The 72,089-nt window shown below is 41.3% G+C and overlaps 2 protein-coding genes across 3 annotated transcripts in view; both read left to right on the plus strand.

The window, feature by feature from the left end:
• The first annotated feature begins 15,323 nt into the window (after positions 1 to 15,323).
• Positions 15,324 to 56,515, plus strand: zswim8 (zinc finger, SWIM-type containing 8). Of its 2 annotated transcripts, none has more exons than XM_087837439.1 (27): positions 15,324 to 15,386; positions 16,671 to 16,914; positions 24,331 to 24,484; positions 25,273 to 25,367; positions 26,258 to 26,430; positions 27,975 to 28,082; positions 28,163 to 28,244; positions 29,209 to 29,329; positions 29,487 to 29,688; positions 30,423 to 30,598; positions 30,802 to 32,110; positions 33,711 to 33,842; positions 33,987 to 34,166; positions 36,167 to 36,350; positions 36,882 to 36,980; positions 37,130 to 37,254; positions 39,979 to 40,300; positions 41,279 to 41,425; positions 42,750 to 42,972; positions 44,219 to 44,508; positions 44,608 to 44,831; positions 48,374 to 48,874; positions 49,669 to 49,846; positions 50,457 to 50,630; positions 50,715 to 50,834; positions 52,181 to 52,359; positions 54,151 to 56,515. In XM_087837439.1, exons 2-27 carry the CDS (start codon positions 16,737 to 16,739, stop codon positions 54,352 to 54,354), a joined length of 5,880 nt encoding a protein of 1,959 aa, XP_087693565.1. In that variant the 5' UTR covers positions 15,324 to 15,386; positions 16,671 to 16,736; the 3' UTR covers positions 54,355 to 56,515. The 2 variants fall into 2 exon arrangements, with proteins under 2 accessions (XP_087693565.1, XP_087693566.1); XM_087837440.1 differs by having other exon boundaries at positions 15,344 to 15,360.
• A 10,033-nt stretch (positions 56,516 to 66,548) lies between these two features.
• Positions 66,549 to 72,089, plus strand: part of ndst2a (N-deacetylase/N-sulfotransferase (heparan glucosaminyl) 2a) — a 31,775-nt gene continuing 26,234 nt past the window's right edge. The window contains exon 1 of the mRNA XM_006808302.3: positions 66,549 to 66,681. The gene's annotated coding sequence lies outside the window, so the exon portion shown is untranslated. The remainder of the gene's footprint in view (positions 66,682 to 72,089) is intronic.

Below are 72,089 nucleotides of genomic sequence, written 5' to 3' on the forward strand. Positions count from 1 at the left end.
TTAGCACGTAATGTACTCAGAATCCAAGTAAGTGCTTAAGTCTCTGTAATGTTCATGACCAATCTTATGCTTATTGAATACATATATAACAAGGGTATCAGTGAAAAAGCTGATGTCTTGAATGTAATACTTTGTTGCTGAGATCAGGAGTATAATTGCTAACACTTACAGAACCTAAAATTCCAGTTGGTAATAGTCTCTTTTGTTATGACGGTGAATAATTCCTTAAATTATGTCATTGTTTCATCCTGATGTGAACCCAATCCAAGATCATCTCAAAGGAAGCACTTGGGGAAAAAAAGAATCATTCCATTTTCATTCCATGAAATCTTGACAACTCAGTTGAATTCAACTGTATTTATACACCACCAAAGCACAACAACAGACGTCTCAAGGCGCTTTAATTAAGTTGTGTACAGCGCTTTGAGTGCTCAGAAAGAGTAGAAAAGCGCTATATAAGAACCAGTCCATTTATATTGTATGTAGACCTTACAATAAAAAATTCAGAGAAAAACCCAACAATCATATGACCCCCTATGAGAAAGAACTTTGGTGATAGTGGGAAGGAAAAACTCCCTGCTGTGGAAGAGAGCCAGAGATTAATAACGAGTGTGATTAAATGCAGAGAGATCTATTAACACATGTTGAGTGAGATAGGTGACTAGAAGGAAATAGTGCATCATGGGAATCCCCCAACAGTCTACACCTATTGCAGCATAACTACGGGAGGACTCAGGGTCACCTGATCCAGCCCTAACTATATGCTTTAGCAAAAAGGAAAGTTTTACGCTTAAGTTGTAATAAGGAATTTTATTTTAACAGGACATAAAGATTTCGGAATGTCAAAATACAATATGAATCAAAATCCAAGAGTCCAATTCAAAACTTGCACTTACTGTAGTTTGAATTCCAGTTTGTGACAGTTGTTTTTAATGATGGTGAACAAGTCCTGAAATAACCTGGCTGTGTGATCCTGATGTAATACAATCAAGATTACTTTGAAAGGAAGCACTTAGGAAAACATGAACCATCAGTGTCTCCGTTCGAGGTGATCTTTGTGTGTTATGTCCTGAAAATCTAAAGTCAGCTTAAGTTAACCTGCATCTTTATATCAAGTTCTGCAACCTTGGCAAAGAGGAAAGATTTGCAACAAAGATTTCTGTTGGACAAAGTCAGCTACAATTCATAATGCAAAGGTAATTTTACAGTGATTGTTGGCTGTAGAAGACATCAACAACACAACAACAATGAGCACTTACTGTATTCAGAATTCAAATAAGTGCTTATGTTGTTGTGATGTTGGTGACTTAATTTACCAAAGCACTTTAATTAAAGAAGTGTGATCTGTGATTTTTTTGTGGAAAACAAATTCAACCTTTTCTTTAAAATAAATAAATAAATAAATAAAGCTTAATTGTATCTCGAGTCACAATTAAACATTATCGGCTAGGGCACAGCAGAGAAGCGAGTTTGGCATTGATATTTGACATCACAACAGAGAGACTGGATGTGATGTCAGAACCCTCTAAATCGTGTAATTTACAGATATTTAATTCCAATGATTTGACTGCATCATTGTGTCTTTGAGTTATGACCCAAACTCTCTTTCAACTTTGTGAATAAATTCACGTCCCCCTGTGACCTCATAATTACACCACAGTTCAGATGGGATGAATGAGTCATGAGGTCACACCAACAGTGACAACATCAGTAGTGACATCACTAAAGTTGCCAGGTGAGTCCATAAATAGAACCCGTGACGTGGAGCAGGTACCGCCGTTTTTGGACAATGCCACGACACAGGTATAGACGCAAACGTGCTTCTCGCCCCATTCGCAGACGCAGGAGAGCCCACAAGGCCTCGGGTGTCCGCAGACGTGGGAGAAGATACCGTCGCAGACATTAGACAATCTCAATAAACATGTAGGATGAACATCAAAACTGTGGTCCAATCAAGTTTTTTTTAGATAATATATGTTGCTGTTGTTTTGTGTGTGTTTGTTATCAATGTTGTGAAAAACGTTAAGCTTAGTAAGCCATCAAGCACTGATTACTCGTAGAAGAGCACCAATAGGAGACAGAACTAATTAGAAGGTGTTATTATTCAGTCTGTACATCGAATAGAAGGCACTAACCACAAGGTGATCTTCAATGCATCTCTGTGTGAATGTGAACGGGGCGAGAAGACCCCCACTGACTGCATGTCTTTAGACTGTCGGAGGAAGCTGGAGAGAACATGCAGACTCCACACAAAGACCCCGGCCTGATGGGGTTAGGGTCCTGAGTTTGATACCCCAAACTGAGGACAGAGGAAGGGATGGGTGATGTTCATGTGTGCCCAGGTGCATGATGTGGCTCTTTGCGGGGACACAGTAAAAAATGTGGCTGTTTGTCTGTGACTGGTTGGCTGCCCCAGCCCTGGCCCTTCATGTATTTCAGTAATGTTTTTTTCTCCCGTCTCCTCCTCTCGTTTACATGTTTTGCCCTTGTGACCCATTCCTTCTGTCACGTGTGTTTTCCCCTCCAGCCATCATGTTCTGTTTGTGCTTAGTTATGTCCATGTCTCATCTCTAGTCCTCTTTTCCCTCTGTATGTATTCACAGTGTACGTGTTCCTCGTCGGTTCGTCATGCTAAGTCTGCGTGTCTTATTCCGTCATGTGTCATGTATGACTCCAAATCTCACTGACTTTAACTAATAATAACTGTTTGCTGAGTGTTATGTCTAAAAGGTATTACACAATCGCCTCTAGTAGAGGATCAGGTTTGTTTTCCACTGATAATGGATTTTAACATGACTGACCAATGATTGTGGAGCACGTCCATGTAGGATCTTATAAATACAACGAGCAAACTTAAATGTTTTAAAATGTTCAAAACTTAATATATTATATTTCTGAAGTATGACGGAAGGAAAAAGTTTCATATTTTTAAAATATCCAATTTCATATGATCAAATTTATGTCAAAAAGTTCATATTTATTCCTCCTATGTCATGTGTGAGTACTGTACTGTAAATGTCATATATATCAGATGATACTGATAACCTAATGCTAATAACTATGCAGAGGTCTCTAGGCCTCGACTTTTATGGAGCATGTGAAGTTTGGGGCAGAGTGGACAAAGAAAAGTTTCTCAGCAGGTTCAACAGGTTGCTACAACACAGGCCGATGAAGTATTGCACTCACTCATCCAAACTGGCAAACATGTAACATACACCCTAAGACTGATCCTGCTTTTTACTCCTTTGCTATGATTTAATTTGATATTATGTAGCCTTGGAGACAGTTTGCATAGATTAGAATGTTAGATTCCTGTGATGTCATCAATGCCCGATGTTTTGTATTAATGTCTTGTGATAGTTCTAAGTGCAGACAAAGTCAGAGTTCAAGTGAGTTTAGTCCAATTTTGATCCAGTTTCTGACATGTGGTCAAAATCTTGGCCGACCTTTACCACACCACGTGCTGTGGGTGTGGGTAAATATCTAGGTGAGTAAAGTCTCCTTTACCTGTTAAATTCCATTTTGTTTTGTCTCTCTGTAGAGGACTTTGAAGAAAAATTCGAGTAGCAGGATAAGCTGGGTGAAGGAGGCTTTGGGACTATCTTCTTTGGAAAAAGCAGAGAAGACAATTTCCCAGTATGGCTTCTTATGTATGCACTTTACAATTCTTCTAACCCACTACAATGGGTGGCTGTAGGTCAGGTGGCAGAGCAGGACAAAGAAAAGTTTCTGAAAAAGTTTGAATCACAGCAGAAAAGCGAGTCTGGCATTGATATTTGACATCACAGCAGAGAAGCGAGTTTGGCATTGAAATTTGACATCACAACAGAGAAGCGAGTCTGGCATTGACATTTGAAATCACAACAGAGAAGCGAGTCTGGCATTGATATTTGACATCACAGCAGAGAAGCGAGTCTGGCATTGATATTTGACATCACAACAGAGAAGCGAGTCTGGCATTGATATTTGACATCACAACAGAGAAGCGAGTCTGGCATTGATATTTGACATCACAGCAGAGAAGCAAGTTTCGCATTGATATTTGACATCACAACAGAGAAGCGAGTCTGGCATTGACATTTGACATCACAGCAGAGAAGCGAGTCTGGCATTGACATTTGACATCACAGCAGAGAGGCGAATCTGGCATTGATATTTGACATCACAGCAGAGAAGCGAGTGTGGCATTGATATTTGACATCACAACAGAGAGAAGCGAGTTTGGCATTGAAATTTCACATCACAACAGAGAAGCGAGTCTGGCATTGACATTTGACATCACAGCCGAGAAGCGACTCTGGCAATGATATTTGACATCACAACAGAGAAGCGAGTCTGGCATTGACATTTGACATCACAACAGAGAAGCGACTCTGGCATTGATATTTGACATCACAAAGGAGAAGCGAGTCTGGCATTGACATTTGACATCACAACAGAGAAGCGACTCTGGCATTGATATTTGACATCACAAAGGAGAAGTGAGTCTGGCATTGATAATTGACATCACAACAGAGAGAAGTGAGTCTGGCATTGATATTTGACATCACAACAGAGAAGCGAGTCTGGCATTGATATTTGACATCACAAAAGAGAGACGAATCTGGCATTGACATTTGACATCACAACAGAGAAGCGAGTTTGGCATTGATATTTGAAAGCACAACAGAGAAGCGAGTCTGGCATTGATATTTGACATCACAGCAGAGAGGCGAGTTTGGCATTGATATTTGACATCACAGCAAAGAGATGAATCTGGCATTGATATTTGACATCACAACAAAGAGAAGCAAGTCTGGCATTGATATTTGACATCACAACAGATAAGCAAGTCTGGCATTGACATTTGACATCACAACAGATAAGCAAGTCTGGCATTGATATTTGACATCACAACAGAGAGATGGATCTGGCATTGACATTTGACATCACAACAGAGAAGCGAGTCTGGCATTGACATTTGACATCACAAGAAAGAGAAGCGAGTCTGGCATTGATATTTGACATCACAACAGATAAGCATGTCTGGCATTGACATTTGACATCACAACAGAGAAGCGAGTCTGGAATTGATATTTGACATCACAACAGAGAAGCGAATTTGGCATTGATATTTGACATCACAACAAAGAGAGCGAGTCTGGCATTGATATTTGACATCACAACAGAAAGACGGATCTGGCATTGACATTTGACATCACAACAGAGAAGCGAGTTTGTTATTGACATTTGACATCACAACAGAGAAGCGAATCTGGCATTGATATTTGACAACACAACAGAGAAGCGAGTTTGGCATTGAAATTTGAAATCACAACAGAGAAGCGACTCTGGCATTGATATTTGACATCACAACAGAGAAGCGAGTCTGGCATTGATATTTGACATCACAACAGAGAGAAGCGAGTTTGGCATTGACATTTGACATCACAACAGAGAAGCGAGTCTGGCATTGACATTTGACATCACAACAGAGAGATGGATCTGGCATTGACATTTGACATCACAACAGAGAAGCGAGTCTGGCATTGATATTTGACATCACAACAGAGAAGCGAGTCTGGCATTGATATTTGACATTACAAAGAAGAAGCGAGTCTGGCATTGATATTTGACATCACAACAGAGAGAAGTGAGTCTGGCATTGACATTTGACATCACAACAGAGAAGCGAGTCTGGCATTGATATTTGACATCACAACAGAGAGACGAATCTGGCATTGACATTTGACATCACAACAGAGAAGCGAATTTGGCATTGATATTTGACATCACAACAGAGAGACGAATCTGGCATTGACATTTGACATCACAATAGAGAAGCAAATTTGACATTGATATTTGACATCACAACAGAGAAGCGAGTTTGGCATTGATATTTGACATCACAACAGAGAAGCAAATTTATCATTGATATTTGACATCAAAACAGAGAAGCGAGTCTGGCATTGACTTTTTACATCACAACAGACAGAAGTGAGTCTGGCATTGATATTTGACATCACAGCAGAGAAGCGAGTCTGGCATTGATATTTGACATCACAACAGAGAGATAGATCTGGCATTGACATTTGACATCACAACAGAGAAGCGAGTCTGGCATTGACATTTGACATCACAACAAAGAGAAGCGAGTCTGGCATTGATATTTGACATCACAACAGATAAGCAAATCTGGCATTGACATTTGACATCACAACAGAGAAGCGAGTCTGGAATTGATATTTGACATCACAACAGAGAAGCGAGTCTGGCATTGACATTTGACATCACAACAGAGAAGCGAGTCTGACATTGATATTTGACATCACAACAGAGAGACGAATCTAGCATTGACATTTGACATCACAACAGAGAGAAGTGAGTCTGGCATTGATATTTGACATCACAAGAGAGAGACGAATCTAGCATTGACATTTGACATCACAACAGAGAAGCGAATTTGGCATTGATATTTGACATGACAACAGAGAAGCAAATTTATCATTGATTATTGACATCAAAACAGAGAAGCGAGTCTGGCATTGACATTTGACATCACAACAGAGAAGCGAGTGTGGAATTGATATTTGACATCACAATAGAGAGAAGCGAGTCTGGCATTGATATTTGACATCACAAAAGAGAGACGAATCTGGCATTCACATTTGAAATCACAACAGAGAAGCAAATTTGGCATTGATATTTGACATCACAAAAGAGAAGCAAATTTATCATTGATTATTGACATCAAAACAGAGAAGCGAGTCTGGCATTGACATTTGACATCACAACAGAGAAGCGAGTCTGGTATTGATATTTGACATCACAACAGAGAAGCGAGTCTGGCATTGACATTTGACATCACAACAGAGAAGCGAATCTGGAATTGATATTTGACATCACAAAAGAGAAGCGAGTCTGGCATTGACATTTGATATCACAACAGAGAAGCGAGTCTGGCATTGATATTTGACATCACAACAGAGAGATGGATCTGGCATTGACATTTGACATCACAACAGAGAAGCGAGTCTGGCATTGACATTTGACATCACAAAAGAGAAGCGAGTTTGGCATTGATATTTGACATCACAACAGAGAAGCGAGTTTGGCATTGACATTTGAAATCACAACGGAGAAGCGAGTCTGGCATTGATATTTGACATCACAACAGAGAAGCGAGTTTGGCATTGATATTTGACATCAAAACAGAGAAGCGAGTTTGGCATTGATTTTGACTTCACAGCAGAGAAGCGAGTCTGGCATTGATAATTGAAATCACAAAAGAGAGATGTGAGTCTGGCATTGACATTTGACATCACAACAGAGAAGCGAGTCTGGCATTGATATTTGACATCACAACAGAGAGACGAATTTGGCATTGACATTTGACATCACAACAGAGAACCGAATTTGGCATTGATATTTGACATCACAACAGAAAGACGAAATTGACATTGACATTTGACATCACAACAGAGAAGCGAGTCTGGCATTGATATTTGACATCACAAAAGAGAGACGAATCTGGCATTGACATTTGACATCACAACAGAGAAGCGAGTCTGGAATTTATATTTGACATCACAACAGAGAAGCGAGTCTGGCATTGACATTTGACATCAAACAGAGAAGCGAGTCTGGCATTGACATTTGACATCACAACAGAGAAGCGAGTTTGGCATTGATATTTGAAAGCACAACAGAGAAGCGAGTCTGGCATTGATATTTGACATCACAGCAGAGAGGCGAGTTTGGCATTGATATTTGACATCACAGCAAAGAGATGAATCTGGCACTGATATTTGACATCACAACAAAGAGAAGCAAGTCTGGCATTGATATTTGACATCACAACAGATAAGCAAGTCTGGCATTGACATTTGACATCACAACAGATAAGCAAGTCTGGCATTGATATTTGACATCACAACAGAGAGATGGATCTGGCATTGACATTTGACATCACAACAGAGAAGCGAGTCTGGCATTGACATTTGACATCACAAGAAAGAGAAGCGAGTCTGGCATTGATATTTGACATCACAACAGATAAGCATGTCTGGCATTGACATTTGACATCACAACAGAGAAGCGAGTCTGGAATTGATATTTGACATCACAACAGAGAAGCGAATTTGGCATTGATATTTGACATCACAACAAAGAGAGCGAGTCTGGCATTGATATTTGACATCACAACAGAAAGACGGATCTGGCATTGACATTTGACATCACAACAGAGAAGCGAGTTTGTTATTGACATTTGACATCACAACAGAGAAGCGAATCTGGCATTGATATTTGACAACACAACAGAGAAGCGAGTCTGGCATTGATATTTGACATCACAACAGAGAGAAGCGAGTTTGGCATTGACATTTGACATCACAACAGAGAAGCGAGTCTGGCATTGACATTTGACATCACAACAGAGAGATGGATCTGGCATTGACATTTGACATCACAACAGAGAAGCGAGTCTGGCATTGATATTTGACATCACAACAGAGAAGCGAGTCTGGCATTGATATTTGACATTACAAAGAAGAAGCGAGTCTGGCATTGATATTTGACATCACAACAGAGAGAAGTGAGTCTGGCATTGACATTTGACATCACAACAGAGAAGCGAGTCTGGCATTGATATTTGACATCACAACAGAGAGACGAATCTGGCATTGACATTTGACATCACAACAGAGAAGCGAATTTGGCATTGATATTTGACATCACAACAGAGAGACGAATCTGGCATTGACATTTGACATCACAATAGAGAAGCAAATTTGACATTGATATTTGACATCACAACAGAGAAGCGAGTTTGGCATTGATATTTGACATCACAACAGAGAAGCAAATTTATCATTGATATTTGACATCAAAACAGAGAAGCGAGTCTGGCATTGACTTTTTACATCACAACAGACAGAAGTGAGTCTGGCATTGATATTTGACATCACAGCAGAGAAGCGAGTCTGGCATTGATATTTGACATCACAACAGAGAGATAGATCTGGCATTGACATTTGACATCACAACAGAGAAGCGAGTCTGGCATTGACATTTGACATCACAACAAAGAGAAGCGAGTCTGGCATTGATTATTGACATCACAACAGATAAGCAAATCTGGCATTGACATTTGACATCACAACAGAGAAGCGAGTCTGGAATTGATATTTGACATCACAACAGAGAAGCGAGTCTGGCATTGACATTTGACATCATAACAGAGAAGCGAGTCTGACATTGATATTTGACATCACAACAGAGAGACGAATCTAGCATTGACATTTGACATCACAACAGAGAAGCGAATTTGGCATTGATATTTGACATCACAACAGAGAGACGAATCTGGCATTGACATCTGACATCACAATAGAGAAGCAAATTTGGCATTGATATTTGACATCACAACAGAGAAGCGAGTTTGGCATTGATATTTGACAACACAACAGAGAAGCAAATGTATCGTTGATATTTGACATCAAAACAGAGAAGCGAGTCTGGCATTGACATTTGACATCACAATAGTGAGATGGATCTGGCATTGACATTTGACATCACAACAGAGAAGCGAGTTTGTTATTGACATTTGACATCACAACAGAGAAGCGAATCTGGCATTGATATTTGACAACACAACAGAGAAGCGAGTTTGGCATTGATATTTGACATCACAACAGAGATGCGAGTTTGGCATTGATATTTGACATCACAACAGAGAAGCAAATTTATCATTGATATTTGACATCAAAACAGAGAGACGAATCTGGCATTGACATTTGACATCACAACAGAGAAGCGAATTTGGCATTGATATTTGACATCACAACAGAGAGACGAATCTGGCATTGACATCTGACATCACAACAGACAGAAGTGAGTCTGGCATTGATATTTGACATCACAGAAGAGAAACGAGTCTGGCATTGACATTTGACATCACAGCAGAGAAGCGAGTCTGGCATTTACATTTGACATCACAGCAGAGAAGCGAGTCTGGCATTGATATTTGACATCACAACAAAGAGAAGCGAGTCTGGCATTGATATTTGACATCACAACAAAGAAGCGAGTCTGGAATTGATATTTGACATCACAACAGAGAAGCGAGTCTGGCATTGAGATTTGACATCACAACAGAGAAGCGAGTCTGGCATTGATATTTGACATCACAACAGAGAGACGAATCTGGCAGTGATATTTGACATCACAACAGCGAAGCGAATCTGGCATTGACATTTGACATCACAACAGAGAAGCGAGTTTGTTATTGACATTTGACATCACAACAGAGAAGCGAATCTGGCATTGATATTTGACAACACAACAGAGAAGCGAGTCTGGCATTGATATTTGACATCACAACAGAGAGAAGCGAGTTTGGCATTGACATTTGACATCACAACAGAGAAGCGAGTCTGGCATTGACATTTGACATCACAACAGAGAGATGGATCTGGCATTGACATTTGACATCACAACAGAGAAGCGAGTCTGGCATTGATATTTGACATCACAACAGAGAAGCGAGTCTGGCATTGATATTTGACATTACAAAGAAGAAGCGAGTCTGGCATTGATATTTGACATCACAACAGAGAGAAGTGAGTCTGGCATTGACATTTGACATCACAACAGAGAAGCGAGTCTGGCATTGATATTTGACATCACAACAGAGAGACGAATCTGGCATTGACATTTGACATCACAACAGAGAAGCGAATTTGGCATTGATATTTGACATCACAACAGAGAGACGAATCTGGCATTGACATTTGACATCACAATAGAGAAGCAAATTTGACATTGATATTTGACATCACAACAGAGAAGCGAGTTTGGCATTGATATTTGACATCACAACAGAGAAGCAAATTTATCATTGATATTTGACATCAAAACAGAGAAGCGAGTCTGGCATTGACTTTTTACATCACAACAGACAGAAGTGAGTCTGGCATTGATATTTGACATCACAGCAGAGAAGCGAGTCTGGCATTGATATTTGACATCACAACAGAGAGATAGATCTGGCATTGACATTTGACATCACAACAGAGAAGCGAGTCTGGCATTGACATTTGACATCACAACAAAGAGAAGCGAGTCTGGCATTGATTATTGACATCACAACAGATAAGCAAATCTGGCATTGACATTTGACATCACAACAGAGAAGCGAGTCTGGAATTGATATTTGACATCACAACAGAGAAGCGAGTCTGGCATTGACATTTGACATCACAACAGAGAAGCGAGTCTGACATTGATATTTGACATCACAACAGAGAGACGAATCTAGCATTGACATTTGACATCACAACAGAGAAGCGAATTTGGCATTGATATTTGACATCACAACAGAGAGACGAATCTGGCATTGACATCTGACATCACAATAGAGAAGCAAATTTGGCATTGATATTTGACATCACAACAGAGAAGCGAGTTTGGCATTGATATTTGACAACACAACAGAGAAGCAAATGTATCGTTGATATTTGACATCAAAACAGAGAAGCGAGTCTGGCATTGACATTTGACATCACAATAGTGAGATGGATCTGGCATTGACATTTGACATCACAACAAAGAGACGAATCTGGCAGTGATATTTGACATCACAACAGCGAAGCGAATCCGGCATTGATATTTGACATCACAACAGAGAGAAGCGAGTTTGGCATTGAAATTTCACATCACAACAGAGAAGCGAGTCTGGCATTGACATTTGACATCACAGCAGAGAAGCGAGTCTGGCATTGATATTTGACATCACAGCAGAGAAGCGAGTCTGGCATTGATATTTGACATCACAACAGAGAAGCAACTCTGGCATTGTTATTTGACATCACAACAGAGAAGCGAGTCTGGCATTGATATTTGACATCACAAAGGAGAAGTGAGTCTGGCATTGATATTTAACATCACAACAGAGAGAAGTGAGTCTGGCAGTGACATTTGACATCACAACAGAGAAGCGAGTCTGGCATTGATATTTGACATCACAACAGAGAGACGAATCTGGCATTGACATTTGACATCACAACAGAGAAGCGAATTTGGCATTGATATTTGACATCACAACAGAGACACGAATCTGGCATTGACATTTGACATCACAACAGAGAAGCAAATTTGGCATTGATATTTGACTTCACAACAGAGAAGCGAGTTTGGCATTAATATTTGACATCACAACAGAGAAGCGAGTCTGGCATTGACATTTGACATCACAACAGAGAGAAGCGAGTCTGGCATTGATATTTGACATCACAACAGAGAAGCGAGTCTGGCATTGATATTTGACATCACAACAGAGAGACGGATCTGGCATTGACATTTGACATCACAACAGAGAAGCGAGTCTGCCATTTACATTTGACATCACAACAGAGAAGCGAATCTGGCATTGATATTTGACATCACAACAGAGAAGCGAGTTTGGCATTGATATTTGACATCACAACAGAGAAGCGAGTCTGGCATTGACATTTAAATCACAACAGAGAAGCGAGTCTGGCAGTGATATTTGACATCACAACAGAGAGACGAATCTGGCATTGACATTTGACATCACAACAGAGAAGCGAATTTGGCATTGATATTTGACATCATAACAGAGAGACGAATCTGGCATTGACATCTGACATCACAATAGAGAAGAAAATTTGGCATTGATATTTGACATCACAACAGAGAAGCGAGTTTGGCATTGATATTTGACATCACAACAGAGAAGCAAATTTATCATTGATATTTGACATCAAAACAGAGAAGCGAGTCTGGCATTGACATTTGACATCACAACAGACAGAAGTGAGTCTGGCATTGATATTTGACATCACAGAAGAGAAGCGAGTCTGGCATTGACATTTGACATCACAGCAGAGAAGCGAGTCTGGCATTTACATTTGACATCACAGCAGAGAAGCGAGTCTGGCATTGATATTTGACATCACAACAAAGAGAAGCGAGTCTGGCATTGATATTTGACATCACAACAGAGAAGCGAGTCTGGAATTGATATTTGACATCACAACAGAGAAGCGAGTCGGGCATTGACATTTGACATCACAACAGAGAAGCGAGTCTGGCATTGATATTTGTCATCACAACAGAGAGATGGATCTGGCATTGACATTTGACATCACAAAGAAGAAGCGAGTCTGGCATTGATATTTGACATCACAACAGAGAGAAGTGAGTCTGGCATTGATATTTGACATCACAACAGAGAAGCGAGTCCGGCATTGATATTTGACATCACAACAGAGAAGCAAGTCTGGCATTGATATTTGACATCACAACAGAGAAGCGAGTCTGGCATTGATATTTGACATCACAACAGAGAGAAGCGAGTTTGGCATTGAAATTTCACATCACAACAGAGAAGCGAGTCTGGCATTGACATTTGACATCACAGCAGAGAAGCGAGTCTGGCATTGACATTTGACATCACAGCAGAGAGGAGAATCTGGCATTGATATTTGACATCACAGCAGAGAAGCGAGTCTGGCATTGATATTTGACATCACAGCAGAGAAGCGAGTCTGGCATTGATATTTGACATCACAACAGAGAAGCAACTCTGGCATTGATATTTGACATCACAACAGAGAAGCGAGTCTGGCATTGATATTTGACATCACAAAGGAGAAGTGAGTCTGGCATTGATATTTAACATCACAACAGAGAGAAGTGAGTCTGGCAGTGACATTTGACATCACAACAGAGAAGCGAGTCTGGCATTGATATTTGACATCACAACAGAGAGACGAATCTGGCATTGACATTTGACATCACAACAGAGAAGCGAATTTGGCATTGATATTTGACATCACAACAGAGACACGAATCTGGCATTGACATTTGACATCACAACAGAGAAGCAAATTTGGCATTGATATTTGACTTCACAACAGAGAAGCGAGTTTGGCATTGATATTTGACATCACAACAGAGAAGCGAGTCTGGCATTGACATTTGACATCACAACAGAGAGAAGCGAGTCTGGCATTGATATTTGACATCACAACAGAGAAGCGAGTTTGGCATTGATATTTGACATCACAACAGAGAAGCGAGTCTGGCATTGACATTTGACATCACAACAGAGAAGCGAGTCTGGCATTGACATTTGACATCACAACAGAGAAGCGAGTCTGGCATTGATATTTGACATCACAACAGAGAGATGGATCTGGCATTGATATTTGACATCACAACAGAGAGACGAATCTGGCATTGACAATTATTTTATTGCTGCTATTGTTCTCGTCTTATTGTAAGGTGACTCTGATAGACTATAAAAAATGTATTATTATTATTTTTATTATAATAATAATAGTAATTATTATTATTATTATTATTATTATTATTATTTTCATAAATGTCTGGTGAAGATGGATAAAGCACACTATTTTTCATTAGTTACACTACCAGTCAAATGTTTGGACACACCTTCTCATTTAAATATTTTTCTTCATTTTTGTGACTATTTAAATTTTAGATTCTCACTGAAGGCATCTAAACTGTGAATGAACACATATGGAATTATGTAGTAAACAAAAAAGTGTAACTGCTTTGTACACTCTTGGCGTTCTCTTGATGAGCTTCATGAGGTAGTTATCTTTTCCAACAGTCTTGAAGGAGTCCCCAGAGATGCTGAGTACTTGTTGGTCCTTTTGCCTTCACTCTGCAGTCCATCTCATCTCAAGCCATCTCAACTGGATTTAGGTCAGGTGACTGTGGAGGCCAGGCCATCTGGCGCAGGACTCCATCACTCTCTATCTTGGTCAAATAGCTCTTCCACAGCCTAGAGGTTTGTTTGGGGTCATTGTGCTGTTGAAAATTAAATGATGGTCAAACTAAACACAAACTGGATGTGATGATGATAATAATAATAATAATACATTTTATTTAAAAGCACCTTTCAAGACACCCAAGGACACTTAACAATAGAGTAAAACACAAAGCAGAATAAAGACAAAACCAAACATTTGACTGGTACCGGTACTGTAAAACAAGGATCTGGCTGTTTTTGAATGTTTCTGAAGTCATAGAGTACTATGCCGCTGGTAGCTTCGCTGTCAAATACAAAACGGGCTTTTGAAGTTTGGAGGCTGTGGTGGCATAATTAATTTGGAGGCAGTGGTTTAATTAGTGACAAAACTGATTACCCCAGATTAAGTATGACACGTGGATATACTCGATACAGTATGCTTAACTGTATCGAGTTGGTTAATGCCTCGTCTCACAGCACGCTTCTCCAGCCGAGCTACAGCAACGGGCTCAGCGGTTCGTTCTAGAGCTGGCAACCGGAAGCTGTGATCAGCTGATCGAGGAGGAGCTGTAGAAGAGGTGAGCCATCTTCCCCCGGCAGACAGGTTGATACACTTTGATAACGCTTTGACGAGTGGGATAAGGGAAAATCATCCGGATATCCCGGTGTCATTTGAAGGCATAGAGGATTTTAAGACGGACAACTGGTGACAGTTGCGAAGGGAGCTATGTAAAGGACTCGTTTGAATTTCTTCATCAGATCTGACTGAGGAATATGCCAGCTTTTACGTCAGACAGAGCCTCTAATATCAGCACAAAGAACGGGGAAAAAATGCTAAGAGCGTGGATTTAGATCATAATATGAAACAAGCGTAACCTAGATATATGCCTAAGTCCGGAAGATATGCGATGTAAGAAAGTATGTAGTCCTTAATGTGCGGAAGGTGTACAACATCAGCAGTAAATGTAAACAAACAGCTATTCAAGCTAGTTGAACTTAGCCGACTGGAGGTTAGCTTTCTAATGCTAGTACATATAGCTAACATAAGGTAGCACAGCGAAGGTAAATCGAGCAAAATAAGCCTGTAGTCGGAAATATAAACGATATTTAATCGTAGTTTAACTGTCTACAGCGCATGACATGTTTATAGTATCCAAGTAGGCATTTGTTAGCCTATTTGCTAACGTTAGCTAATTCTTATTTCCATTGCAGATGAAAATGACATTAAAACTAGCTCATTAAACGAGGAACAGAGAAGACACTTTGCAATATTAACACCACAGGTGTTTGACATCTTCTTTCTTGTGAGAAAGACTCTTTCGGGATCGTTATGATGCAGCAGTAGTTAATGTTGATACCCAGTGTGAGTTGAGCTAAATGCCTGAAAAGAGTAGGACGTCTGGATGAACGAAACCGCTTCGAGACTTCACGAGGCTTTACATGTACACCAACAAGCGTTTTTTTAACCTCTGTTTTCTATTCTTATTCGTGGCTCTATGATGAGAGAGTTTTTCATTTTCTACTTTTGACAGGAACGTTGCTTTGTGAGTTTGAGTCGTTGGGCACCTCAGAGGCAAAGTTGCCGTCAAAGACGTTTAACTATTCAGAGTTTTTGGCTTTGACTCCAAGTGTGGAAGGAAGCTTCACCTCTGCGCAGTGGCTTATGCCGACTTAAATCACAAATAGCTTCGTAGACAAATACTAATTGTAGTTGTGCTGTATATATTTTTTGCAGACTATTCAAAGCATTGTTTAAAAAAATTGTATGTGTTTGAGGCGATAAGCCTCGGCAGTGATTTGGTTGTTAGTGGTCTCCCCTCCCCCAGTGTTCAGACTGACTCTGTTGGAGCTGTGGGCACTGTTTGTCGGGCTTCCCCTTGTTTTTTAGACGGCAGAAAGGCCGTAGACTCAAATCGCTGTCCCGGGACTCCTAACCTCTTTAAGAGTGGATGTAATGGAACTGATGTTCGCCGAGTGGGAGGATGGGGAGAGGTTCTCCTTTGAAGACTCGGACCGATTCGAAGAAGACTCTCTCTGCTCCTTCATCTCGGAGGCCGAGAGCCTCTGTCAGAACTGGAGGGGATGGAGGAAGCAGTCTGCTGGACCCAACTCCCCCACTGTCAAGATTAAAGGTCGGAGAGGGACACACACACACACACACACAATGTGCTTCCATTCATTATACATACTTGAAAATGTACTATAGCAGTATTACCTGTTGCTGCTGGGAAACGCATTTGATGCTATGATATCTTATAATCTAAACTATACTGTTAATTAATCATGCGAATTAATTTTTGAAGCAGAAACGAAACTGTCGAGTAATTTTTAAAACCTGCTAATTCAGCTGATATTTTATGGTATAGAAGAAAAGCAGTCAGTCAGTTCCACTTTGCACTGTCAGATTAAAGTAAACTAACATTTTGATTAGACTTTTAAAATACAATTACAAGAAAAGGTTTGTTATCACTAAGCAACAAGATGTTACTGTTGATCGGTCATGAAATTTGAATCTGACAATCTGATATTAGAGTGTAATAATATAGTCTGATTAAACTAATAGCGCACGGAAAGTTCCAAATGTCTTTGAAAATGCTGAAAAAAAATTCTGTTAAATCAGTTCTGATTTTGCTAAATGCCCTGCTTTCAGGAAAGGATTCAATTACTTTTTTCTCGCATTACTATCTATATATTTACTATCTATATATTTTGTAATAAAATAGTCATACAGATGGCAGGGTTCTTCCTCCATTATTGACCTGCTTAGACTTTTTTAGTAAGCACCAAACAAATGCATGAGCACCAAAATACTAACACGTGAGAACAAATTCAAACACTCTGTCGTGTTTAATATCAAACAGCAGTTAACAAGCAGCATAGTAACTTAAATATGTCTTCAGCTTCCAGCTGTCAGCTCTCCTCTCACACCAACCCACATCAGGAGCGATGTTTTTGTTTTGACTGGTTCTGACGTCTATGCTGTTCATGGTCTGAATGTGGGATTGTTCTCAGTTGTAGTCTTAGCTCTCCTTGTTTTAGCTGTAGTTTTTTAAAGGGTTGCCAGCACTCACATATGACACCTTTGCATTGTGTGCTGCAGTTAAGCACCAAGTCTAAATTGTGCTTGTCTTGTATCTGAGGAAGTGATGACACCGTGGATAAACTTTTTTGTCCAAAAGTAATACTACACAAATGCTGGATATTAAGACAAATGAGGAAAAAAAGTCAAATTTATTTATATAGCACATTTAAAACAGCAGTTGACCAAGGTGCTGTACATTTAAGATAATCAAGAGATAAAAATAGCAAAACAAGATTTAAGAAAAAGAAGTATAAAATGAGAAGATCTGAGTAAAATATAAGACAAATAAAAGTAGTACAAACTTGAAAGTGTCCCTTCACAGCAGAGGTCTTGATGTGAAAGGGCAGTTTGTTCCACAATTTAGGAGCAGTTACAGCAAAGGCCCAGTCTGCTCTGTGCTTTAATCTGGACCTCGGGACAGCCAGGAGCATATGAACGGCAGACCTCAGTGAACTTGCAGGAGTGTACGATCAGATCAGAAAGGTATGAGGGGACTAACCCGTGCAGCGCCTTAAAAACGAATAATAAAATCTTAAAATCAATTTGAAAACTAACTGGCAGCTAGTGTAAGGATGCTAGTATGGTCTTGCTTGCGTGTGCCAGTTAGTAACCATGCTGCAGCTTTTTGGACCAACTGCAGTCGGCTACCTGATGACAGACCGACACCTGAGTCTGACACTATTACAAAAGTCAGGCGAAATGAAATGAAGGATGGATAGCTCTCTCAAAGTCTGTAAAACAGAGGAATGGCTTCATTCACAGAGATTAAAGAAACTGCATTAATCTGTGTAACAAACATACTGTACATCATACTGTCAAAAATCACTGCTAGGTTCTTCACAAAGGGTTTTTTAACATTTATAAAGGGTCAAAGTCTTAGTGGTCACAGGGACCAAACACAATGACCTCTGTTTTCTGTGCATTTAAGTTAAGGAAGTTGAAAGCCGTCCGTGCCTTGACATCCTCCAAACAATCTAGCAAACCCGTCAGAGGACTCACAGATTTACGTTTCAGTGGTAGGTAAATCTGTGGGTCGTCAACTATGGAATGAGATGCTAAATAAGATATTTGTGACAGTTATTAGACACGATCTTAGAGAAACACTTTAAGCCATTTTCTAACCCACTTCTCTTAAATGCTGAAGTCTTGATTGAGCGTTTGAAGTGTATTTTAGTGTAACCACATTTATATGGTGTTTATCAAATAAGCATTCATTTAGAGACCACTTTGTTTTATATATATATATATATATATATATATATACACACTTCAAGGACTTTAAATACCTCACCTCTACAGTCAATTTAGAATAGAATAGAATTCAACTTTATTGTCATTGCACATGCACAGGTACAAGGCAACGAAATGCAGTTTGCATCCATCCAGAAGTGCTTTAGCCATGATATAGATATATTACAATATATATTAGCAATAATATAGATATGTAAGTATATTACAGAAATGGGTCTATTATGGTATGTTATAATCTACACGGTATGAAGTACGTTATGAATATTCTATAACTATAAGTATGTACAGGCTGTAGTGAGTATAAACTATGTACAGGCTATGAACAGGATATAAATATGAAATAAAAAACTATACAGAAATCTGAGATATACAGTTATACAGAAATGTGAACTATGCAAGTTATAAACAGTTGTAGGATTAAAAATTATCGTATGTACAGAATGATTATTTACACAGAACTATACAGTAGTGCAGTTAAGATAAGTGAGATATGTGGATAATTTCTACAGAGGCTATAAAGTCCTGGTGGTTCAGTCCATGTTATTATTGTGTGTTTGAGGGTACGGTTGTCCATTGTGTGTGTGTGTAGGTGGTTGTGGGTGTGTGTATGTCCAGTCCATGTGTTAACGTGGGTCAGATGTCAGGAGGCAGAGTTCAGGAGTCTGACAGCTGTGGGGAAGAAGCTGTTCCGGTGCCTGGTGGTCTTAGTCCGGAGGCTCCTGTAGCGCCTCCCAGAGGGCAGGAGGGTGAAGAGTCCATGTGATGGGTGACTGGGGTCTTATTTAGATTCAATTTAGATCACCAGTTACACTAAAATAAATGTCTTTGGACTGTGAAAGGAAACCAGAGTACCAGGAAAAGCCCTGAACAGTAAGAATATGCAGTTCAGACATTAAGACCCTGGGCTTGGGTTCAAATCGGGACCCTTCTCGCTGTGAGGTGACAGTGCTAGCCACATCTACAGTGTGCTGCACGTAAATACAGTTAGCAGATATGCTGACAGTTCAGTGGGTTATGAACATAATTAAAGTTAACTTGTATTTCTGCTGCTGACATGAGCTTAAATGGTGGACGAAGGAACATCCTGAAGTCTTTTTGGCATTTAAACCTTCTCTAGTATCCAACAGAGCTCAGCTTGTAAAGGGCTGGTTCACCACATGCCAGAAATTAAAAGGTCCTCCACGTGTTTTTGTTGTCGTGGAGATTTCTAATTATTAAATGTTCCTTAAATCCTTTCATTAAAAAAGAATAAAAATCAGTTTTCCATTTCAAATATACAGAAAAATTACATTACATCAATCCACAAAAAGTCTAGATTGTGTCATCTCAATAGTTTGTTCCTGTTACAAAAATATGTCAGTCCTCACCCTGTCATTGATTCATGATTTTGATTCATTCTTTCATTTCTCTCAACACCGTTCCTGCTGAAATCTTGTGAATTGCGTTGGTGGTTCCAGTTTGTACCACCTCTTTGTAATGGCTTTCTTACAAGCTACTAACAGGATTTTAAACAAATAACTGTTTTCTCCTGATACAGTATTTCCTTCCATATTACGTAAATACGACAGGGTACATGGCCTTTTTATATCATAACCCTGAAATTTGGCAACTACCAAACAAACAGTCTATGGGGAAAAAAATGCCTGAGCAAAGTCAAAAGACGTGAGAATGGTTAAATTTCCTGTTCCATGTGGTCTCCAACAGGCCAGTGTTGGAGACAAAGATTTCCTCATTTAGGGGGAACCAAAAAGTCTTATCAAATCCTTTTCTTTTACAAGTTGCGGTGTATGGAGAACACAATACACTACAACACTACAAGTCTTCTCCAGTAAGACTTTGAATTTCGCTTCCTTGTGCATACTTCTGAGTTTTGCCACCAAGCCTCATAATCTTTGTCAGACCAGCAGATTACAGGTCGAATTTGTGCTGCATGGAAATATTTCATCATGTTTGGCAGTGCCATACCTCCATGTTTGCTCACCTTTATGGTTTGAAATGTGATTCTTGGCCTGTTGCCATTTCATGTAAATATTCTAATGAATTTTATGTTTTTAAAAGTCTTAGGTACCTTCATGGGTCCCCTTAAAAAATGCCTCTATTTTTGAGCCAAAATGCAGTGAAAGGAAAATTCACCTTTCAGTATTATTCTTAATGTCTTCAGTCACTTTGATAAGGTTTGCTTCGTATAATTCATCGACGTCATTTTACATTATGGGCCATTTACAGCTCATTTTGATCATTTTATATTAAGTAGGCTGGACCAGTGAAGCTTGCTTTTCTGTTTTTGTAAAAAAGAAAAAGAAATAGTAACAGAAAATAGTAATAGAAAATACCTTGCTTGTTATTTACATGTAATTGTGGCACCAGTGTTTAGAAAACAGTGCAGCTTTGGTGAATCACTTGTCAAACTAACCATACCTGCCATATTAGTCTTTGCTGGTCCAATTCTGGCGCATGTGCCTTATGTATACCCACAGAATAGTTTATCCTTCTTCTTGTTAAAGTAACTTGTAATTTCATTTTTTGCACTCAATTTCCAAATGTATATATTTTTTTATAACTGTGTAATTTTGAATACGATATAGTTCAATGTTAAAATAAGTGTTTTAGCCAAACTTTTAGCCAAAATTTCTATATCCAGAAAAGAATACAGAGCTAAAGCCGATTAATTAATATTAGAAGACATCTGTCTAGATCAGGGGTCTGCAACCTTTAACACCCAAAGAGCCATTTGGACGTGATTTCCACGCAAAAGAAAACTCTGGGAGCCGCAAATACTTTTTGACATCTAAAATGAAGATAACACTGTATATATTGTTGTTGTTTTTTTACCTTTATGTTTTGTGTGAACAACTAAGGTGTGCTGCTTATGAAATTATGAAAGTGCTACAGAGAAAATTACATTTTATTTATGTAATTAACATATTTTGAACTCTTAAAGAAATATAACAAAAGGAAGCTGAACTAAAATGATCCAGCAAACAAAAACTGTTGTGAGCCGCCCTCATATCGCCTTTGGGCTTTTGGAGCCTTGACTTGACTTTTTTAAAAAATAATTGGAAAAAAAGCTCTATGCTGCTGAAAAATGAAAAATAGATATTTGCAATATTCTGGCTAAATATGTATTTTACCAGGTTAATGTGTGTGGCGGGGCGTGGTCTGCAGCGCCGCTGCAGGGGAGGCGATGCACCTGAGCGGCACCCGCAATCGCGCCTCGCCGCCTTAAAGTCTGTGCTCTCTCTGCTGTTGGTGTGTGTCGGGCTGTGCGCTTTAACACCGGCTGTATGCGTACAGCAACCGTGTGTGAAAAGTGGTCAGTAAAGAGATGCTGAAAAACATGTTCATGGAAACATCATCAGGTCTGCTGTGATATGTTTACAATAAGACTTCTGCTCCTGAACCTCTGCACACAGCGTCTGCAGGTCGGGGCTGCACGAAGTCACTTCATCTTTACACAGGACTGTAAGCTGCCATCTGTGAGGCGTGAGCGGTGTTTGTTTTTAACATAGTTCACAGTGGAGAACAGCTGCTGACATAATGTGGATCCCAAGATCCATAATTGGCCTACCTGGGGTTGAAAGTCTCGATAAATTCTCGTCGTTTCGGCTTCCGCAAGTGTGACGCTTATTTTGAGCGATCAAAAAAAATAATAGAATATCATTTTATATTTATATTTCAATATCACAATAATCTTCACATTTAGAACTACAAGTTAAAAAGAACTAACATAAATAAAATACACTTCAGCTAATTACTTAAAAAAATAATTTATTTTCCCAAACCACGCGGAGCCGCACTAAACGGACTAAAGAGCCGCATGTGGCTCCGGAGCCGCAGGTTGCCGACCCCTGGTCTAGATGATCTAAATAGCAACTTAAATCATCAGCCACCCGCAACCTGTACCACTTTAAGATCGTTATTCTGCCGTATTGTGTCAAGGTTTCTATAAAAATTGCAAAAAGTGTTGTTGTTAAGCAAAAGTATGTGTTGTCTGGTGTACAGGTGCAGTTGTACACTCTGTCTCTCTCATTTATTTTTAACCCATTGATCCAGATTTCTTAAGTACAAATCAAACTGGGATAATGGTTCCACAGGAGGGGGATTGGCTCCCAGTTTACTTGTAGGAACTGTAGGAACCACAGTTCACTGCCTGCAGTCTGAGAGTGAAGAACTTTGTTAAGATGCTTCGATCCTACGAGATCTTTAAGCTATATAACGAAGCCTGATTATTCAAGTATTCAGATTACAGAGCATATAGTGTGCTCAACTCCAAAACCTTAAAGAGTATAAAGGCCAGTCCCAAGGAATATAAAAAAGGCTGAAGGCTTTTCAGGGAGTTTTTAGAGCACCAAGAGTACAATACTAATGCATTACAATAGTCCAGTCTTGCAGGGATGAGGGAACATATCAACTTGCTTCACACTGACATGGGACGTTTCTAATTATTGTCATTTTGATTAGGTGAAAGAAAGCGGTGCTACATATTTGTTGAAAAAACACGCTGCAGGACACACTCTGGTCAAAAATGACTGAACGATTCCTCCCACTGTCACTGGAGGCCCAGACCATGTTGTTGATGATTAGTAAAGATTTTCAAGCAAACGCTTCCCTTTTACGTTACGGAGTATTCATGTGTAAACTATTAGGGTGAAAAATGAATGTTGCATTTTGTAATATGGCTGTAACGTGACAAAATGTGGAACAACTGAAGTGCTTTAAGTTTACTGTCAGAGGCCATAAGATCATATGTAACATTCACTGGTGTTGTGCTGTGATCCACTCTAAATAGTGACTGAAACTTTGTTAAATCATTCCGGCGCAAATTACTGTCTAGTTGTGTTACAACAACTATTAGGAAAACCTTTGAAATAAATGGTTAGAAATCAGCCTATGATTGGTTAACACGTCTAGATCAAATAAGTAATGGTTTAATCACAGCCACCATAAAAGCCTCTGGCATGTAGCCAGTTAACAGGGATAACCAACCATATTTAAATTTGAAACATTAATTAATGGTAAGACATTTTTAATGACTTAGAGAAAATAATTAATGAGGTTAGTTCAGAGAGAGTGTAGCTATACTTAATGATATGTCTGTGGGAAGACCGTGATTAGTGAAAAATTATTACTTTTTTTGGCAAGAATTTAAGTAAGACATTAAAGATCTTTGTCACCTGACCGTGCTGATCATTTTCTCTTTGATGGTTTTCCTCAGATGGTCAGGTGATCCCACTGGTGGAGTTGTCAGCAAAACAGGTCGCCTTTCACATCCCATTTGAAGTGGTAGAGAAGGTCTATCCTCCTGTCCCAGAACAGCTCCAGCTTCGCATTGCCTACTGGAGCTTCCCTGAGAATGAAGAGGACATCAGGTGAGGATTTGTTTTTTAAACCCTTTATTCGCCTTAGCTAAAAACCATAAATGCATTAATTCCTCTTAATTGGGAAATTTCAAATATTACTTTGTTACGGAGACTGTTGGAGCAAGGCTGTGGGGAAAAGGCAAGCTGCATCAAAAAGAAAAGAAATGAGAAATGAACATTCATCAATGTATTTACATGTAATATAGTATAGTAATAGTTTGTATTTATATATTGTATCGCTAACCATTAAGTATATATAGTATATTCTGCTAAACCCAGATGAAATCAAAGATTGTGTCACATGTAACAGTTGGGGTTTGTTTGTTTATTCATAAAAACACAAACATGAAATATAAAAAGAAAAGATGCAACGTGCCTTTGCACATAAGTGTAGATATATTCTTCTTCTCTCTCTCTCCATTACTGGTTGTTGGTTACTGGTGGACAGTAACAAATCCAAAAAGTGGTCAACCTTGGGTTTAAAAATATTGCATTTAACATTTAGGTAAAGTAAAATAGATAATTGCAAAATTAATCCAGAAAATTCAAACTCCTGTTGTTTGTTTCCTGTTTGTTTCCAAACAGGAAACAAACAGGAAACAAAACTATTTTTGCACAGAAAAAACTATTGAAATAAACAAAATCGAGACTGGATGAAAGGAAAGGCGTCCATGGCTGTCTGGTTGACTGATGTTTGTTGGCGATGTGACTGCTAATAAAAGTAACAGGATGATTTTTTTTAACTATCTAGGCTATGCTGACTTTGACTCTTTGACTTTGGTTTCATACTGCTGCAGATTATATTCCTGCCTTGCTAATGGGAGTCCAGATGAATTCCAGCGTGGAGAACAACTCTATAGGATCAGAGCTGTCAAAGACCCTTTGCAAATTGGTAAGTAGAGTAATCCTTTACATAAGAATGAGTACTCTTATGGAAAACATTTCTCTGGTGTTCTAACTTTGGTATATCACACTATATTCTTCTACAATCACCAAGCTTAGAATAACACCATGTGCAGGTTACAGTAAATCATGTGATTCCCATTATTTCTACAAGTCTGCTATTAGTATAATCCTGTTTTCAGAACGCTGGCTATGTGTAATATCTAAACACCATTTCCAACTTTTAACTGCAAATCTTCCAAATACCACATTAAATGGTGACATTTGCTGTGCAGACGCATCCAACTTTTAATGACAAATACTTTTTGGGTTAAGGTGCTGGTCGGCTAACGGTGGTTAGCACTGTTGCCTCAAAGCAAGAAGGTCCTGAGTTCAATTCCAGCATCAGGCTGTCTGTGTGGAGTTTGCATGCTCTCCCATGTTTGCGTGGGTTCTCCCTGGGTACTCCGGCTTGCTCCCACAGTCCAAAGACATGCAGTTAGTGGAGATACGTTAATTGGAAACACTAAATTGCCCATAGGTGTGAATGCTATATGACTTGGTCTGAATTTGTTTGAGGCACCTTCTCCTCTAGTAGGACTTTGTACAAATGTGTTGTGTGATGACATGGATTAGAAAATGGAAAAACTTCAAACAATGCCTGCGTTTTGTTTTGTTTTTTTGTGGGAGAGAATATTTTGGTTTGGAATTGAATCCTTGTAAGATTGCAAACCTTTTGCACAAAAGAGCTATATTAAATAAAAGACTAAGCAATATCGAAACCAAAACCATTCTGTCGGGCACTAAAATATAATCTCCAATCAAAGAAATGCACTTGCTTCCGTTTCCAACTCATTGTTGTCTTTGCTGATTTTGTTTTTTTCTGTTTTCGTTTACAAGGCTTTCATCTCAGTGCTACAGTAGTCTCCACTCAGTCCAGTCAGTCTAAAGGAGCCTACAACGTGGCGGTCATGTTTGATCGCTGTCGCATCACCTCCTGCAGCTGTACCTGTGGGGCAGGAGCCAAGTGGTGTGCCCATGTGGTGGCACTCTGTCTCTTCAGGATCCACAATGTAAGTTTTTGTTAATATTCAGGTATTTAAGGGGTAAACCAATAACTTTGTGGTTGGAACACATACTGAATTCATGTGCATGCGTAAAGCAGCAGATCTCTAGTTTGAATCCTGACACTGTCTCTGTCTCTCTGTATTTCCTGTCTTTTTCTTTGTTTTTCCTTAAAAAAAAAAAGAAGAAAATATAAAGGAATACACTTAGCTTTTTGCTGATGGAGATATCCTGGAAACCTCTCCACCAGTCGTCTTAAAAAATATTCCTCCGCATGCCATCTGTTTACTTGAAAACAGTGATCCATTCTGCCGTTCCAGGGAATTTGTTGTTTTTTGATTATGATAATTTTTCGTGGGTTTGTGTTTCTAATTGTCGTTTTACCTGCCCAGGAACTCCTGATGGAAATATATTCAATTCAATTCAATTCAATTTAATTCAATTTTATTTATATAGCGCCAAATCACAACAAAAGTCGCCTCAAGGCGCTTCATAGATACAGAGAAAAACCCAACAATCATATGACCCCCTATGAGCAGCACTTTGGCGACAGTGGGAAGGAAAAACTCCCTTTTAACAGGAAGAAACCTCCAGCAGAACCAGGCTCAGGGAGGGGCGGGGCCATCTGCTGCGACCGGTTGGGGTGAGAGAAGGAAGACAGGATAAAGACATGCTGTGGAAGAGAGACAGAGGTTAATAACAGATATGATTCAATACAGAGAGGTCTGTTAACACATAGTGAGTGAGAAAGGTGACTGGAAATGAAAAACTCAATGCATCATGGGAATCCCCCGGCAGCCTACGTCTATTGCAGCATAACTAAGGGAGGATTCAGGGTCACCTGGTCCAGCCCTAACTATATGCTTTAGCAAAAAGGAAAGTTTGAAGCCTAATCTTGAAAGTAGAGATAGTGTCTGTCTCCTGAATCCAAACTGGAAGCTGGTTCCACAGAAGAGGGGCCTGAAAACTGAAGGCTCTCCCTCCCATTCTACTTTTAAATACTCTAGGAACAACAAGTAGGCCTGCAGAGCGAGAGCGAAGTGCTCTAATAGGGTGATATGGTACTACAAGGTCATTAAGATAAGATGGGGCCTGATTATTTAAGACCTTGTATGTGAGGAGCAGGATTTTGAATTCTGGATTTAACATGAAGCCAAAACAGGAGAAATCTGCTCTCTCTTTCTAGTCCCTGACAAATATATAAGTGTTTGTGATAACGGACCGTTAGTCTTTCACACTGATTTGAAACAATTTGCCCACTTTTCTTTGCAGTTGTTTTAATTCAGCCGCAATGGAAGATTTTCATCTTACTGTGTAAAACCAAATGAGTTTGAATTGCAGGGCGCGACCTGATGGCTGAATATTCTCCTTCAGGAAGGATGCAAATACACCAGCATTTAGCTTCTTGGGACGGCTACTGACTAAAGGACCTATTAATGCGATGCCATTACTCTGTATTTTCCTACATTTGATCTGTTTCCTTCTTTCTGTTTACAATCCCCATTAAAAATACCTAAATAAAAATTGTGTGTGTGTGTCTGTGTGTGCGTAGGCATCAGCAGTGTGTCTTAGGGCTCCAGTTTCTGAGTCTTTGTCCAGGCTGCAGAGAGACCAGCTTCAAAAGTTTGCCCAGTACCTCATCAGTGAGCTGCCTCAGCAGGTATCATTCATATCTTAAGCTATGACCTCTATAAACCCAATGATTAAAGAAAATGCATTCATTCAGTTATTTCTCTCCAGATCCTGCCTACAGCCCAGCGACTCCTGGATGAGTTGCTATCCTCACAGTCCACTGCCATCAACACTGTGTGTGGAGCTCCAGGTTCAGTATCAGATTGCTAAACAAACAGCATTAAACTTTGTGATGTCTTTAAGTTTCTTGAAGACATTTCGCCTCTCATCCGAGAAGCTTCTTCAGTTCTAAGAGCAATTGGTTGAGAGAATCCAGAAGGGAAAAAGAAGGAACATACACATGTAAAGAAAGCTCTTCAAAAGCTGTCGTAGAAAGCTCCGGGGTTATCCTAATTGAGCTTTCATCAAATCAGTAAAGATGCACAGAAAAGAAGATCAGACACCAACTAGGGAGGATCAGAAGGACAAACGGAACAACATTGTCATCCCTTATGGAGCAGGTTTATCAGAGAAACTCAGAAAAGACTTTTCCAAACACGACATCCCAAAATACTTCAGACCCAGCCACACAGGAGCCGCCTTGACAAGACAAGACTCGGCTGTCCTGCATCTACAGGACAAAGATCGCTCGTTAGAAGATGCTAATGTCCACTTTTTGGACAGAGAAGACAGATGGTTTGAAAGAGTAGCCATCACATCTCAGGTCATTTGGTCTCAGTAAGTCACAGGATAGGGTAGGACAAGTCTCACCCGAAACCTTGGCTGATTGTGAACCACACCTGTTTTCATACCTTGGCTCATGTGATTAGGCAGAGGAAAAATAGGGTCCACAACATTCTTAGGGACACTCCCAATACGGCTTAAAAATCTGTGACTCTCCACCGATTGGTCTTAGAAGTGAAAAAAGCTTCTCAGATGAGAGGTGAAACATTTTCAAGAAACTTAAAGAAGTCCAGACGCTTTTCTTTCCAAGCTCCTTCGACCATTCTTGGAGAAATGAAAGCGTTTCTATAAAATCACTACTGTTCCACATGCATGGGGAACTCTGATGCCTTTTGATTGTTAAAGGAAAAGCAAAGCCTTCTGTAGTTTGTTGTGTAGAGCAGATGTTTTTTCTTAAGGTTAAATTATTTCTGCACAATTAATTTTTGTAGATCCAACAGCAGGCCCTTCGGCATCGGACCAGAGCACCTGGTATCTGGATGAGTCAACCCTCAGTGACAACATCAAAAAGACTCTACACAAGTTCTGTGGGCCTTCACCTGTTGTTTTCAGGTAGGCGGGACTTGTCACACATGTTTACCCTTCATCTTATGCATATGACGTAGTGTTGATGAGAAAGTGCTACAGTAAATCTTTTAATACTTTGTTTTTTAGTAAATGTACCTCAGCGTTACTTTGCCTGAACCAGTACTATTTGTGTTATCCTCAGTGATGTAAACTCCATGTACCTGTCATCCACCGAGCCACCGGCAGCTGCTGAATGGGCCTGTCTGTTGCGACCTCTGAGGGGTAGAGAGCCAGAAGGCATCTGGAACCTTCTGTCCATTGTCAGGGAGATGTTTAAGAGGCGAGACAGCAATGCTGCCCCGCTGCTGGAGATTCTCACTGAACAGTGCCTCACCTACGAACAGGTGTGTTGGTCATTACTCTGAGATGACTTCCAAAAGATGAGAGTAACCCAGTACAAAGAAGAAAAGATTTAGACATGGCACCCTTACTTTTAATGTGCTGTTAAAATGTCTGTGAAGCCTTTGCAGTTTTCCTATTTTTAAAAAAAGCCCTCAAAGTAGGACGAGACTACAAAAAACCCAACTGAATTGTAAATATCATGTTTTCATTAGGTTATAGCTTGATGGCAACATACTGCTCCAGAGAAGGCAGTCCAAATATGCCTTTCCTTGCTTTAGAAATGAGGAAAAACCCATTCTCTTCATGTATAACAGTATGACTCTGTAGTAAGAGCTGGAGCAGTAGGCTGTCCTGTGTCCAGCCAAACATTTGGCACATTATGAAACAAAAAATAACACAAAAGAGGCCCAATGCCTCTAAAATCTGTGTTTGGCAATGCTGGAAAAAATCACTCAGAACCATAGCAGCTGATCTCTGTGCCTGAATGCGTGCACGGGGTTGTTAAAGGAGGAGCTGGTGCAACATGGGTAGCCTGTATCCTGGTTTATCTAAAATGCATATGACTGAAATTCATATTTGGCACTTTAAAAAAGAAAGGTGCTGTTCCTGAGTTCATCGTCTGATATGCTGCATATATCCTGTGCATGAAGGACAGGATGTGAATTTTCACAGCACCCAACATTATGTACATATTACACTGATTCTCTCACACACACACTTGTCTGTGTCTATTCAGATCATCAGCTGGTGGTATAGCGTTCGCACATCAGCGTCACACAGCAGTGCGAGTGGTCATACTGGCCGGAGCAACGGACAGTCAGAAGTAGCCGCTCACGCCTGTGCAAGCATGTGCGACGAGATGGTGGTTCTTTGGAGGCTGGCGGTGCTCGACCCCACTATGAGCCCCTGCAGGTCAGACCACAGACACCGTGCTACATACTGGTCATGGATTGGTTCAACTGTCACAGAGTTTTAGTCATGAAGTGTAAATTCTATTATAAAAATAGCCTCTGCTAGCACATTTATCACTAATTGTGTGAAACTACATATTTAGGGTGCCAGTGAATAAGTAGCGATTCATGTTAAACATAAAGACTATGGACCTTCTCTTCTAGGCGTTTGGAACTGGCCGGTCAGCTGAGGCAGTGGCACCTGAAAGTTATAGAGATAGTGAAGCGGGGACAGCATCGCAAGTCCCTGGATAAACTGTTTCAAGGCTTTAAACCTGCTGTGGAGTCCTGCTATTTCAACTGGGAGGTGGCCTACCCATTGGATGGCATTACCTACTGCAGTGCAGATAAGAAGAGTGCCACGTTCTGCTGGTCCAGGGCAATGCTGCACCAGAGAGGAATCAAGTCACCTGCAGGAGGTGGTGTTGACTCCTCTGAATCAGGGGCCAGAGCTGAAGGCGGACCGGCAGGAGAGTATAAAGGCAGGGCAAGTAGTAACTCCACACAACAGGAGGTAGCAGTGCGACCTAAGGAGACCATTCTGACCAAGAGGAAGGGTCTGTCAGTGAGTGGAGGTGGAGGGATGCTTGTTCGACTGGGAGGGAGTGTCTCACTATCCCTGGAAGATGGAGGAGGAAAGTGCATGTACAAAGGCCCGGGTTCCTCCTCTGGAGGAAAGTTGAAACTGACTCAGGGAGGTGGGAAGGGGACGACTGGAGGAGGACCTGGCGGTGGTGGAGGATTAGGAAGTAGTAAGCATACAAGTGCCAAACGCAGAACTAGTAGTGAAGATAGCTCCTTGGAGCCAGACTTGGCTGAGCTCAGTCTGGATGACGGCTGCAATCTGGCTTTGGGGGCTGAGGCTAGTAACACTTTCGAGTTTCTCCCACCACCACCAGAGATGTTGCCCTCTCCGAGTCCACTGCTCCGAGATTCACGGAAGTGCAACAGTGGAGGGAGCAAGATTTTTGAAACCAAGCACAGCAGCCGTGACTCTGCAGCAGTTGCTGCTGCAGAGCCTGCTCCACCTTGTTTCCCTTTGAAAGAGAATGGAGTGATAGTTGTGGGCGTGCCCAGCACAGCGGAAAAGGAAGCCGAGGTGGAGCCAGCACTTAACAGAGATGAAGATGTAGATTCAGCTGGGAGTAACCAGCCTTTAATTTCAGCAGCTACAGTGAATTCAGGCACCCCTCAAACATCTGCTAAGCCAGTGCTAGGCTGCAAAGAGCTGGTGTCTGCTGCAGCAGTAGCAGGAAGTGGAGCAGTAGTGGTAGGTGGAGCAGCTCCTGAAGGACCCGAAGCTGTACGTGCAGCTGCTGAAGGAGAAGCTGTGGGCGAAGATGACTACCAGGCATACTATCTGAGTGCTGCTTCAGAAGAGGGTGTAGACAGACAGCTAGCTGACAACCATCAGGAGGAGGAGCCAGACATCTTTGCAGGGATCAAACCACTGGAGCAGGAGGGACGCATGGAGGTGAGTCCATAGAAACCCAACAACAAAAGCAAAGCAGTTCACTTGTAAGAGCATGAAATAAACATTAGATACAAGCATGCACAAAATTACATCATTGTCTACCAGTACAGTAAAAATTACACTTTGTAGACTTTCTTAAATTAACGAAATATCTAAACTTCAGAGGTTAGAAATTCATGACTATCAGTAAGCTAGCCTGTCCAAACACTGTCAAACACTGACACACTGTAAAAAATTAGCTTTTTTAATGATTAGAGAAAAGAATATGATTTTTTTCTGCACTCATGTAGGTTTGTTGAACATCAGAGGTTAATAAACGTTTCATCTGCTGATCCTTTGCCATTTTAAAAAGTAGGGCCCAGTGTGTTGTGGTTACATTGTTCAGTCACAAAGGATTTAAAGATTAAACACTTGGACTTTATCAATTTAAAAGTTCTTCCAAATGCAAACTTATCGATGATGTCTGCTAAGATATGATGTATATTGGCATACCCAAACAGTTGTAAAAAAGTTTGTGTATCCCCCGAAGTTACCAAGATAAACATACACCACATAGACACGTTAGACATTAGGCACTTATGCACCCCCATACCATCAGAGTTCTAGCTGAACTGAAGCGACCACTAATAACAAGATGGGTGCTCGCCCTCCTGTTAAGCCTGGAACATCCATGTTTTCCAGAATGAATTAAAACAATTGTTCAAATCACCCTCGTCCCTTACACCATGATTTTGCTAGATTGATCAAGTCTTTTGATGATATTATATATTGTGGATGCTGAGGTAAAGAATTTTATGTTGATATCGAAGGTGTATCTACTAAAAATCTAGCACGCAATTGAATCTCATTGATGTCAAGGTCAAAGGTCATGTTTCCTGAAAATCTTGTGAATGCAATAACTTAGGGTGTTATCTAGGATTTTGAAATTGATACCATAGGTATGTCTGCTAGGAGGCTGAGGGTTACCACTGGATGCACCAGTATCTTTGCAGATTAGTGACCCTCTGCCTGTCTTTGCTTTGGAGACATTCTAATAATAATAATAATAATAATAATAATAATAATAATACTCATGGATTGCCCAAGGACACAACGACTGAGACTGTCCGAGCCGGGGCTTGAACCGGCAACCTTCCAATTACAAGACGAACTGCCAACTCTTGAGCCACGGTCGCCCACGATCTGGTTCTCTAAGATGCTTTTTCTTATATCTGATCATGTTATCCTCTCGTTGCCAGTTAACCTAGTTAGTTGCAAAATGTTCCTCTAGCCTTCTAGCCATGTTGGCTGCCCCAAGTTTTTGTGATGTGTTGTTGCCGTCAAAAAAATGTAAACATAAATACATAAAAATTAACTGCTATTTCTCATTAAATGGTAAAATGTCTCATGTTAAACATGATCTTTTGTGAATAAAATATGTGTTTGAAATTTCCAAATAACTGGAATTGTTCATAGTGGGAATTATGTGGGTGTTTCTTCATTACTGTGAGCTTCCTTAACATGCACTAAAAACAGCTGGTAGTAGCTATGGTTACGGTTAATATATTCTCCAGGATTTCAGTGTAAGCTCCTCTAAAGGTCAACCATCTACTCTGTACAGGTGCTGTTTGCATGTGCTGAAGCCCTCCATGCACATGGGTACAGTAACGAGGCATGCAGGCTGGCTGTGGAGCTGGCTAGAGACCTTTTGGCCAACCCTCCAGATTTGAAAGTGGAGCAGCCACAGACTAAGGTAGACACAGTCCCAGTGCCCATTACCCTGAAACACATTCTCCTATGTTAGATAGCTCATCTGATCCTCTGATACGCTGTCTGCCTTCCAATCTCATCAATCTTCATCCTAAAATCACTGTCATCACCTGTTTGTTGGATTTAGGGAAAGAAGAGCAAGGTGTCAACCACCCGCCAGACACAGGTAGCCACTAAGACACTGTCAAAAGCTGCCTTCCTCCTGACAGTTCTCAGTGAGCGGCTGGAACTCCATAATCTGGCCTTCAACACTGGCATGTTCTCACTGGAGCTCCAGAGACCACCAGCATCTACCAAAGCTCTAGAGGTGTTATTCTCTCTCTTCTCTCTCTCTTACTCACAACACACACAAGTTGCTCCCAATGTGTTCATCAAAGTGTGAATATGTGTCAGTGTTGGATGGAAAGCACATTTTCGTTGAACAGAAATTTAAACTTAAAACTTAATGAAAGTGCTCCAGTAGAGTACAACAGTCCTATATGCAGCAGTTCATTTACCTTAGGCTACGTCCACACGTACACGGGTGTTTTTGAAAATGGAGATTTTCCGTTTTCGTTTTAAAAAATAATCCCGTCCACAGGTAAAGGCAGAAATGAATGAAAACGCTGCTAGGAACATGCCAAAGCAGCAGGTGGCGCTATATTCCTAACCGTGCAGAAATGTTGGCCAATCAGAAGTCTAGAAGCCTCGGTGGGAAAAAGTAAACAAAGCTGGGGCATAGAAGCAGAACCGAGTCGTATGTGTGGAGGGACAGTAACTGTGTGTGTATATGTAAGCATTTAAACACTGCAGAGAGAACAAGTAACAGTAACAGTATTGTAGAAATTAATTTCACCGAAACAATAACGTGGCGCACAGTGTGACGTCAAAAAGTGCGCACACCTTTGACGCTGCGTTTTCTCCATTTTCTCCATTTTTCTCGTCCACACGTAAATGCAAAAACGGAGTTTTCAAAAATATCCACCCTGGCCGGAGTTTTTAAAAATCTCAGTTTTCCGTGACTGAAAACGCCGTTTACGTGTGGACGAAAGGTGCAAACGCATAGAATCATAGAAATCTGCGTTTTCAAAAATACCCGGGTACGTGTGGACGTAGCCTGAGACTTATTCTTTTATTTATCTTGCACTTAACCTACAAAACATCTTAAAAGTTGAATGAATTGGCAGGTTGTAGAATTTGGTTTACAAGTGTTCAATGCAAAATATTGCATTTTTCCCAAATTTGGGATTTTTTTTTTTTACATCAGGATGCAATAATACTCATAGTCATAATAAAATGATATCTGGTTGATAACTGCCAGAGATTGTAATAAATAGGGTGATATATGGTCTGTCTCCTCTGTCTGGCCACCTTGTTCGTGGAGGTGAATCAGTCTGTTAGAGAGCGTGCTCCTCTGGCAGCAGAGGGTAGTCAGGATTATAGGTGGCAACTGACAGTGTTCAGTGATGTCCTTTCTACCACAGCTTCAAACGTGCAGTCTGCAGCTACTTGACATTATTCAGTCAGTTGGTGTCACCAGCTCCAGTGCCACGCCTCCAGCAGACCACAGCAAAATGTACTGCGCTCGCCACAACTTCGCAGTATCTTAGCTGTTCTTAGGACTGCGCTCTTCTGGACAGAGATCTCCGATGTTGTTCCCGGGATCTGCTGGAGCCACTCGCCTAGCTTGGGAGTCACTGCACCGAGTGCTCTGATTACCACGGGGACCACCGTCACCTTCACCCTCCACATCCTCTCGAGCTCTTCTCTGAGCCCTTGGTATTTCTCGAGCTTCTCATGTTCCTTCTTCCTGATGTTGCTGTCATTCGGAACCGCTACATCGATCACTACGGCCGTCTTCTCATGTTTGTCTACCACCACTATGTCCGGTTGGTTAGCCATCACCATTTTGTCCGTCTGTATCTGGAAGTCCCACAGGATCTTAGCTCGGTCATTCTCCACCACCCTTGGGGACGTCTCCCATTTTGACCTCTGGACTTCCAGGTTATACTCAGCACAGATGTTCCTGTACACTATGCCGGCCACTTGGTTATGGCGTTCCATGTACGCCTTGCCTGCTAGCATCTTGCACCCTGCTGTTATGTGCTGGATTGTCTCTGGGGCATCTTTACACAGCCTGCACCTGGGGTCTTGCCTGGTGTGATAGACCCCAGCCTCTATGGATCTTGTACTCCGAGCTTGTTTTGGGGAAAATTCTCATCAACATTGGGACCAAATTAACTTACAAAGTTTAGCTTTTAAAACAAAAGGGATATATATTTATGTAAATGTATCATATGCACTAATGCATGTGTCTGGACTAATCAGGTGAAGCTGGCCTACCAGGAGTCAGAGGTGGTTGCTCTGTTGAAGAAGATCCCTCTGGGTCTGATAGAGATGTCCGCCATCAGAGAGCGAGCAGAGCAGCTCCGGGATGGAAACTTTTGTGATTACAGACCTGTGCTACCTCTCATGTTGGCCAGCTTCATCTTCGATGTACTGTGTACCCCAGGTATGCACCGGTAATCTTAATTTTAATGGTGGTTTTCATGTGTTTCACTTGAAACAGTCAAAGCAATTCTAGTTTTCTTGTCATATATGTTTAGGATGTAAACACAACCATGCCATTGTCTCATGGCTGCTTGCCCAAAGAAGATCAGATATTTTCTTAAAAGTCTAAATCAAATCCTTATACTAAGGTTTTAGTTTTATTACATGTATTCAGCTTTTTTGCCTTTATTTGACAGTTGCGATGGACACAGAAATTATGGGAAATTGTTAATCGCTTAAACAGGATTTTTAGCTTGATTCAAATACGATAAAATTAAAATAAATAATACAAGACTAAAGAATTCTAAGTATTCTGTTAAATTGCCTTTTTCTGTGTAATATGAAGTGAACATCTCTTGGCCACCAGCTTTATTTGTAGTGTACTGAACGTTGAAGAAGCTCATTTTGTCTTTTTAGGAACAGACTGAGGAATTTTAAGGGAGATTGACTGAATTTATGTCCCTTTCACTTTTCTCCATACTGTTTTGTGCAGTTGTGTCTCCAACGGGTTCCCGTCCACCGAGCCGCAACCGCAACAATGAGATGCCTGGAGATGAGGAGCTGGGTTTTGAGGCTGCTGTTGCTGCACTTGGTAAATTTATTCACCAATTGATTGGTTTCGTTCCTCTCAGTGTTCATCAGTATCTTCTTCTCCATCCTCACTACTTATTTTCCTGCTCACTATTTCTCACAAATGTTCAATTGTAACCTTTGTTTTGTGTCCACCCTCTGTGACTGCAGGCATGAAAACCACAGTCAGCGAGGCAGAGCATCCTCTGCTATGTGAAGGAACTCGACGAGTGAAGGGTGACCTGGCCCTCGCTCTCATGATCACCTATAAGGACGACCAGAGCAAGCTCAAGAAGGTAACAGCTACATTATAGTATTTCAGAACATGTACATGTTACAGTCACAGAATTTGACTGTAACAGGCCAGTTTATTCATTTAATACATTTTTTTAAACACATAAAGAAAATAGTGCAAAGTAATTCATTGACCAGTAACTGGATGTAACTGGAAAAGACGATACTAATTAAAAGGTGAGTGGTTCGATCCCCAGCTCCTTCTGTTTGAACGTCCAAGTTTCCTTGGGCAAAATACTAACTGCTCAAATTGTGTAAAAAAGTGAGTGAGTGCTTTTAAGCACGTAACACAGGCCTTTCACACAGGAGCTGCTCTCTGAAACACATTCATGTCTATTTCTTGCACAGTGAAGGAAAGCTTCACTTTGCTTATCTGAGTCCGGTAAACACTGACACAGGTTAACATGCATGTAGGGACCTCCACAGCCTTTTCAATGACTTAGTGGACCTCGGAAGGAAAGCAGTGCGGTGGAAACGACACAGTGTTCACAGGTGGGAAAGTTACAAAGCTTTCTTCTTCAATGAATGAGCGATACATTTTTATTTTTTGTAATTAAACATTTGAACATAATACAACACAAACTCTCATGGAGGATAGAAAGTCAGAGAGATAAATGTTTTAAAATGACCAGGAAATGATAAGAAGTAGGTGCATCTAGTACATGTAGAGCAGCTGCAAAAAAATGGCGTACAAGCAGAGCGCATGTGCAAAGTTTGGGTTCTCACTCTAGTTGGCGGTCAGCGTGGCACATGCCGCATTCTATGTGAAAGGTAGGGCTGCCACGATTAGTCGACTAGTCACGATTACGTCGACTATCAAAATCGTCGACGACTGATTTAATGGTCGACGCCTCGTTTGAAGCTTTGTGAGATCCCAAAAGACGCAGGAATAAGTAGTAGGATTTAAGAGTGTAATAACGGACTGAAACAGAAGATGGCAGCACTGCATGTACAAGGATGCCAGCTGCCGTTAAACCCCGAAGAAGAAGAAGCTGTGTCCCAGAATTCATAGCGCACCTCAGCTCAGTTTCCAACAATGGCGGCAGCTAGTTAGTTTTAATATTACTCTTATTATTCTTTCTGGGTCACAAAATAAACGTTTAACATATTTTCAGGCGAGAATGTAGCTATGTAAACCTCAAATATCTGCTCAGTTTATCAAGACACCACATATTTTCAAAAGCGCTCCGACGTTTTCGGAGACGTCTGTTAGCCACTAGCTCGATAGCTAGCCGGGGGCTAGGCTCACTAGAGCCGTGAGAACACCGGACTCCCGGCAAATCGTTTTCAAACCCACCGCCGTCTTTCACTACTCAGGTTAAACATGATATATAAGTCACTTAGATAACTTAAAAATGTTATTGTTTGGTTTTTTTAGTATTTTATTTGTTCCTGAGTAAATCGGTTTGGCTGAGATTAAAATTATAGTTTTTACACAGCTGAATAAACATAAAGCAGACAGCTGATTATCAGAAGTGTGAGATGCTGGAGAATTTACTCCAGTGTCCTGTTATATTTTAGATAGCAAGGAGTTTATTAAACTTCACCGAAACAACCTGCAGATTTCTTAAAAATTAAACTACCATCTTGTCTTTATTTTTAGTTAGCACATACCTTAAACACTTAAAGCTGTAAACTAATGATAGTTATATAAGAGCAGATGCTGCTGGTGCAATAAGCTGTACGTTTTACGTCCAATGGATGATGATCTGATTAGTCGACTAATCGCAAAAATAATCGGTGACTAGTCGACTATCAAAATAATCGTTTGTGGCAGCACTAGTGAAAGGGCCTTTATTGTTTGACTTAAATACACTGACGGGCCAGAATGTGAAAGTAAATGTTTTGTGTTAGGACGCTGTACAGCTCGGCTGTTTCACAGATGTCAGGTCCACCCACCTCTGGATGGATCCTGCCTCGACTTGAACTGTCAGATATTCGTGTACCTATAACTCTAACTCTGGGAAAAGTGGTAGAATTAAAAGTTTAGCAGAGAATACCCGAGGAAGAGAGATGGCAGCTATCTAAAAAAAAAACCTGAAAAAGAAGAGTCGTCCATGGAGGAGAGCTATAGATGGTCAGTCAGACAGTTGGTTACTTTGCTAACAAGTTTAACAGGATATTTCCATTCTCAGGTGTCTGATACCCTTCGACACTCATCAAAAGAATTCTCATCTCTTCTTTCTTTCTCTGATAATGATATTAGGCAATTAATTAGCACAAAGAATGTTAGATGTACATCTTTTTTGGTTACAATAACATTGGCTCAGGAGCTAGACCAGCTCACTGATCTAAAGGGTGGTGGTTCAATCCCTGGCTCCCCTTAGTCTGCATGCCAAATATCCGGAGCAAGATATTAACCCCAAGTTGCTAATGGTAGCACTTAAATGGCAGACAGTGCTTGAGTGAATGGGTGAATCTGGCGTGTTGTATAGAGCGCTTGTAGTAGAAAAGTGCTAAATAAGAATCAGTCATCACAAGGTTCTACTTGTATAAGGTAGGTAAGGTTTTTCCTTGGAGTAAATTGTGACGATCACCAGATAATATGTTCACACAACTAGATATAAGTATGTAAAGATGTGCTTTAACCAAGTACATTGATTGAACACACCATCTCAGATTTTTCTGATTGTGGATTTCTGTTGTAGGGTGTATGCAAAGTGTAAGTGTTTTCTTACTCTCTGTGTCAATGTGTTCTCTCTTTCCTGTCCACCCTCCATGCTCAGATATTGGATAAGCTATTGGACAGAGAGAGTCAGACCCACAAGCCCCAAACTCTAAGCTCCTTCTACTCAAGCAAGCCAGCAGCTGGCAGTCAGCGTAGTCCATCCAAACATACATCCTCCAGCCACAGTGGGGTGGGTGGGGCCACAGGAGTGGTCTCCAAACATGCTACGTCATCTTCCTCAGCATCTACTTTGGTGGCTTCATCCTCGAGCTCTTCCTCTGCTCTGACAATTGGCGGAGAGGGGGTGGCTCCTCAGGCTGATCTGAACCCGGTGCCAAATAACACAGCAGGGGAGAGTGCCGCTGAGACCAGGGAGCATGGTGAGAACCCCACTACCACGTCTCGGTGTCCACCTGTGTGTTCTTGTCATTCTCCAGGCACAAACATCCACTTGGACTTTTTATTACTGAATTTCAAACATATTTCAAATAAATGTCATCGTATAGTTTTAGGTTTTTCCGCATGTTCACTATAACTATATTAAAAATAAAGTATAAAAGCTGTAAACGAGTGCTGCGTGCATTTCACACACACACACACACACACACAGACCAGCACATACTTACTTGTCTTTGTACGGTGTATTCTGGCACCTGTCTATCAGAACCAGCAAACTCTTTCAGCAAACTCTTTCAGCAGTTAGGTCGCTGGTTGCTCGTCCACCACTGTTCCTTCCTTGGACCACTTCTGATTGGACCACTGCAGACCAGGAACCCCCCACAAGAGCTGCAGTTTTGGAGATATTCTAACCATCTTAGCATCATAATTTGGTCCTTGGCAAACTTAGAATGGAATAGAAGAGCCCTTTGTCATTGTACATATACAACAGATCTGTGGGTGCTCCACCCGACTACTACCCAAGAAATATGGATAAAAAAACAGTAATATAAATAACATAAACCATGGTATACATAACAAAGTCTAAATATGAATAACGGAACAGAAAGACTGAAATCTAAATAACAAAATGAATAAAAAGCACACAGTAAAAATGAGGCTGTGTAGTTACCAGGTGGCTTGAGTGTAGTACAGAAGACTTCAGTGGAGTTCAGTGGTGGCATTTGGACGTTGTACACAGTCAGGTTTGCGTTTCCTGAAGGATGAGTGTTACTCAGGACCATGTGTCAGAGTGAATGAGAGTGTGTGGTGGGGAATGGAGATCTGTGGCTGTTTGCTGTCCTGAACTTGCTAAAAACCTTTTTCTGCTTCTACCACATCAAAATGTTCAACTGTTCCCCGGCCGTGTGCGCGTGCATGTGTGTGTAAAGAGATCTCATGATCTGTCCTCGCTTTTTCAGATGGGCCTTCATCTTCAAGTGACCAGCAGAATGACATCACTTCGTTTAAGGAGGCCACAGTGCCCAGTCGGTTGGCACTGGGAGCACGCTGTGGATATAGCCAACGCTGCTGGGGCTCACCTGTACGGCAGAAGAAAAAACACACTGGTACAGTGTTACTATTATTAAGACTGCTGTTATTATCTATACTTTTATACTACTGCTGAATACTGCTTTCATTTGTTCAGAAGAAATGTTGCTTTATGACATGGGTACTTTTGATTATTGCCCTATTTAATATGTATAAGTGGCACTTTTTTCAGGCCTTAAACCTTACTGAAATATAAATAAATAAATAAATAAATAAATATATATATATATATATATATATATATATATATATATATATATATATATATATATATATATATATATATATATTTCAGTAGATATATATTTCAGTAGATATATATTTCAGTAGATATATATTTCAGTAGATATAGATATACTGAAATATATAGATATAGATATATAGATAGATATAGATATACTGAAATATATATATATATATATATATATATATATATATATATATATATATATATATATATATATATATATATATATTTATTAGGGGTGCAACGGTACACAAAAATCAACAACAAAAAATGTTCATGCCTTTTTAAACATTAAACATATCAGGTCCCCATAAGGAGAATCATGTGCTAACGGCTGTCTAAATGACTCGGGTAAAGTTTGCAGCATGCTGCTTGTTTTTGTCTGCTTCCACTTGTCTTTGCACGAGGATGATGTCGGTGTAAATGTGCAGTCATATTCGTTGTGTTCCCACTGGTGCTGTCAGCGTTAATCTGAAATGACGTTAACGCCACAACACGGCAAATCTCCGTTAACGAGCTACCGCGGATCGCCCCGTGCGTGGGGCCAGACAGCGTCAACACGTTAACGAGCTAACTGCGCTAACACACTAGTTCCCACCAATGTAATTGAGCATTGCGTGGCACATCCGACATACTGTTTTACTTTAGTCCATGATGCGCTTACCTTCAGGGTCATACGTCACATGAAGACCAAAATAGTTCCAAACACCAGATCTGAATGAGGTTGGGGGAGGTTTGGGTAGCGTTGAGGCAGTTGCCATGTTGCAACGAGCTTAGCTTCGGTCTTGCTAGCTTGCGCTGCGCTCAGTGGATCTGTGCTCGACAGTGCAGCCTAGGCGAAGTAGTCGAACGCAGATCCACTGAGCTCTCAACACAGACAGCATCGTCAGAAGGAAAGTTGATAAATAAATTACAAATTTTGTATTGTTCGATACATATGCGTACCGAACCGAAAGCACTGTATCGAACGGTTTAATATCGATACGAGTATTGTTGCACCCCTAATATATATGTATATATGTATATGTATGTATATGTTCATATGTGTATACATACACATCAAACAGGACTGGATGTTGATTTTTTTTCGACAGGTATGGCGAGTATTGATAGCAGTGCTCCAGAGACCACCTCAGACAGTTCTCCTACTCTCAGCCGGCGGCCAATGCGGAGCGGCTGGGCAGCAGCATCTTGGGGGCGGGGTCAGGACAGTGACAGCATCAGTAGTTCATCATCTGATTCTTTAGGCTCCTCCTCCTCCAGTGGCTCTCGCAGAGCAGGAGGTGGGGCCAGAGCCAAGAGCACGGACACAAGCAGGTAAACTCACACATGTTTATATTGGGTGCATACTGAATATGAGAAGTATGGAAAAGATAACTAAAGCTTTGCATTTCTTTAGTTGAATCTCTGAAAAGCACCAATACAAGCTATCAGGCAAAAACTCTGCATATGTAGTCATGCTGGGCAGTGGGGGTTTGTTTGTGTTTTTTTTAATTGAGGAAAGTTGGTGCACAAAAGAAGATGGGGCCTAAAAATATCTACAGAAGGATGATCCATAAGAAATAAGAAAAAGAAAGGTCCAGAAAGGAGCTGACACAAGATCCGAGGGATGCATTTAGCCCTCCAGTTGGTCTATGTACTGTTCACTGGTCTTAGTGAGTTATGGTGGCTGTCAAGAAACAGTTTCTAAGGAAGGGAAACTGGTAGAAATGGCTGAGGTATGCCAGATTACACAAAAAGTGGACTGAAGCTCTATGACAACAGGTTAGATGGAGTGATTAATCCAAATTTGACATTTTTTGGATCAAATTATTATTAAATTCAATCCAGTTTTATTTATGTAGTGCCAAATCACAGCAGAAGTTGACTCAAGGCACTTTATATTCTAAGGTAGACAGATAATACAGAGAAATGGATGTTCAGCTGCCTGCCAGTTAGAAGTAAGGGGAGGAAGACTGGACAACACGAGGAAGAGAGTCAGAGATTAATAATAACTAATGATTAAACACAAGAAATGCCCAGTGCATCATGGGAAGCCCCCAGCAGCCTAGGACTAAGGCTCACCTGATCCAGCCCTAACTGTATGCTTTAGCAAAAAGGAAAGTTTTAAGTCTAATCTAAAAAGTAAACGCTCTTTTGAGGGTATGCAGTAGTATGAGGTCTTTAAGATAATATGGGTCTCATATTATTCAAGAGCTTGTATACGAGGAGAAGCATTTTAAATGTGATTCTGGATTGAACAGGGAGCCAATGAAGCCATAATTATGCTCTCTCTTTCTAATCCCTGTCAGTACTCTCACTACAGAGTTTTGGATCAACTGTAAGCTTTTCAGGGAGCGATAAACTAGTTCTTGAGTGTTATTGCGCAAATGCAAAAAAGCAGTCTTACATATTTGTGTAATGTACACATTGATGGACGGGATCAAAAAACTCATACTGCCCTATAGATTTAATACTACTACAAAATAAAATTAAAGAAGTAAAGAGCTTTGGTTACATAGTGGAAATCCACAGTTTGTGTATGTATTTTAATTAATTAATTTGTCATAAATTCTTTGTTTAGGTACAAAGGACGACGTCCTGAGTGTCACGCCCCCCATGTCCCCAATCAGCCCTCAGAAGCAGCAGCTCACTTTTACTTTGAACTGGCTAAGACTGTGCTGATCAAAGCTGGAGGAAACTCCTCCACCTCCATTTTCACTCAGCCCTCAGCCAGTGGGGGGCACCAAGGTCCACATAGAAACCTGCACCTATGTGCCTTTGAGATCGGCCTGTATGCTCTTGGCCTCCACAATTTCGTTTCACCTAACTGGTTGTCCAGGACCTATTCCTCCCACGTGTCCTGGATCACGGGTGAGCAGAAGTGTGGCTGAAGGAAAAAGATAATGGCCCACGTTTAATGGCCCACGTTAGTCACTTACTTTTCCTCCTGTGTCCTTTTTTTGTTTTCAGGCCAAGCCATGGAAATCGGCAGTGCTGCCCTCAACATCTTGGTGGAATGTTGGGACGGTCACCTGACCCCTCCAGAGGTGGCATCCCTCGCGGACCGAGCATCGCGAGCAAGGGACCCCAACATGGTTCGGGCAGCAGCAGAGCTGGCCTTGAGCTGCTTGCCTCATGCTCATGCCCTCAATCCTAATGAGATCCAAAGAGCTTTGGTGCAGTGTAAAGAGCAGGTACTGTGGGAGGGGGTTTGCACAGTAACTTTCCACTAAAGGTTTAAGGCATGTCTCGTAAACAGACTGGCAAGATTATAAGTTACTGTTACTAATTTTAACTGTTATAACTTGTTTATTTAAAAGGGACAGATTATACTGATTAACATGAACACAGATCCATAACTATTTTAGACAATTACAGAATTGTTTTTTAACTTTAATTTGATTTTCATTAATTGCATTAAGTGATTAGAAATTGCAACCATTTCTAGACAGCCATCTTTAGACCATTTAATGGTTAATGGTCAGTCCATTTCTTCATGGTTTTAATTTCAGGCTTAGACGTTCTTTCTGTAAGCAGCTATAAGGTGAAGCAGACAGTGATCAGAGTCCATGAGCTGCACAGGGAACAGCACACAGGGTGGTCTAGTAGTTTAGCATCCCTGGTGGAACACTTAATCTGTGGTCTGCATTTTGGAAGTTCATGGGTGAGGTTTGCACTGTAAAAATTAGGGATGCAACGATACCAATTTTTTCAAACCGATATGATACCGATACTTGGATCTGAGTACTTGCCGATACAGAGTACAAAAACCGATACTTGTACCACACACACACACACACACAAATGCAATTAATTGGAAGACAGGTTTTATTTTATTCTCTGCCGATAAAAAATAAAATCTTAATAAAAATGACCACAAAAAAATTTCAAGTGAAAAATAAGCACTTCTGTTAAATTATTGCAGAGTCTCCACATTGTAATTTAACAAAATATCACTGAACTATTGGCACTGTCTCGAGCTTTCAGAATAATAAATAAACACTTCTGTTTGGAATAAAATAAATACAAATTAGGTTTGAGAATAAATTAAACCTTTAAATTATTGAAGAGTGTCCAATAATAATTGGCCCCCTAGTGGCCAATCTAAAAAACTACAACAAAAAGGACCAGCCACCCTCTGATTAATGAAATAAGTTGGTATCGGTTCATGGTATCGGTTAACTTTTACGAGTATGAGTACACACACATTTTACAGTATCGGCCCTGATACCAGATACCAGTATCGGTATCGGTGCATCCCTAGTAAAAATCCCTACAAATAATGATCAGGCAAGATGTTTTTTTCTCCTTGTTGGCTATCTGGTCAACAAGCTGATTTTGAGCCTCACAGGCTTGTGGTGGGATGTAAACACCGACCACAATGAATGAAGAGAATTCCCTCTGTAAATAAAAAGGTTTGTAGTTCATAAAGAAAGACTCCAGGCGAGGGCTACGTCACTTTCCTCAGAGTGTGACAGCACACTGGCCTTTGCTGATTTAGAAGCAGATTCCACCACTTCTTGTTTTTCCTGAGAGCTCCACGCTTTAGTCCACTGGGGGGGAAAACCCTGAAGTCTGGCATCCGAAGAGGAGTTTTTTACAAGTTCACTCATTTTATATGCCAGTGATCGGATGTTCACCAGGTGTATAGATGGGAGTGAGGCGTGCTGACATAGTTTGATGAGTCATGATCTATGAAAACCAGGGGAAAAAATACAGACATGACTGTCCAATGTTTAAGAGTTCATCTCTGCAAAAGTGACAGGAGGATAGCAGCAAAAACACAGAGTAAACTCACAGAAATCAGCTGAGGAGGTGGAGCACATGAGGCTGATGAGGTTGGTGGTTCAATCCCTCAGTCTGCATTGCCAAATATCGTTGTGCATTGCCAAGTTGCTCTCTGAAGCATCCATCGGAGTATGAATGTGTGTGAATGTTGGTTAGAGAAAACGGTGTAGAAATAAGAAGCATATATCCCTGTACCCTTCAGGATTTATCCCGATCCTTCTATCAGTACTCATCATCATTAAACACAAGTGAGGCCGTTCAACAGGCAGGCATACATGCCCATGCATGTCGTTCCCTCCACCAGTGAAAGAGGATGTGTTACCCTATGGGGTCATTAACTGTTCCTTTCCTTTGCCATACTTCTTGTTTGCGGTCATTTTATCATGGGTGGTAGATGCTAAATAGACTGATTCTTATGCAGCACGTATCTATTCTCTCAGAGCACTCAAAGCACTTTATCAGCAATATGATATGAACTGGATCGTGTCTATTGAACAAAAGGATGTCATATTGTTTGATAGAAATGAAAGTTATCAAATATCAAAGTGAACAAATGATGTGGCAGGATTGTTTAACTCAAAACGATGCTCTATAGTTTGTATGGACCCCCGATGGTTGTATTCATGCCGGACAACAAAGGGGCGTACTCTTAACGAGACAGCAGGTCCTGGATCTCCTCCCAGATTTGGACCAGCACATCACTTCAATAGAATTTAAAAACTGGCATATAGTTTGAAGTCTGAACTTTCAACATAAGTTGAATTTGAGACTCATCGCGGCTGCAGCTTGTCGCTATGTCATCTTAAATTGGTCATGTGATTTGGAGGCACCGGCCTGAGAGATAAGAACACGCACCTTTGTTGCGTTTCCAGAGTGTAACAATCAACCGCCCGTGGTGTTGATTCACAATGTGCTCTGGCACCATCATAGGCATCAGTTGCTACTGACAACAAGAAATAAAACTGGTCTGCTCTATGGGCGAAAACATTTTATAGTAGTGTGGGGGGGGACGACGACACTATGCAATATATTCAGTACTGGAATTTATATTCAATATTAATTGTAGCTAGGCTCAAAATGTTAATGCTAGCTTGTTAGCATTAACAATGTACAAAACTAGTGCCAACTAGTTTTGTACATTGTCATATACAAAACTAGTTGGCACTAGGGGGGTGGCAAGAGATTATTTTAGGGTGGCACATGCAGCCCCTGGATCCACTGCTTAAAGAATGGTACAACAATCAGAAAATCCAGCTTCTGCTCTCATCAGTTCTCAGATATTTACAGACTTGTTTAAAAAAAAGAGGGGATCCAATTGAGTTTCATTTATACAGCAGTAAAGCATGACAGCAGTCATCGATATGGTGCTGTGATTAACAATGTAATGTAGGATGATGATACTGTGAGGAAAAAATGGCCCTGTTTCAACTTTTTTGTTGCCACCAAATTCAAAAGAAGTTCATATTTTTGTAACATTTTCTCATTTTAAACGATGTTTTCTGCTTTTTAATGTGAGTAAAATATTGTTTTTTTTATGATTTCAAAAATCATTGCCTTCTGTTTTTGTTTACATTTTTTTTAACTGGGTTTGTCGAGGTGCAATTCAAGTCAGTTTCAATGTTGTTTCCTTAGCAGTCATATTACATCTTTTGGATTTATGTTGTGGTTTCTCGAATTATCAAAGTAACTATCAAATATAACCTTAACAAAAAATGTTACTTCATGGTTTATGTGTCTTGTGACGTCAAATCCTGCACATAAAATATCTGGTGTGGCTTGTTTTGTGGGAATATCTGAGTTATGAGGAACATTACTGTGAAAGTGGCTCATGGCAGACTGCCGTAACCTTAAACCAAAGCAGCAATATTACGTAGCCCATGTTTCCAAGAGTAAATTTAAATCGTTTTGCTTCCTCATCTCACTTCCTCTCTGTCCTGCTTTCCTCTAGGATAATGTCATGCTGGAGAAGGCCTGCATGGCAGTAGAGGAAGCAGCTAAGGGTGGAGGTGTCTACCCCGAGGTTCTGTTTGAGGTGGCTCACCAGTGGTACTGGTTGTATGAGCAGTCAGTAGGTGGAGGATCGAGCCAACAACGGGAAACATCCGGCCGATGTGGGGCAAACGGCGGTTCGGGCAGGAGGCCTCCAGAGTCCAACTGTGGTGTGGTTCTTGACAGTGGAGCCAACATGGAGTCTCCAGGCGTAGCAACAGTCACAGCTTCCGTCACTGCGGCCGCTGTCGTGCCAGTTATCTCTGTAGGGTCCACCATTTACCAATCCCACGCTATGCCTGGCCAGGCTATGGCTCACCCCCACACCCCGGGCCTCCACCCATACACCACTATCCAGGCCCATCTCCCCACCGTCTGCACGCCCCAATACCTAGGGCACCCTCTGCAGCATGTCCCCCGGCCCACCGTCTTCCCTGTGTCTGGGGCTGCATATCCACAGGTCAGAGTTCATTTTGGATCGTTTTAGATAGTATGGACTCAACTATGTTTTTCATTGTCTTTTATATTCTTCTCTAAAAATATTTTATTGCAAGCGGTTAAATTCAAAGGGAACACCCCATAAAGCAAGCTGAAAGACATTTACACTTGAACGGAGAAACAAAAACCAGGATGAGAACAAATCGACACACTGAAGAAATACAGCACATACAGCAGATAGACAGACACACACATACATGCTTTTTTCCTGGTACTGTTCCAGAAATATCAAATATGGTTTGTTGCTTCAAGTTTTTGACCCCTATATATTTAATGTAAGGCAAATTAAATTACCTGACAATGACAAACAAACGCGCACACACACAAAGAAAAAAGAAGCACAGCACGAATGATCTCATAGCCAGTAACTTTTTGGATTACGCGTTATTAGTTTTTTCTTTTATTGCTTACTTTGTTAAGTTGTTTGGCTCCTTGGTAGCAAAACTTAAAGAGATGAGGGCTACTTCAATACTTTTGCACATTGCTTTACATGCGAGATCTTCAAACTTGCCTAACAGTTTCATCATTAGAGATACTGACGGCTTTTATAGCAACTGGAAAAGCTTGTACAGCTCCTCCTAATGTCAGACAAAGAGACGCTTCTTATATCCAGTGCTGTTTATGAATAAGTGCGTATCACAAATGTTTTCACAACTATTAGTAGTAGTATTGGTTTTTTTCATATGTGCATCTCGTTAATTCCTAGTTTTTATTGTCTTGTACTTGTAACTGTGCATGTTTGCTTAACTGCTTCAGGGAATGCACCCAGCATTCATTGGTGCCCAGTATCCATTCTCAGTGGCCACTGGCCCCCAGCCATCAATGGCAGCCACGGCTGTCACCTTCCCTGGTGTTCCTGTACCGTCCATGACTCAAATTGCTGTCCACCCCTACCACACCGAGGCTGGTCTGCCACTCAGCACCACTGTAGCAGGTCGGGACTACTTTGTGTTTAAGATCGGCAGTTGCTAATTCTTCTGAATTAAACCTTTTTTTTTGCTGGTAATTGTTACATTGTTACATGGACGAGTTTGCATGCAGTTGTGGTCAGAAGTTTACTCATCAGAAGCATGAATGTCAAGGTTAATCTGGGACTTTAAACTTTGAACTGCTCTTTTTTAGCTTGTCCGTGTGGACAGTTACAAATTCAGTCAGAGGGCCTCTTCCTTGGTTCCCCGTCTTGGTCCATGGCAGTGTCTTCTTCTAGACCTGAATAACGTGTTTGAGCTGATTATCTTAGAATCTGCAGTTGTTTAGAAATAGCTCCAAAAGACTTTCCTTGTTTAAATCCTTATCCTCCTTCTTAGTTTAAGTTCTTTGGACTGTTCAGACTGTCGCAGAACCTTCAGCACCACGTATTAAACAACTTGACTATATGTATGTATTTGAGCATGTGTGAATTGGAGAAAACCTAAAATAAACCTTTGGGGGTTTTAAAGCCACTGAAGATACTTTCATGCCCTTGATTAGTGAATGTAAACTTTTCACAACAATTGTATGTTGTCATTGCTAACCAATGTCCTGTGTCTGTTAAAATGTTGTAGTTGGTGGTGTTCACCCTGGCCCCACCATCCAGGCCATCCAGGGAGCATCTCTGCCCTCTCTGTCCTCTCAGCCTGGCTCCTTGGTCAGCAGTCCTTTCCCAGCAGAAGATGAGCAGCACAGCCAGCCCATTAGCCAACAAGGCCTGCACTACTTGCATTCTGCTTATAGAGTTGGTGAGTAGTTTATGTTCTCTGGTTATATGTTAGTCTAAGTAGTCTGCATTAATAACCAATATGTATTCCTTGTCGTCTGTAAAGGCATGTTGGCATTAGAGATGTTGGGCAGAAGGGCTCACAATGACCATCCCAACAACTTCTCCAGGAGCCCTCCTTATACTGAGGACGTCAAATGGTTGCTGGGACTTGCTGCCAGGCTAGGTGAGACTTTACCAAATACACTGCACTGACCTGGACACATATTTGCATTCTGTTTGAAATCGAGGAAGTAAGATAATAAAAGAAATTGTTGCTACAGAAGCCAATTTTGAAGAAAAAAATACAAAAAAGTAAAGCCTTCAATTATATAGTAATGTTCTAGGTCTTAAGCCATCCATTATTTCTTTGCATTTTGCTGGGAAATGGCAAATAGATGCAACAATGTATTGAAACATTTGGAAAAATCAATGGAAATAAAGTCTATGAGAACAGAGATTGTAAAATTATGACCATCGTTATTTTTCAACATAGCCTGAACTCTCTGTGGCAGATGGATGGGAATGATGATCCCATAAGGGATAAGGAAATAAAGAATAGAAAGAGTTCAGTTTACATTTAATAAGCAACCAACTTGAATAAAAGTGCCACAGGTGCATAATGGGGGCCTTATACTGTAAGAGTGCAAAGATGTTACATATGCAATAATGGGGGGAAAACAAAAGTAAAAATGAAGTAAGACTGACACTGTGCCAGAGAGGAGTGCAAACTGTGTTACTAAACTATATGAAAAAGAAGAAAGGGTAAGACCGATAACTATGTGTGGACTCTGCCACAGAAAAACAGTTAGTGTGCAGTTTTATAGAGAGTGGCAGGAAGTGTGAATCGGCCTGAGGGAGAAGGAGCTCTCGACATGTGGAGTGGACTTTGGTGTGATGGGTTCTCCGTGATGGCGAGCAGTTAGCTCAGTGACCTCCTGTCCCTCACCGACTGGAACGCCTGCAGATTCTGACCAATGATGCTTTCAGCTCTGCGGATTAGTTTGTTCATCCTGCCGGTATCTCTGGCACTGATGCTGTAACCATTCATATGCCTGACGACCCAACCATGACGACAAATAAACAGGCTTCACTGCAATCCACAGCTTCCTCTTCCTGACGTAGCAAAAGGATCAAATTAAATCATGAAGCGTCACATGTCATTCAGTTTCAGACAGTTAGTCCTGTTTCCTTTTTAGCTGTTTTAATTGATGCTGGCTTAGCTATAAGCTTTCCTCTTTAGACTGCTTTAAGAGCATTTCAAGAGATAACGGGATTAACCGCTCCATGGTCATTTTCAGTTAAATTGTAATCTGTCTCGTTTTTTTTAATCTCTTCCACAGTTGATTTATTATTTGAAATTTTATAGATGATCTGTGTGTTGGCTGAAGTTTAATGCAAATCTGATTAAGACAGAGGTAGGAGTCAGGCAGCAATCCCTGGATCACTCCTACCTCCATCTTAATCACTGTTACTCCTTCCTGTCTACATGGCTCAAGGCAGACTTTTCTCTCACTCTTTCCGTCCTGCCAGGAGTCAACTACGTGTACCAGTTCTGTGTTGGAGCAGCAAAAGGCGTCCTCAGTCCGTTTGTCCTGCAGGAGTTAATCATGGAGGCCTTGCAAAGGCTGAACCCCGCCCACATCCATGCCCATCTTCGAACACCTGCTTTCCAACAGCTTGTCCAGCGCTGCCAGCAAGCCTATCTGCAGGTACATCATATTCACCGCAACACAGCGCTCCCTCGTTTATCGCGGGTGTTACGTTCTAAAAATAACCCGCGATAAGTGAAATCTGCGAAGTAGCCAACTTTATTTTTTACAATTAATATAGATGTTTTAAGGCTGTAACATCGTCACTACACACTTTATACACTTTTCTTACACAGGCATGAACATTTTCACACTTTTCTCTCTTGTTTAAACTCTCAAAGTTCAAACCTTCGTAGAAAAATAAGTCCAGTATTATAGGATCAAACCAGACACCCCCAGCTGCCGCTGACGGTGCAAAATGTTTCATCGACATTGTTGCGTTTGTTGGGGAGAAAACTTACAAACATACAGCACTTCAGACTCACACTGCTAGCGAAGATTTGTGTAAATTTGACAAGCTGAACGCATTCTGTACTGTACAGGTGACACGGTCTACAGCCAATCAGGACGCAGAACACAATGCGCTGTTAAAAAAAACAAACACGATATAGCGAGGGACCACTGCATTCATCATGGGGTTGATGACAGGTTGGGCTGCAGGACTGATTCCCACAAGTGTCTCATATTTATAAGTAATTAAAATCTTTTACAGCCAAAAATGTAATTCAGTCAAATGAAGTAAAACAAAGTTTTTCAGTAAGGAGAGTAAAAAGCACGATAGAGCTGTTGTAAAAAGCCAATATTTGTCTACATGTGTTCACAGGCCCAAGTGACTGTCGTGGAGATTTTAATGAACAAAGTCTGCAGACTCAGTTACTATAATCAACACTGTTTATTATCACGCACACGAGAGAGAGTACAAGAGCACGATGCTGTCATGCAGTCTCTGAGACGGGAGTGGAGCTCCCACTCCTTTACACGTTCACAAAAAGGGAGGAAGTAACAAACTGATCATAGCACCTCACGCGGCTCGCTGTGAAACCTAACAAACACTCCACTACAACGAGTGCGCTGTTTCATGCCCTTGGTGTTATCAGCGCCTGCAAAAGATGTTTTCTTCAGCTGGTGAGGATGACATGAGTTGAGCTACTTCTAGACTGTTGAGTGGAAGTTTCCATTACGATGCCACAACTGAGCGTACGCTTAAGCACTGCAGCACTTTAAATTTTCTATTACATGACCAATTGGGAATCTGTTGTGATAACCTGAATCTGATAATCCTCTGGCTCGATTGCCAATTTTAGTTTTCTTTTTACATATTTTCTGTATTTTTTTTCCGGCCACTTCATAGTGACTCACATCCTCCCAGCAGCTAATTGTCAGATGTTGTGGAGGCTGCACCGAGCAATTATGTAGATTTACAGCTCCAGTTCCACAAGTTTGTGATGCTGTGTAAAATATCAGTTCAAACAGAACGCAATGACTTGTTAGTCTCATAAAGACATAATTTATTAACAGTAGAGCATCAAAAACATATCAAATGTTTAAACTGAGAAAATCTTCATGTCATCAAATTTAAAATGAACTGGGCAACTAAAAGCTGAAAACAGCTATATGAACATTTTGAAACTAATTGAGGTTGAATGGCAACAGGTCAGTAACATGTCTCAGCTTAAACATTTGAGACGTTCTTTTTGTTCGATTGTCAATAATATTTGAGTTTATAAGATTAGAAAATCATTTTTGTTTTTTTGGACTTAGGTTGTAAATCATTTAAGCACATCTGTAAGTTGGTTGAATGTGACCTAGCTTTATAGAAACACTGTTGTAGTCCGGCATGTGTTATGTGTGAGTAGCTCCACTTGAACAGGAAGGTTCAGGCTACATTGTCACCTCCTTTTCTCTCTGCAGCATATTCACCACCGGCTCATCCACCTGACACCTGCTGACTACGATGACTTTGTCAACATGATCCGCAGCGCACGAGGTGCTTTCTGTCTGACTCCTGTGGGTATGATGCAGTTTAACGATGTGCTGCAGAACCTGAAAAGGGGCAAACAGACCAAGGAACTATGGCAGCGTATATCCCTGGAGATGGCAACCTTCTCTCCGTGAGCAGCACACTCGGGGAGACTAAATCTGCTCAGCGTCAGCCTGGGCCAAGAAGTCCCATCCAGCCTCCAGCATAGCTACTGCCACTGCACTGAGCTGACCACACTTACGTGTGATTTTGTTAGGGCCATCGCTCCCTGCTCCGAGGACTCAGTGAAGCGCACATAGGCAGTGCAATCGACTCCCATTCCCCAATTCACAGACTTACTTTTGTTTTTTGTGTTTGTCCACCAGAGCGTTGTGAAGAAGCCTGGTCACTTACCTGCTCTTCCTGGCTGATCTTTTATCATTGTTTATCGTTATGTAAATGTGGAATTCCAGTGTACTCCTTCCTTTCTTCATTTCTCCTCAACTTAAGACTGACAGGGATCTCTCCCCCTCATCCTCACTTCATTTTCACTGTTTTGTATTCTGTTTTTAGTTTTGTTTTAAAGGAAACCACTGCGTGAGTTATTTTTATGCTGCAACATTCCTGTGTAGTGGTAGATGCTTCACTCACCAGAGTCTTGTCACCATGGATATGAATCATTACAGTGTGGGACAAAACAATGATTTGTGAGAAGAAAAAAAAAGTTTAATATGAAGCATTTTATTGTCCCTATTGGTGAGGATTTTTCAGTATTTTGTTTAATCTTTTTTTGATACTTTGTAATAGGCTATGACACGTAAGCAAATAGGAATGGGACGAGAGCGAGGGGATGCTGAAGGTGCTTTTTCTGTTGTGTGGGATACATTTGTACATTTTAGCCTGCCTGAGAAGTGACATGAACAGCTCCAGACCAAAACCAGAGGCCACCTCACCACTGCTTAGGCAAGCAATGTCTGCAAGGCCTTCTCGAGCTACACTGTCCAACAGTCAAAACACCTTATCAGTCCCATTTGGGCTAAGTTGTTTGTTTGTTTTCCAATATGGAATCCCCAGATTTCCAGCAGCTGTCAGAACATTTAATAGATCTTTTATATAAATATAAAAATGCTTTAAAGCAAACTAGATTTGCTTAATCTAATTTACAATGCTGTCTAAACAGACTCCTGACTAAAACGTAATAAAAAGAATTTAGAATAGCATGACCATAAATATTAAAATCACGCATCCAGCCCTTCTTCACCGCATCTAAAGCACTGACTAGTTTAAATGCACAGAATACAGCAGTGTGGATGGAGATGGCAGACCTATTGGAAGCAGCATTGTCCATTTGACTGACCCACATCCTTTTTCGTCCAAAGTTTTCCATATTGTAAAAGCCAAACATACCGTGTAAACACTCCTTTATAAGCCTTTTGTTTGTCCAGTGATGGAGTGCATTTGCCTTGTTCTGATGCACCAAACAGAACTAAAACCACTGTTTGGGTGATTGAAGTGTAAAAGAAAAACTTTCTGGCCGCACTCAGAAAAACCCAAATAAGCCACACAAAACTGAAATGTCTGCTTTATTATTCCTGTGCCTGTTTTTGAAGGCCAGGAATTTGGTTCAGCAAATGTACATTTTTAGTGGACAAGTCCCAGACATCGCTGTCTCACCTTCCAACCACATTTGTTTTCTCTGCAGATTACACTGACATCTATTACAGTGTAATCAGTACCAGTCACCATATCAGCTTAGCGTTTTAGGTTGTCCGAGGTCCTGAATTATATGCTGCTCATGCTTGGTATACACTGTCACACATGTACAGTGTAGCTAATCATCTAAAACCCAAATGTTCTGAGACTATTACTTTGGCACCACGTTCTCTTAATCAGACATGGCTTTGGTTTTGCTCTGGAAAGTGCTATCTTCTTTGTTTTCAGTTTTCTGGTCCACTTAAGCCCCAACACTCTTCAAGACAGTTACCAGACACCTATGACACAGTGTGTTTGAGTGGCCCTCTTCTTCGATGTGGTTAGCTCATAGCCCATGGTGCTGTTACTTCAAGACATGTTGACACAGTCCAGGCAGCTGCTGTGGTTCTGAAACTGGCTCATTGGTTCTGGACCTCACAGGTGAAGGTGACGTAGTAGAAAATGTACTGTGATATTTTTGTATTTCTCAAAAGTGTAGTTCGATTGAAAAGTTGTATATGTGCTGATTGCAAAAGGTTCTAATTGAGAGTGCAAAGACAAAAAAATAAAAGCAATAGTAAAAGTGTAGAGTTTACTTTAATAAAGATCATTGAAAACACTAAATTGCTTTGACTGATTTGTGGGTTTGAGTAGGGATTTATTTGTTTTATCCAACTTAGGCTAAAATGGCAAAACCAATGTGTTTCTGTGCAATATCTCACCCATGGCCACAAGAGTTAGCAGTCAGATTATCCAATCCTTTTCCTGACAATACCCACTGTCATATATACTATACAGCAGTCCCTCGTTTACGTTACGTTCTAAAAATAACCCGCGATAGGTGAAATCAGCAACTTTATTTATCTAAAATTATTATTATAGATGTTTTAGGGCTGTAAAACCCCTCACTACACACTTTATACACTTCTCTCAGACAGAAATGAACATTTTCAATTTTCTCTCTTGTTGGGGAGAAAACTTACAAACATACAGTACAGCACTTCAGAGTCACACTGCTAGTAAAGATTTGTGTAAATTTGACAAGCTGAACGCATTCTGTACTGTACAGGAGCCGCAGCACGAGATTGACTGGCAATGGTCTACAGCCAATCAGGACCCAGAACACAAAGCGTTGTTTTAAAAAATAAAAATAAAGAAATTGCACAAAAAAATTCTGCGAAACAGCGAGGCCACGAAAGGTGAACCGCAATATAGTGAGGGGACCACTGTATTGCCAAAATTCCCACAGAAATCCAAATCATCAAATTCAAGTGTTCCAATTGCTTCCATGACTACAGGTGTGTAAAATCAAACACCTAGGTATGCAGACTGCTTTATTTGTGAGAGAATGGCTCACTCTCAGGAGATCAGTGAATGCCACCTGTGGAATAAGTTGTCGTGACATTTCCGAGAAGCTTCTTTAGTTCATCATTTCTCTTCTCTGATGAGAGGTGAAACATCTTCAAGCAACTTAAAGAAGTCCAGACACTTTTCTTTCCAAGCTCCTTGGACTACGATGACCTGAAAGACTGAGAACACAGAAATCTTGCTACTAAATATTCCGCAGTCAACTGTTAGTGGTAGTATTATAGCAAAGTGATAGCGATTAGGAATAACATCAACCATGCTACAAAGTGGTAGGCTACGTAAAATCGCAGAGCGAGTTCAGCAGACTGTGAGGTTGCCAACTTTCTGCAGAGTCAGTGGCTAGAAACCTCCAAATTTCATGTGGCCTTCAGATTAGCCCAATAACAATGCATGGAGAGGTGGATGGAATGGGTTTCCACGACCGAGCAGCTGCATCCAAGTAAAGCTGCCACGGGACTGTAAAGACCTCACAAATTCACTTTGAAAGAATGGTCTAAAATTCCTATAAACACAGTCCTAAAACTTGTGGAAACCCTTCCCAGAAGAGTTGAAGCTGTTCCAGCTGCAAAGCTAATAAAGCAATCCATTTTGTCCATTTTGTTTACCAATCAAGATATCAGAAGCAGTATATATATATAACCGGGTGATGTCCAGTGTAGTTCTTTTCCCATGTCCCAAATAATTAATATAGTTTCAAAGTTACACTCTTAGAACAGTTATAACTTAATTAGAGCTCCCCTCCGTGAATCGCTACCTTATCGTGGTGGAGGGGTTTGTGTGTCCCAGGGATACCAGGGGCTATGTTGTATGGGGGCTTTTGCCCCCTGGTAGGGTCTCCCATGGCAAATTGGTCCTGGGTGAGGGACCAGACAAAGAGCGATTCAGAAGAACCCTATGAAAAGACCATCAAGGGAACAGTTCATCCTGCCCGGGATAGGGTTACTGGGGGGCCCACCCTGGAGTCAGGCCCAGGGAGGGTGCCCGAGCGCGAGCATCTGGTGGCCGAGCATTAGTCCATGGGGCCCGGCCAGGCACAGCCCAAAAAAGGGACATGGGCCCATCTTCCTGCAGGCCCAACGCCCGCAGGAGGTATCGTAGGGGTCAGGTGCAATGTCGGGAGGCGGCCAGGAGAGGAGGTCCTTGCGGACCGATTCCCGGCTACCAAGACTGGCAATTGGGACATGGAATATCACATCTCTGGTGGGGAAGGAGCCTGAGCTAGTGCGTGAGGTTGAGAGGTACCGGCTAGATATAGTCAGGCTCACCTCAACGCATGGCCTGGGCTCTGGAACCAGTCTCCTGGAGAGGGGCTGGACTCTGTCTCAGTCTGGAGTTGCCCCTGGTGAGAGGCGTCGGGCTCGGGTGGGTATCTTGGTATCCCCTTGGCTTGCTGCAGGTATGTTGGGGTTTCTCCCAGTGGATGGGAGGGTTTGTTCCCTTCGCCTTCGGGTTAAGGAATGGGTCCTGACTGTCATCTGTGCTTATGCGCCAAGTGGCAGTTCAGCGTACCCAGCCTTCTTGGAGTCCCTGCCTGGGGCACTGGAGGGTGCTCCCCCTGGGGACTCTGTTGTCCTACTGGGAGACTTCAATACTCATGTTGGCAACGACAGTGAGACCTGGAAGGGCGTAATTGGGAGGAACGGCCTCCCGTATCTGAACCCGAGCGGGGTTTTGTAATTGGACTTCTGTGCAAATCACAGTTTGGCCATAACGAACACCATGTTTGAACATAAGAGTGTCCATAAGTGCACGTGGCACCAGGACACTCTAGGCCACAGGTCGATGATTGATTTTGTAATTGTGTCACCAGACCTGAGGCCATATGTTTTGTACACTGTGGTAAAGAGAGGGACTGAGCTGTCAACTGATCACCACCTGGTGGTGAGGGAGGATGCTGGACAGACCTGGCGCGCCCAAACATACAGTGAGGGCGTGCTGGGAACGTCTGGCAGAGGCCCCGGTCCGCGAGATCTTCAACTCACACCTCCGGCAGAGCTTCAACAGCATTCCGAGGGAGACTGGGGACATTGAGTCTGAATGGACCATGTTCAGCACCTCCATTGCCGAAGCCGCTGCACTGAGCTGTGGCCGCAAGGTAGTTGGTGCCTGTCGTGTAGCCACGAAGCTGAAGAAGGAGTCCTACCGGGCTTGGTTAGCCTGTGGGACTCCGGAGGCAGCTGATAGGTACCAACAGGCCAGAGATTCTGGCAAACCATCGGGCGACTCAGGAGAGGAAAGCGGTGTTCTACCTGCACTGTGTGTAGTGAGGGTGGAGTGCTGCTGGCTTCAACTGAGAAAATTGTCAGGCGGTAGCAGGAATACTTCGAGGATCTCCTCAATCCCACTGGCACGTCTTCCGTGGTGGAAGCAGAGTCTGGGGACAAAGGGGATGACCCGCCAATCTCTGAGGGCGAGGTCACTGAGGCAGTTAAACAACTACTTGGTGGTAGAGCCCCTCGGGGGGTCCTGTGGGGGGTGCTCTGGGAGTATGGGGTGTCTGGCCCATTGCTACGGGCCATTCAGTCCTTATACGACCGTTGCAAGACCTTGGTCCGCATAGCTGGCAATAAGTCGGACTTGTTTCTGGTGGGTGATGGGCTGCACCAGGGCTGCCCTTTGTCACCGATTCTGTTCATTATTTTTATGGACAGAATTTCCAGACGTAGCCAAGTGGCGAAGGGCTTTCCCTTCGGTGGTCTCAGGATCTCATCTCTGCTTTTTACAGATGATGTGGTCCTGTTGGCTTCATCAGGTGATGGCCTCCAGCTTGCCTTGGAAAGGTTCGCAGCCGAGTGTGAAGATGTGGGAATGAGAATCAGCACCTCCAAATCGGAGGCCATAGTTCTCAGCCGGAAAAGGGTGGAGTGCCCACTCCGGGTCAGGGACAAGACCCTGCCCCAAGTGGAGAAGTTTAAGTATCTCGAGGTCTTGTTCACGAGTGATGGGAGAAGGGAGTGGGAGATCGACAGACGGATTGGTGCAGCAGCTGCAGTGATGCGGATGCTGTACCGGTCTGTTGTGGTGAAGAGAGAGCTGAGTGTAAAAGCGAAGCTCTCAATTTACTGGTCGATCTACGTCCCTACCCTCACCTATGGTCACGAGCTGTGTGTAGTGACCGAAAGAACGAGATCGCGAATACAAGCGGCGGAAATGGGGTCTAGCAAAGTTTTGCCAGGGGGGTCAGGTAGGGCATTAACAGGGAAAGGGGGGCACAAAGAAATACTTTCTTATTCTCATTTAAAATGTCTGGCTGTTATTAAATAATTATCTGAATCTTACAACCAAAGTTTTTATCTGACATAAAATGAATAGAAATCATACATATACCAACAAGACTGTACATCACTGTCACAACAGCGTTTGTTTTCATCCAAAGGCTTTATGGCTTTTCCTGTAATACCTGGTGGGCCGGTCTCTAGTCAAAATGCCCGGGCCAATATTTTGTCCCAGTCCAGCTCTGGGAACGACACGCAGTGAAGTAATCTGAGAAGGTGCATTAAAAAATAAATGGCCGGGCCAGCGGTGCACATCGCAAATCAGCTCACATAGACACATTAGTTGTGCCGCTTCTTAATGACAGTATTTTAGCTAACAACCCCAACTACCAGATTCAACTTGGAATTGGCTAAAAATAACTTAGCCTACCGGTGAGAGGGACGTTGCTAGCTTTCCACATTCCGACACTTCAAATGCTTCAGGAGCTGTCCGCTCAGCACAGCATCAGCACCACGGAGATACACGGATACATGCGTAGACTCGAGACAGAATTCACAATGAGTTTTTGGGACTTTCAGGCGTTTGGACCAATGTTTTATTTTCTGATCAAACCAGAATTCTTTAATGAGCAGCTGGATTTGTCTCGCATTAACTAATAATAATAATAATAATAATAATAGATTGGATTTATATAGCGCTTTTCAAGGCACCCAAAGCACTTTACAATGCCACTATTCATTCACTCTCACATTCACACACTGGTGGAGGTAAGCTACAGTTGTAGCCACAGCTGCCCTGGGGCAGACTGACAGAAGCGAGGCTGCCATATCGCGCCATCAGCCCCTCTGACCAACACTAGTAGGCGGTAGGTGAAGTGTCTTGCCCAAGGACACAACAACCAGGACAGAGAGCCCGGGGATTGAACCGGCGACCTTCCAGTTACAGATGCGCTTCCCTGAGCCACGGTCGCCCGAGTTAATGCCAGTTAATGCAACATTGAAGCAGCTGGAATCCACAGCTGTGCGTGTTCATGGAGCTGCATGTTCACCTGCTGGACATCACTACCTGACAAGTTTAACTGTCTTCAGAACATTGCAGAGGCCTTATTGACAGTATTTGGCTCTACATGTCTGTGTGAGCAGATTTTCTCTCACATGAAGAGAGTCCTCAGGTAGCCGTCTGAATGCTGGACACTCGGAGACCTGTGTCTCTGAGTGGGAGACCAGAGATCACATTAACATGTGTTTCTGTATTAACAAACATGCCAAATTGGCCCAGTTTATTTTTCTTATCATTGTTGTGAGGAGACCATAAATAGCATTTGCATTTTCTGTTGTACAGTTCATTTGCTGTTATGGATAAAAAGTCTTTTTTTGTTTCTAAATAACTGATAACTATTCGCTGACAGCTGCCAACATCTGCGAACAAACATAATTCTATAAAGTGGTTCTACATAGTGAGTAACTGTTAATATAGAGCGTTATTACATTTATTGCTAATGCAATCATATGGCACACTGACTTCTGAGGAAATTTTAGACGGCACTCGTCATCAGAAAGGTTGCCTACCCCTGCTTTAGGCCCTGAAAGTCATGGTGGAGGCCAGGTACCAGGAGATGAAGGAGGAAGCTAAGGCCAGCATTGAGAAGGCAGCAGCTGTGAGTCCGACATCAGATATGTGGAACCCCATCAACACAGAGGCCTATCTTGCAGTCACCTGCCATTTTGTTGATGAGTCCAGCACATTAAACACCATTGTTTCAGGAGTGCAATATTTTCCTAATGCACACACTGCAGAAAATATTGCACAAGTGAAAGGCTCACTCATGACAGAATGGGCAATTACTGACAAAGTCACATGCCTAGTAACAGATGGGGCTGCCAATATGGAGCTAAGACTCAAACATGCCATGTGCATAGCTCACATCCTGAACTTAGTGGTGAAGAAGGCCCTTGACCAGACCCCTGAGGTCTCTGACATCCGAGCCAAGTCCAGGAAGATCGTGGGATATTGCAAAGGTAAGTTCTTAAGTGGCTTAATTACAGTTTCTTTAATGCTACTTAAGTGTATAGTTCTGCTCCCTTGACAATCTAATGTATGCTTTTTAATTGTATTTTGTAAGGAGAGGCTTTCAGTGGTGCAGGAACAACTAAGGAAGCCTCAACTCAAACTAATAGGAAACTAGGTGGCGGAAACCCGCTGGAACAGCACTTATAATATGCTGCAAAGACTGTTGGAGCAAAGGGAGCCAGTGGGTGCTGCTTTGGCAAGTCTCACAACAGACATCCCACCTGTTTCATCTGAGGAATTTGGTATAATTTCAGAGTGTCTGGTTGTCCTAGCATCATTTAACGATGCAACCACTGAGCTCTCTCTGGAAAAAAGGGTGACTGGGTCAAAGGTCATATCTTTGCTCACTATGCTGGGTCATTGCCTCAATGAACAAATGGAGAAATCACCATCCGTTGGGTCTTCTCTGGCTCAGAAGCTGAGGATGCTATTGAGAGAGAAGCTAGATAAAATACAAACCATGAGCATTATGTTCCTTGCGACACTGCTGGACCCAAGGTTCAGAAAACTCTGGTTTCTCAGCCCTGCAAGAGCTAGCGAAGCAGAAAAAAGACTGAAAGCAGAATGTGCTTCCGTAATGAGGGCCTCCACCACCTCCTCTTCCTCCGCACCACCACCACAGCCATCAACGTCACAAACTGTTGAGGCTGTTTCCCATGGTACTATTATTGCATTTGAGTTGCATTTATATAAACTGTTTGTTGGGTTTTCCTCTGTATCTATTATTGTACGATCTACTGTACAATATAAAGCGCCTTGAGGCGACTGTTGTTGTGATTTGGCGCAATATAAATAACATTGAATTGAGAATTGAATTGTTAGTATCACATAAAACTCTCCTTATTGTTTAGGTAACAACCTGTGGCGTCGCCTGGATGAAAGTGTCAGGCAGACACAGACAAAATGTGACAGCAGACGCGAATATTGAGGTCCAATGGAGCCAAATATTGGAAGGCTGGAGGGCCCCTTAAATACTGGGAGAGACAAAAATATGTCTATCCTCACTTATATAAGTTAGCACTGACATACCTGTGTACCCCTGCCTCATCTGTGCCCTGTGAGCGAGTGTTTTCAAAAGCAGGGGAAATATTGTCCAAAAAAAGAAACGACCTGCCACAGTGGAGAAACTGTTGTTTTTAAATAAAAACCAATGATGTGTCCCCTAAACACTAATCACTGTCCACACCCCAACCACACCTCACAGTAAATGATCATTTCCATTTTAAGCATTTCCAAATAATAATTTTCCATACTGCCGGTATAAATATACACAGTATACTGCCATCACTACAATATACATGTTTTACACACTCCTTTTGTTGTTGACATTTACAGGCTGTGTGCAAAAGGCCACACTCTTCAAATTCATGAAAAACTAATATTTTTACGTCCAGTAGGTGTCCTACTAGAGCAAATGAAGCTTCAAGACGCTTTGTGCTGGGGTGAACCAATTGGATGAAAAGCTTCAGTGCTTCATGAAGCTTCATCTGCCCATCACTAGGCGACCTGCTCAACCTCCTGAGCTCAGAACAGAACTTGGAACAGAAACACTGGAACATGACAAACACACAGCATGTAGAAAGTACAACACAACAGAGAGCAAAGGAAAACACAGGGCTTAAAAACACAGGGGAGTAATCAGGGAATGGGAAACAGGAGGGAGACACAGCTGGGAGAAATTAGGGCTATCGAGACAGGGGAAGTAAAACTGAATACACTAACATATGACATGGACCTTCAAAGTAAATAGGAAACAAGAAACAATTTACAAAGACAGACTTGAGAGACAGACTGAAGGAATAACAATAATCAAAAACAGCACAACTATTGAATCAGAGCATAAATCATAATACAGAAAAACACCAAAATATAAGAAACAGAAAATGCTGGGTCAAAATGACCCAGAACCGTGACAAGAGCATGCTGTAGGTATTACAGGTACTGTGCTGCAGTGGTTTGTATCATATCTATCTAATAGACTCCAGTTTGTGCCTGTAAATGGAGAGTCCTCTTCACACACTGAGGTTAATTATGGAGTTCCACAGGGTTCAGTGCTAGGACCAATTCTGTTTACATTATACATGCTTCCCTTAGGCAGCATCATTAGAAGACATAGCATACATTTACACTGCTATGCAGATGACACCCAGCTCTATCTGTCCATGAAGCCAGATAACACACACCAATTAGTTAAACTGCAGGAATGTCTTAAAGACATAAAGACCTGGATGGCCGCTAACTTTCTGCTTCTTAATTCAGATCAAACTGAGGTTATTGTACTCGGCCCTGAAAAGCTTAGAAATATGGTATCTAACCAGATTCTTACTCTGGATGGGTTAGGAGGCCAAGGTAATGCCACCTCTGTAATTCATTATTAACAGGAAGTCCTAAAAACTCCCTGAAAAGCCTTCAGCTAATCCAAAATGCTGTAGCAAGAGTCCTGACAGGGACTAGAAAGAGAGAGCATATTTCTCCTGTTTTGGCTTCCCTTCATTGGCTTCCTGTTAAATCCAGAATTCAAATCCTGCTCCTCACATACAAGGTCTTAAATAATCAGGCCCCATCTTATCTTAATGACCTTGTAGTACCATATCACCCTATTAGAGCACTTCGCTCTCGCTCTGCAGGCCTACTTGTTGTTCCTAGAGTATTTAAAAGTAGAATGGGAGGGAGAGCCTTCAGTTTTCAGGCCCCTCTTCTGTGGAACCAGCTTCCAGTTTGGATTCAGGAGACAGACACTATCTCTACTTTCAAGATTAGGCTTCAAACTTTCCTTTTTGCTAAAGCATATAGTTAGGGCTGGACCAGGTGACCCTGAATCCTCCCTTAGTAACACTGCAATAAGTGTAGGCTAGTGGGGATAGGTTAATTGGAAACACTAAATTGCCTATAGGTGTGAATGTGAGTGCAAATGGCTGTCTCTGTCTATGTGTTAGCCCTGTGACAGACTGGTGACCTGTCCAGGGTGTACCCTGCCTCTCCCCCTAAGACAGCAGGGATATGCTCCAGCCCCCACCCACCCATCCATCCCCAACACAACTGTAGCATGTATGAAAATATATGGAATAAAAATAATAAAAATATTTTCGAAGCAACTTCAAGATTGATGACCAAGAACACTTTTTCTCAGTTTCTTAACCTTTACATTCATTATAGGTTCTAAGCATCACAATAGCTACAGATCCATGGATTGCACTAGTGTGTTACTAAAAAAAAAAAAAAAAAAAAAAGCATTTCCAGACTTTAACACAGCTAAAAAGTTCAGCAGTGCCCGCACCAAGACTGAAGCTATTGTCACTCTTGAAGCTAATGAAATCAGAATCAGAAACCACTGCACAATACCTCACTGGTAATTTTTCTTATACAGATGAGGCATTATTTCTGTAACATTATTTAATTCCAGAGGTTTTTAAGTTTGTTTTTGTTTTGTTTTTGGCACTTATTGACTTAAAGCCTATATGACATTTTTTATTTCACCATTCATTAACCGCACAGAGAAGGCATCTTTTAAATATGTTAAAATTTTCTTTAAACAAACAGTATTATTAAAATTCTTCATGACTGGTCACCCTACCTATGGGGATCCATAAAGTGTTCTGAATCGAATCTCAATCAAATTGTGGGTGAACAAATTAGATAATGTGATGAGCAAAACATAGGGTTCAGCATGTATATTATCAGATAGTTAACCGTTACTGAGGTGTTTTAGTGTAAGTAAGAAAGTAAAACGACAATATTCTCGTAACAAACTCGTTATGTCAGTGTTTTCTGCTCGCGGGTCACATCAGGGAACTTCACTGTGCTACACACCAGAAACAAAAACAAATCTGTGTAACCTTTGTAGCTTCAGTTATTCAAAATAAAAGTGTGTCCACTCATTCGATATTTCCCGAATTGACAGGAAAACGCTTCTCTTTATCTTCAGTCTACGAAAACAACTCTTTGATTAATAACGTGGGCCTTCAGATTGTAAACCCTCCCCCTGTGTGACGGATTTGGTTGACTCCAGGCCCCGGCAGAACCAAGATGGCTACCTGAGCACCGACGAAACGAAGTTCACTTTCTCACAGTAAATACTGAAGCTTGTTGTGCTTCTCCGCCATGGACGGATCACTGAGTGTGGACAATGAATACAGGTGAGCGTCACAGACAGATTTTATGCTAAGGCCTAGGAGCTGAAGCCCGGTTGTCTGCAGGATTTTGAGTGGCTCTAATAGCCACAGCAGCTAGCTGTGGGTACAAGTCATACCCGTAGTTAGGGGACTGGTGTTTGGGAATCCTTGTTAGCGGCTGGACAACTCAAGGATATACCTGCACTCCAATGAGATAAAAAGACCAGGAAGCCATGGTCTGGCCACGGTTTTATAGGTTAGACGTTTACCCAGACACACTGAACGCTGTTCTTAGCTAAGCTAACGTTAGCGAGCTTTGCGCATGCACTCAGCAGGCTAAAGAGTTAGTTTGCTGCCGTGCTGCTTTTCAGATGTCCTCCTTCATGTAATATAGTGTGGTGAGTCCGACAGGTATGTGCACTGAGAAGTCACCCTTGTGTCTGGTTTACTGCCAAGTCCCATATTTTCACTAGTGTAACGTGAAGTAGACCAGATGTTGCACAGCGACAGAGGTGCTGTCGACACCAGGTTGGATGTTTTGGTCGTTGCCAAATAACCAGAGCTGTTCGGATTACACTAATAACCGTAACATTGCAGACTCGGCGCTCTTTGAACCCCTTTCGCCGACTCCACTTTACAAATACATATGATTTAATATCAAATTAAATAATCTAGAACGCGGCCTGAGAAAGGGTTGATCAGACTACTTTATCGTTGTCATCTCCACTCCAGACCATCACCATTTTAGGACCATCTTAATACAGTATATATTGTTTATATATAGTTACACAGTGACAAATTTTTAAGCTTTGTTTCTCTACACCACCATAATGGATTTCAAATCTAACGATGAAGATGTGGTAAGTCCAAACCTTGAGCTTAAATTCAAAGGATTTAACAAAAGTATTGCATTAACTGTTTAAGAATTGCAGCCATTTTTTTTTACACAGACTCGATATTCAGAAGCACAAAAGTAATCAGAAATACACTGTTGAAAAAAATAACAGGAACACTTTGAAAAAGCATCCGATCTCTATGGGGAAAAATATGTTGGATCTCTTTACTGATATGGACTGGGTAATGTATCAGGAATGAAAAGCTTCCATGTGGTTTGATGGAAATAAAACGAATCAGCTGGAGACGGCTGAACTCAAAGACACCCGAAGACACTCCGTAAATCGAAGTGAAAAAAAAAATTGCTTTGACTTGTTCATTTTGCTGAGAACCTAGAAGAGCAGGCATGGTGCGTTTCCTCCTTTGAGATGCTCTGGAGGACTTTACTGCTGCCATGCTGCCACCTTCAGTTGCTGTTTGTTTGTGTGTGTCTCTGTCTTCAGTTTTGTCTTCACTAACTAAAGCATTCTCTATTTGGGCTGAGACAGCCTTGGTCTTTGAAAAATACTCAGTTTCCTCTTAGTTGCCTGGAGAATCTCTTGGGTTCTTTTTGTAGTATTTGTTGCATCACAATCTATTTGCAGTTTTATAGCTTTTGGCTGAATCTGATCAAAGTACAGCCCCTACATGCCACAGTAGCCCCTTTTCTATTAGTACCTACTTGGGTTGACAGGACCCAACTCAGACCAACTGGTTTGCCATTACAACCCAGTAGTACCTTGTTTGCTGGGGCAGGGATAGTGCAGTAGGTAGAGTGGTGGCCCCATGATCGGAAGGTTGGGGGTTCCCTACACGCTGCTCCTTGGGCGCCCAATGGCTGCCCACTGCTTCACTGAGTGAATGGATTAAATGCAGAGAGGAATTTCCCCACGGGGATCAATAAAGTATATTATTATTACCTTGTTTGTGTGCTTGTCGTCATAGCAACGTGTCTGCGCATCCCACAACGTAATTAATGTGCTACACAAATACTAGAACAAAGGTGGATATTGAAGCGATCTGCTGCTCTGTCTGTAGCTTTTCGTCACACTCCGTCACGCGGTTGTTTTTTTGTAGCCATTCCGTTTGCTGCTGAGTTTAAAAAATGGCGGTTATGATTTTCTTGAGCTGAGACACTCTCATGACTAATCTGGGACACTATTAACCACCCAATCAATGCCATGCAGTCTGACAACGTCACGTTTTAGTACCTGTTTTAATCACTTGAAACCCCAGCTGAGCAGGTACCAGGTAGTACGACCTGATGGAAAATCCTGAAAACTGTGGTGAACCGTGCCGAGTCAATCCGAGGAGGTACAAATGGAAAAGGGGCTAATGCATCCTGATACTTCTGCTAGCAGTCATGTCATGGCCTGCTTCCACTGGCAGACACATACACTATGGCTTAACATTCGCAGGTGATGAAGTACTCGTGGGGTTATGGCTGAGGTCATTACCTATGCATTACTTGTTCCTTATCTTCCCTCTATATATCTTTAACACTGTTTTGCAGATTTATCCTATTTTTCTGCTTTTTATTTCCCAGAGTTGTGCAGGCTCTCTCAGACATGTTGTGATGAAGTCTTATTTGGTCTTTCTGTTTCTAAATGTTATTTGTGGTTTGGTCTGTGGCAAAGCCAGTGTATCCCCCTTCATTTGACAATAATATTCCTACTTCCATAATGTTGTAAAGGGTTTTTTCTTAACAGTGGAAATGATTCTGCAAACATCCCCTTTAGTAGTTTTCTGTTCTCCTTCAGACCTTTTGGCATTGATGATCTAGCCAGTGCATTCATGCACCACATCACTTCTAAATGAACCTATCTGAGACGGAGGTTATTTGGGTTAATGTCAGCTTTCTTCACTTGCATGGCCATCACTTCGGGATCTTTTAATGAGAGCTTCAGTGGAAAGCTGTTCAAGCTTAAAACTTGCAATCCACTGCAGATCTTTTATTTGCTTTATTTGTCACAGAATGACGTCATCTGGCTGTGAGAACTGTTTAACATTCAGTTGTCTAGTGTCTTTTGACTGTCTGAAAATGCGAGCCTGTTAATTCAGCATTTTGGTTTAGTTCTTGGATTTAAGCAGAAAGTGTACTGTCGTCTGATTTTGATTGTTTGAATTAAAATTCTCTGAATTGTCACTGTCAAAATACTTATGGACCTAATTGTATGTTTCAGTCACTCAGAGTAGCAATATTTTAACATATAGTGTCAACCTGATGGGGCACAACAACACTGTTCCACTTCAGAATGAATCTACTATCAAAAGGTGACTGCAGTTTTGTATTTTAGGAAACCTTTTTCCCCTCATACTATAAAGTTATCTTGTGGTAAAATTTAAATGATGAATGAGCCGGCTATAAAAGCTGATTTTCCCTTTGTTCCCCTCTGAAGTCTCACTTGTTCATTTCTCTTCTTGAAAGGCTATACAATTAGTGGTGTGCTGTAAGCACATGCCTAATTTTGTCCTGAGAATATGTTCCTGATGTTTGTGATAAGACTTGATAATTAAGAAGGCCCTGGGGTGATTTTCATAAAGAGAAAGTGTTTGTGTATGAGAGTGAAGCTATTAAAACCTGGCCCTGTGGTAATGGAGCCAGCTGATTTCTCTGGTAACACAGTTAGGGGTTTTAAACAGGCTCATAAACATGCATTGGTTCGTAACAATGAACAGGGATCTGTTCATTGTTATTTGACTAGCATTAAGGTGTGCATCTGTGTTCATGCTATTGAGGGGAGGGGCTATGTAAAGTTCTGTCAGCTGGAGTAGTTGAAAATGGCACTTTTAGTGTCAACACAGTTAGATATGATCCAATAGTCATATTGATCAGTATCAATTAGAGCTGGGCGATATAAGATTTTTTTCATATCACGATATGTTTGTTTCATTTCAGGCGATAACGATATATATATCACAATATAAGCCAAATAACTATATTTGTAAGATTTAAATGTGCCGTTGCTCACAAGTAAAATGTGAAATAATCAGCAGCTTGTTTTGATTTAAATATTTATTTCCCATAATAAGTTCAACAGGGTAGATGTACTTAAGGAGACTTTTTCAGATAAATAAAGGCAAATATTGCAAACTACACAAAAGGCAGCCGCTAAAGCGTTTAAGTTTCAAAACAGAACAAACAAAACAGACTAAATTGTCAATTCCACTTAGAAACAAAATATTAATTCTAAAAATAAATCTTAGTTTGTTTTACAGAAGAACAGACAAAATTGACTAACTTTTGTCAATATCAAATAAACTGAGAACTAAAAGGAAATTCTCAATCTCTCCTTGTTGTATAGCTGAGCTTTTCAAACAGTTTTAACAGTTACTTTAGTCTCAAAAAAAGCCGAATGACGAATTAGCGCTTCCAGTCAGAGACTGAGCATGCACCGCTTTATTGTATTTCCAGACTTGCTTTCGGCACAATTTACAGTGCGCGCTACTCTGTTTTTGTCAGACTTGAAACAGCTGAAACACCTTCACACTACAGAACTTCTGCGGCTCTTCTGTTCGACAATCTCTCCGGCATTGGAACCATCATCGGTTTTCTCTTCGGTAACCTTCGGTCCACACTCATTTCCTCCATTACCCGGGCGGCACGGCGGCTGGCTGCTTCCCAAAACAAATACACATGTGCGGCTTGGCACTTGTGCTGTACATAACAAGTCATGTGACGTGACGCTGCGGCTGTGATTGGTTCGGCTCTGCACTACTTAATTTGGATTGGCTGTTCTTTTTTTTCTTTAAGAGGACAAGAGCGGTGAGGTCTCTCGCAATAGTTTAGTTTTTCTATCGAGAAAAAGTTATTTCGCAATACATATCGTTATCGTTCTATCGCCCAGCTCTAGTATCAATTAATGCATTTCCTTGCATTTTTGATCTTCAGTGGATAGGACCTATAAACCAGCAGCCCCCACCTTTTTTTGTGCCACGGACCAGTTTATATCTGACAATATTTTCACGGACCGGCCTTTAAGGTGTGCAGTGTGGCTCCCTGTACCTCCTCAACAGGAGCTCATGAATGAATAAATGTTGTGTCACAAAAATTTGAATATCATTACATTTTTATGTGATTTAATTAAAGGCTTGTATGTTATTTGAACTACTTCAAGTCTTTGTTTTAATTTTGATGGTTATTGCTTATAGATCATGAACACGTATGACATTATTTCATTTTGCCTTTCTGTGGGAAAAAAGTCCAACCCCACCGCTAACCTTTTCTTATCCTCAGAATGGACAGGGTAGTGTAGTGATTGGTCAAATGTAAATATCATCTGATGGCATGATTCACACATGTTTAATCTCACTCCTCTGACTGAAAGATTACAATGGAGCTTGGAGGTTTTTGACTTCCGATGCAAGCAACAGTCTGAACTTAACTGCTGTAAAAGGCTGACTGTTCAGAGTGTTGTATTGTAGCATTTAAAGGTTGACTGGAGAATAAAAGTGTAATAAGAAAAGCTACACAAGCAACAGGTATGATGGCAGCCACCTGTACAAGGAGACGACTTTTGATACCAGAAGAAAGGTCATGGTCAAAATCATTAGGGTTT

Source organism: Neolamprologus brichardi, unplaced genomic scaffold, assembly GCF_056152115.1.
Source record: "Neolamprologus brichardi isolate AB-2024 unplaced genomic scaffold, ASM5615211v1 NODE_ptg000033l+_length_6344489_cov_1, whole genome shotgun sequence".
Taxonomy (NCBI): Eukaryota; Metazoa; Chordata; class Actinopteri; order Cichliformes; family Cichlidae; genus Neolamprologus; species Neolamprologus brichardi.

Coding starts and splice junctions, on each gene's coding strand:
- zswim8 (XM_087837439.1), top strand. CDS start 16,737: ATGGAACTGATGTTCGCCGAGTGGGAGGATGGGGAGAGGTTCTCCTTT. Junction 44,832..48,373: donor TGGTGCAGTGTAAAGAGCAG/GTACTGTGGGAG, acceptor GCTTTCCTCTAG/GATAATGTCATGCTGGAGAA. Junction 49,847..50,456: donor ACTCAGCACCACTGTAGCAG/GTCGGGACTACT, acceptor AAAATGTTGTAG/TTGGTGGTGTTCACCCTGGC.